The sequence below is a fragment of the Oncorhynchus clarkii genome, chromosome 27, assembly GCF_045791955.1.
Source record: "Oncorhynchus clarkii lewisi isolate Uvic-CL-2024 chromosome 27, UVic_Ocla_1.0, whole genome shotgun sequence".
In the NCBI taxonomy this organism is placed as follows: domain Eukaryota; kingdom Metazoa; phylum Chordata; class Actinopteri; order Salmoniformes; family Salmonidae; genus Oncorhynchus; species Oncorhynchus clarkii.
Window position 1 is genome coordinate 39,786,995 of NC_092173.1, and position 72,089 is coordinate 39,859,083.

At 44.0% G+C, this 72,089-nt stretch overlaps 3 protein-coding genes across 3 annotated transcripts; all 3 read right to left on the reverse strand.

Annotated features, from left to right (window-relative positions):
- Nucleotides 1-8,609: 8,609 nt before the first annotated feature.
- On the reverse strand, nucleotides 8,610-12,246 carry LOC139385482 (extracellular calcium-sensing receptor-like). The gene is made up of 6 exons (XM_071130554.1): nucleotides 12,068-12,246; nucleotides 11,474-11,774; nucleotides 10,588-11,376; nucleotides 10,022-10,249; nucleotides 9,666-9,789; nucleotides 8,610-9,526 (listed from the first exon to the last, which is right to left on the reverse strand). The coding sequence occupies exons 1-6, from the start codon at nucleotides 12,229-12,231 to the stop codon at nucleotides 8,610-8,612; spliced, it is 2,523 nt and encodes an 840-aa protein (XP_070986655.1). The 5' UTR covers nucleotides 12,232-12,246.
- A 22,136-nt stretch (nucleotides 12,247-34,382) lies between these two features.
- LOC139385481 (extracellular calcium-sensing receptor-like) lies at nucleotides 34,383-37,881 on the reverse strand. The gene is made up of 6 exons (XM_071130553.1): nucleotides 37,718-37,881; nucleotides 37,122-37,422; nucleotides 36,236-37,024; nucleotides 35,794-36,021; nucleotides 35,438-35,561; nucleotides 34,383-35,299 (listed from the first exon to the last, which is right to left on the reverse strand). The coding sequence occupies exons 1-6, from the start codon at nucleotides 37,879-37,881 to the stop codon at nucleotides 34,383-34,385; spliced, it is 2,523 nt and encodes an 840-aa protein (XP_070986654.1).
- Nucleotides 37,882-42,161: 4,280 nt separating this feature from the next.
- LOC139385676 (extracellular calcium-sensing receptor-like) lies at nucleotides 42,162-45,817 on the reverse strand. The gene is made up of 6 exons (XM_071130939.1): nucleotides 45,600-45,817; nucleotides 45,002-45,302; nucleotides 44,116-44,904; nucleotides 43,570-43,797; nucleotides 43,214-43,337; nucleotides 42,162-43,075 (listed from the first exon to the last, which is right to left on the reverse strand). The coding sequence occupies exons 1-6, from the start codon at nucleotides 45,815-45,817 to the stop codon at nucleotides 42,162-42,164; spliced, it is 2,574 nt and encodes an 857-aa protein (XP_070987040.1).
- Between the last annotated feature and the right edge of the window lie 26,272 nt (nucleotides 45,818-72,089).

The following is a 72,089-nucleotide window of genomic DNA, read 5'->3' on the forward strand; positions in this document are numbered from 1 at the left end:
CTGAACAAACTTTATTTAACTCTCTGCAAACTGGAAACGATTTATCCGGAGGCTGCATTCATTGTAGCTGGGGATTTTAACAAGGCTAATCTGAAAACAAGACTCCCTAAATTTTATCAGCATATCGATTGCGCAACCAGGGGTGGAAAGACCTTGGATCATTGTTACTCTAACTTCCGCGACGCATATAAGGCCCTGCCCCGCCCCCCTTTCGGAAAAGCTGACCACGACTCCATTTTGTTGATCCCTGCCTACAGACAGAAACTAAAACAAGAGGCTCCCACGCTGAGGTCTGTCCAACGCTGGTCCGACCAAGCTGACTCCACACTCCAAGACTGCTTCCATCACGTGGACTGGGAGATGTTTCGTATTGTGTCAGATAACAATATTGACGAATACGCAGATTCGGTGTGCGACTTCATTAGAACGTGCGTTGAAGATGTCGTTCCCATAGCAACGATTAAAACATTCCCTAACCAGAAACCGTGGATTGATGGCAGCATTCGTGTGAAACTGAAAGCGCGAACCACTGCTTTTAAGCAGGGCAAGGTGTCTGGTAACATGACCGAATACAAACAGTGCAGCTATTCCCTCCGCAAGGCTATCAAACAAGCTAAGCGCCAGTACAGAGACAAAGTAGAATCTCAATTCAACGGCTCAGACACAAGAGGCATGTGGCAGGGTCTACAGTCAATCACGGACTACAGGAAGAAATCCAGCCCAGTCACGGACCAGGATGTCTTGCTCCCAGGCAGACTAAATAACTTTTTTGCCCGCTTTGAGGACAATACAATGCCACTGACACGGCCTGCAATGAAAACATGCGGTCTCTCCTTCACTGCAGCCGAGGTGAGTAAGACATTTAAACGTGTTAACCCTCGCAAGGCTGCAGGCCCAGACGGCATCCCCAGCCGCGCACTCAGAGCATGCGCAGACCAGCTGGCCGGTGTGTTTACGGACATATTCAATCAATCCCTATACCAGTCTGCTGTTCCCACATGCTTCAAGAGGGCCACCATTGTTCCTGTTCCCAAGAAAGCTAAGGTAACTGAGCTAAACGACTACCGCCCCGTAGCACTCACATCCGTCATCATGAAGTGCTTTGAGAGACTAGTCAAGGACCATATCACCTCCACCCTACCTGACACCCTAGACCCACTCCAATTTGCTTACCGCCCAAATAGGTCCACAGACGATGCAATCTCAACCACACTGCACACTGCCCTAACCCATCTGGACAAGAGGAATACCTATGTGAGAATGCTGTTCATCGACTACAGCTCGGCATTCAACACCATAGTACCCTCCAAGCTCGTCATCAAGCTCGAGACCCTGGGTCTCGACCCCGCCCTGTGCAACTGGGTACTGGACTTCCTGACGGGCCGCCCCCAGGTGGTGAGGGTAGGCAACAACATCTCCTCCCCGCTGATCCTCAACACTGGGGCCCCACAAGGGTGCGTTCTGAGCCCTCTCCTGTACTCCCTGTTCACCCACGACTGCGTGGCCACGCACGCCTCCAACTCAATCATCAAGTTTGCGGACGACACAACAGTGGTAGGCTTGATTACCAACAATGACGAGACGGCCTACAGGGAGGAGGTGAGGGCCCTAGGAGTGTGGTGTCAGGAAAATAACCTCACACTCAACGTCAACAAAACTAAGGAGATGATTGTGGACTTCAGGAAACAGCAGAGGGAACACCCCCCTATCCACATCGATGGAACAGTGGTGGAGAGGGTAGCAAGTTTTAAAGTTCCTCGGCATACACATCACAGACAAACTGAATTGGTCCACTCACACAGACAGCATCGTGAAGAAGGCGCAGCAGCGCCTCTTCAACCTCAGGAGGCTGAAGAAATTTGGCTTGTCACCAAAAGCACTCACAAACTTCTACAGATGCACAATCGAGAGCATCCTGGCGGGCTGTATCACCGCCTGGTATGGCAACTGCACCGCCCTCAACTGTAAGGCTCTCCAGAGGGTAGTGAGGTCTGCACAACGCATCACCGGGGGCAAACTACCTGCCCTCCAGGACACCTACACCACCCGATGTCACAGGAAGGCCATAAAGATCATCAAGGACATCAACCACCCGAGCCACTGCCTGTTCACCCCGCTATCATCCAGAAGGCGAGGTCAGTACAGGTGCATCAAAGCTGGGACCGAGAGACTGAAAAACAGCTTCTATCTCAAGGCCATCAGACTGTTAAACAGCCACCACTAACACTGAGTGGCTGCTGCCAACACACTGACACTGACTCAACTCCAGCCACTTTAATAATGGGAATTGATGGGAAATGATGTAAATATATCACTAGCCACTTTAAACAATGCTACCTTATATAATGTTACTTACCCTACATTATTCATCTCATATGCATACGTATATACTGTACTCTATATCATCGACTGTATCCTTATGTAATACATGTATCACTAGCCACTTTAAACTATGCCACTTTGTTTACATATTCATCTCATTTGTACATACTGTACTCGATACCATCTACTGTATCTTGCCTATGCTGCTCTGTACCATCACTCATTCATATATCCTTATGTACATATTCTTTATCCCCTTACACTGTGTACAAGACAGTAGTTTTGGAATTGTTAGTTAGATTACTTGTTATTACTGCATTGTCGGAACTAGAAGCACGAGCATTTCGCTACACTCGCATTAACATCTGCTAACCATGTGTATGTGACAAATAAAATTTGATTTGATTTGATTTGATTTGATTTGGATAAAGGTGATCCAGAATGCACAGAATATGAGCATGCTGAAGGTGATGAATTTGGCATCATTGAAGTTATCAGGCAGCTTTCGAGCCATAAAAGCCAACATAAAGCACAAGAGAGCCACGAGTCCTATATCCACAGGCACCTGCAATGAAGCGTGGGTTGTTTACATTAGGGACCAATGTGACACAATCAACTAAAATGTATACTGTTATAAATGACAGCCGACAACAACTAGCATGCATTTACAAAATTCTTTGTCAATACCAAGGAGCTGTTGTTGATAGTATGTTGCCTGTCTGCAGGTAGCGAGGCATCAAAGAGACCAACAGTAACTCACTCCACACTTCCATCCTCCTTCGGCTGCCAGTTGACAATGTTACACTTGGCAGTCACGTCCAAATTCTCATTGAAATATACTTCCTCACCCTCCTTTGTCTTGAAACACTGTTTTCATAAGCATGAGAATACTACCACCACTAATACCACAACCACTAGGCCTACTACCACTACTACTACAACTACTACCACAAGTACTACTACCACCACTAATACCACTACCACAAGGCCTACTACCACTACTACTACAACTACTACCACGAGTACTACAACCACGACTACTACTACTACAACTACTACTACAACTACTACCACGAGAACTACTACCACCACTAATACCACTACCACTACTACTACAACTACTACCACGAGTACTACTACCACCACTAATACCACTACCACAAGGCCAACAACTTCTACTACTACCACTAGGTCTAATACCAATAGGCCTACTAACACTAATACTACTACTACTACCACTAAGTCTACTATCACTACTACTAATACTACTACCACCACTAGGCCTACTACCACTACTACTACTACCACTACTAATCCTACCACTACTACTACTTCCACTAGGGCTACTACCACTAGGCCTACTACCACCACTAGTCTTACAACTACCACCAATAGTACCACTACTACTACTGCTAGGCCTACTACCACTACTACTACTACTACTACTACTACTACTACTACTACTACTACTACTACTACCACTACTATGACTAATACTACTGCTAGTGCTACCACTAGTACTACTACTACTGCTAGGCCTACTACCACTACAACTACTACTACTACTACTACTACTACTACTACTACTACCACTAGTACTACTACTACTACTACTACTAGGCTTAGTACCACTACTACCACTACTACTAGTACTACTACTACTACTAGGGCTACTACCACTACTACTACTTCTACCACTACTACTACTACTACCACTACCACTACTACTACTACTACTACTACTACTACTACTACTATTACTACTACTAGGCAAACTACCACAACTACTACTACAACCACTAATACTACTACTACTACCGCCACTACTACTACTACTACTACCACTACTACTACCACTACCACTACTAGGCCTACTTCCACTACTACTACTACTACTACTACTACTACTATCATGACTGCTACTACTAAGGCTACTACCACTACTACTACTACTACTACCACTAATACTACTACTACCGCTATGGCTACTAACACTACTACTACTACTACCACTAGGCCTACGACCTCTACTACCACTACTACCATTAGGGCTACTACCACTACTACTACTACCACTAAGCCAACTACTACCACTACAACTACTACCACTACTACCACTACTACTACTACTATCACTAGGGATCATACCACTACTACTATTACCACTACTACTACTACTTCTACTACCACTACTACTACTGATATCACTAGGGCTACTACCACTACTACTACTACTACCACTACTACTACTACTACTACTACTACCACTACTACTACCACGAGGACTACTACCACTACTACCAATACTACCACTACTACTACTACTACTACCACTAGTAAAACGACCACTACTACTACGTCTACCACAACTACAACTACTACAACTACTACTACCACTAGTACTACAGCCACTACTACTACAACTACTTCCAATACTACCACTACTAATACTACTACCACTACTAGCATTAGTTCTACTACCAATACTACTACTACTACCACTACTACTACCATGAGGACTACTACCACTACTACCATTTCTACCACTACTACTACTACTACTACCAATAATACAACTACCTATACTACTACTACTACTGCTACTAGGTATACTACCACTACTACTACTACTACGACCACTAGGCCTACGACCACTACGACTACCACTACTCCTAACACTACTACTACTACTACCACTACCACTACTACTACTACTACTACTACTACTACTATTACTACTACTAGGCCAACTACCACAACTACTACTACTACTACCACTAATACTACTACTACTACCGCCACTACTACTACTACTACTACCACTACTACTACCACTACCACTACTAGGCCTACTTCCACTACTACTACTACTACTACTACTACTACCATGACTGCTACTACTAAGGCTACTACCACTACTACTACTACTATTTCCACTAATACTACTACTACCGCTATGGCTACTAACACTACTACTACTACTACTACCACTAGGCCTACGACCTCTACTACCACTACTACCATTAGGGCTACTACCACTACTACTACTACCACTAAGCCAACTACTACCACTACAACTACTACCACTAATACTATTACCACTACTACTACTACTTCTACTACCACTACTACTACTAATATCACTAGGGCTACTACCACTACTACTACTACTACCACTACTACTACTACTACTACTACTACCACTACTACTACCACGAGGACTACTACCACTACTACCAGTACTACCACTACAACTACTACTACTACCACTAGTAAAACGACCACTACTACTACGTCTACCACAACTACAACTACTACAACTACTACTACCACTACTACTATTACTACCACTAGTACTACAGCCACTACTACTACAACTACTTCCACTACTACCACTACTAATACTACTACCACTACTAGCATTAGTTCTACTACCAATACTACTACTACTACCAATACTACTACCATGAGGACTACTACCACTACTACCATTTCTACCACTACTACTACTACTACTACCACTAATACAACTACCTATACTACTACTACTACTGCTACTAGGTATACTACCACTACTACTACTACTACGACCACTAGGCCTACGACCACTACGACTACCACTACTCCTACCACTACTACTACTACTACTACCACTAGGCCTACTAACACTACTACTACTACTACTACTACTACTACTACTAGGCCTACTACCACTACTACTACCACTACTACCACTACTACCACTAGGCCTACTACCACTAATACTACTACTACTTCTACTACTACTTCTACTACTACCACTAGGACTACTACCACTAGGACTATTACCGCTACCACTACTACCACTACTACTACTACCACTCGGCCTACTATCACTACTACTACTACCACTACAACTACTTCTACTACCACTACGACCACTAGGCCTACAACCCCTACTACGACCACTAGGCCTACTACCACTACTATTACCACTAGGCCTACTACCACTACTACTACCACTAGGCCTACTACCACTACTAATATCACTAGGCCTACTACCTACTACGATCGCTAGGCCTACTACCACTATAACTACTTTTTCTACCACTACTACCACTAGGCCTACTACCACTACTACTACTACCACTACTACCACTACTACCATTAGGCCTACTACCACTACTACTACTACCACTGCTACTCCTCCTCCTCTTCCTCCTCCCCCTCCCGTGAATAAATATTCTTTGACTGTCTCCATAAGAGAACCCTGTTTTACACCGCTGCTACTCTCTGTTGTTATCATCTATGCATAGTCACTTTAATAACTCTACCTACATGTACATATTACCTCACACATTGAGGTAATATAATACACATTGACATTGACTCTGTACCTGTACCCCCCTGTATATAGTCTCACTATTGTTATTTCACTGCTGCTTTTTAAATACTTGTTAATTTTATTTCTTATTCTTATCTGTATTTCTTTAAACTGCATTGTTGGTTAGGGGCTCATAGTTAGAATTTCACTGTAAGGTCCAGACCAGTTGAATTCAGCGCATGTGACTAATACAATTTGATTTGATTTGATTTACTATTACCATTGTTTCTACTAATACTACTACTACTACATACATTTGGCCAGCTGAAGCAAGTCACACAATTCATAGAAAATGACCACTCTAGTGTTTTCATTTATTTGTGTCTTTCTCTAGCGTTGTGATAATTCAAGTAAGACTGGAGATCTAGAGATATTAGACAGCTGAATGTTTTATGACAAGCACTGTAATATTACATGAAGGGTAGCCAATATATTACACCATACATGCAGTACAGACATATATTCATTATAACACATTTCATTGAGACCTTGCTTTATATTGATGGTGGTATGAATGCCAAATGCCCATTGGTGTATATTGACACACATTGGGTTGTGGCCCACAGGCCTATGAGGAGAGGTTTAAGAAGTCAATGTTGTTTTTGATGAGATAGTAGACCATGCTTGTCCAGAGCAGGCCTGTGAGACAGAGGCTCAGTAAGGGGCTTGTGTGTGGGCTCCTGATCTGGACCTGGACTGGACAGCAGCAGTCACTGAGGGGGTCACTGAGGGGGTCACTGAGGGGGCCTGTGGAAGCACAGCAGGCTGTCAGTGGCCGCTGGGGTAGAGCAGTGAGAAACATAGTCAAAATAATACATTTTCTTTCTGCTTCATTATTGTCTTGACTTTCATAATGTGCGACCACACCCATGTAGATATGGCTGCTTGGCATAATGTGCTGTTGGATGTTAGTTCAGGACTTTTTGTACTTATTGAACATCTATGTACCCATGAAAGATCTTGTCCACCAGCCAGCTCTTTCTCTTTCTCTCACAATGTCTCATGAAGAGACGGGAATGGAGCCCATGGCAGGAGCGGATTTACATTGGCTGATATCTCAATCCTTCACCGTCCAACAAAACCCTTAGAACCTGCCCTCTATAAACGAATTAGGCTAAACAAGGAAGTGAGTTCGGGAAATCAGGAAGAATGCACGTAGTTCTCACATGTAAACTTCATATTTTGCTCCTTTGCACATTCATCATCTGCACATCTAGCACTCCAGTGTTTAATTGCTATATTGTAATTATGTATCTACTATGGCCTATTTATTGGCTTTACCTCCCTTATCCTACCTCATTTGCACTCACTGTATTGTATTATCGACTCCATGTTTGTTTATTCCATGTGTAACTCTGTGTTGTTGTTTGTGTCGCACTGCTTTGCTTTATCTAGGCCAGGTCACATTTTTAAATGAGCACTTCATCTCAACTAGCCTACCTGGTTAAATAAAGGTGAAATAAATAAAATAAGAAATATGCCCAAACTCAGAATCAGTTGGGGCTTCCTAAAAGTCATATGATCATTGTGAGGTTTTCTGCAGTTTTCATAGTCAAACTGTAGCAGGCTCTCTCTATCCTTGATTTGAACCCTTCCCCTTTCAAGTAACACTTCATTGCACAGTGTTTCCAGGCTCTATTTTTTGGTATCAATTGAGCCTGGGGATAAGGTTAAGCCATGACTGACTTAGATATGATGTGTCTGTGATTATTATAGAATGACTTTGAATAAGCCAATGGTCAGTATTCATCCTAAAGGGCTTTGGTTGACGCCTTTCCCAAAATATGTTTCTTTATTATCGTATATCATTGAATGCCTTCCCCATAATTTGTTTCTTTAATATCGTATATCATTGAATGTCTTCCCCATAATGTGTTTCTTTAATATCGTATATCATTGAATGTCTTCCCCATAATGTGTTCCTTTAATATCGTGTATCATTGGATGTCTTCCCCATCATATGTTTCTTGGTGTTTTGCTCTGGCCTCAGCAATATAATGAAACATTTAGGAGCAAAAATGCAGAAAAGTAAACCAAAACTGGAGGCCAGAATGGCAAATATCTCCACAGCTACAGTGAACTTCCCAGGAGAGCTGACATAAGCTGGGATAAAGGTGATCCAGACTGCACAGAATATGAGCATGCTGAAGGTGATGAATTTGGCCTCATTGAAATTATCAGGAAGCTTTCGAGCCAGAAAAGCCAGCACAAAGCACAAGAGAGCTAGGAGTCCTATATACCCCAACACAGCCCAGAAACCAATAGCTGAACCCACATCACACTCTAGAATGACCTTTTCCTTATAGGTCTTCATGTTCTTGTAGGGGAAAGGAGGGGAGACTGTTAACCAAAGAACACAGATCAGGACCTGTATGAGAGTGAAAGCCAGAACACTGAGTCTCTGCTGTGTAGGACCAAACCATTTCATGATATTACTGGCTGGAAGTGTAGCCCTGAAGGCCATCAACACCACTATTGTTTTCCCCAGAACACAAGACATGCAGAGGACGAAGGTGATCCCAAACGCTGTGTGGCGCAGTGAACAGGACCACTCAGAGGGCCGGCCGATGAAAGTAAGAGAACACAGAAAACACAGAGTCAAGAAGAAGAGCAGCAGGAAGCTCAGCTCAGAGTTGTTGGCCCTGACGATGGGAGTGTCCTTATGAATTGAAAACACAACAGCTACCAGAGTAGTAACACCGGACCCCAGTAAGGAGAAAAACACCAGAACTATGCCCATCATTTCTTCATAGGAGAGGAATTCAACTGGTTTCAACACACAGAGGTCCCTTTTTTCATTGGACCAATACTCCAAGTCACATCGATAGCAGCCGTTAGAATCTGTAAAAGGATTAGAACGTCATTCATTCCATGAATCAGTGTGTCACTGTGTCATGTGTTTTTTGATATCTATTAGTCTTGTTGGGCAGTGACAGATCTTAAAAGTATTGAAGGTAGCCCTAAATGCATTATATATTACCTGTGATATTACTGATCTCTCCCTCCGCACATGGTACACAGTCATAACAGCATACAGGCTTTCCTTTCTGCACAGCCTTACGAGTGCCTGTGGGACAGCTCTCACTGCACACTGATGCAGGTGCCTGTAGAGAAATACAAGATGTTTGAATATTGGTGTATTTTATTTAAATAAACGTGCAGAAATGTTTTAATGTCACTACTTGTGGACGTTATATTACCAATGTAAAAGAAGAGAATTGAGATAGACTATGTGGATTATGTAAATATTATAGAAATCATGTTTTACATTTGCAGTGGTTTGAGGTTTGCATGTGCTATGCTTTTGCAACATATTCAACATGTATTTAGTCCTACCTCTGCCTGGCCCCCTGCCCAGACCAGTTTTCCCTTGTTGAAGGTAATGCGCTGTTCAGGGGGCATCGAGGAATCATACAGCCCCACAACATGGAACTGCAGGGTCCCATCCTCCTCCTGCTGCCAGTTCACTAGGTCGTAGCACGCCACCACATCTCCGTTATCATCAAACCAGATCTCCTCTCCTGTCTTTACTCTAAACCTCACCTCCTTCAGGTACTGTAGCACCTGCTCAACAACATGGGGAGAGGGAGAGAGAGAGGGAGAGGGAGATAGAGAGGGAGAGGGAGAGAGAGAGAGAGAGAGAGAGAGAGGGAGAGAGACAGAGAGAGAGAGAGAGAGAGAGAGAGAGAGAGAGAGACAGAGAGAGAGAGAGAGAGAGAGAGAGAGAGAGAGAGAGAGAGAGAGAGAGAGAGAGAGAGACACAGAGAGATACAGAGAGACACAGAGAGGGAAACACACAGGGAGAGAGACATAGAGAGGGAAACACGCAGGGAGAGACACAGAGAGTGGAATGATTCATAAGATATGTTATTTATGTTTTGTCGTATCTGGAGCTTGCTCACCTGCTGTGGTGTGTAGACTGGTCTTTTGCCGCTGTCTGTGTCATTCTTTAAGTCTGTCAGTAGATTATGCAGAGCGTGTGCAATCGCATATACAGCTGTGTATACTTTATTGGGTATTCTCAGCTCTGACATGTCAGTGTATTGGTTCTTCAGCTTTGCTAAGCTCTCTGTTCCTGTGCAAAGCGTGCTGCTGCCCCCCTCGAAGGAGCACTGGAACACAGTCTCCCAGAACTCCCTGAGCAGGGTGTTGTCTGGAGCCTGGGAGGGGTGCACCTTGTCTAGGAACCCCCCCAGACCATCCAGCCTGGCATTCCTGATGGCAAAGCCAACCGCTCCCCTCAGGAAGCCGTAGGCCTTGTTCTCCGCCAGCAGTCTGGCTGTGATCCAGGACTCGCTGCCCACCCACTGAAGCCCTGGGTCTCCCTCCAGGGCCATCTCATTCATCAGGGGGACAATGTCCCCCAAGCCCATGAACAGTACCACCACCCTGGCTGTGGCCCTCCGGATGACCTTGACGACTTCCAGGAGCTTCTCTCTGGGGTCTGTGCGGTGGATGGACTCTTGGTACTCTACACAGACCCCTTCATGCCACGCTGCCTCCACGAATGTGGCCATGCCGTTGTTTCCATAGTCATTGTTGCTGTTCACCACTCCCACCCAGTTCCATCCAAAGTGTTTGACCAGCTTTGCCAGGGCTCTGCTCTGGTAGAAGTCACTGGGGATGGTTCTGAAGAAGGAGGGGAACTTTTTTTTGTTACTCAGACAAGCACAGGTGGCAAAGTGGCTGATCTGTGTGGAAGAAACGGGAAGATTTGAATTGATCTTTCATACATAGCTGACATTGATGAAACTACCTCTAAAGAGCCACAACCAGAAGGTGTCTCACCACAGGGATGTTGAATGGTCCGACCAGGGATGATATTCCAATGGTGGATGTGGAGCTTGACTCCCCTACAATACCCAACACGGCTGGAGATCTGGAACAGGAGGAAGGGTCTCCCAGGCTGTCCTCAGGCCCAGGGGTGTTCATCAGGGCCAGGGCTGAGTGGATGGCCAGGGGGGCATAGCTACAGGAGTCATAGACCTGGTAACCCAGAGACAGCCCTGGGAGCAGATCACTGCTGTTGTTGATCTCCTCCAGGGCAAAGATCAGGGTCTGTGCAAACTGGAACTCACGTTGGTTGATACTAGACAGCGGTAACAAACCAAAAATAAGTTAGTTGAAGCCAGGAATCGCAAATGCCATAAATCACATATGCCAGCAAAACTGATATACTCGTTCGAGATGAGTTGAGTGTTGTGTTTATTATACAGAAAAAGATGTGTATACTTGGTTTTCCAAAAATATATGCACATATCATTTACAATAGTGTTATTAAGCACTGTGCCTAATTTCAGTGAGATAGAAAAAAAATCTATCTTGATGAGAAATATTCCCTAACACTAAAAGTTCCCACAGACAGTTTTTTTCAACACATACCTGATACAGGGTGTTTTCTCTGGTCTGGAGGTGAATGAATGGACCTTGAAGAGGGCATTCCTATGTAGAGGGAACACTGCCCCAATGTTGATGTCCCCCTCGGCAGACAGGAGAGGCAGAGCAGGTTGGCCCAGCAGAGAGCAGATTGGTGCAGGAGCAGCCATACCTCTGATCACCACCACCAGCAGCCGGAGAACCACTCCTGTACTCAGTGCCATGCCAGCCTTCAGCAGGGCAGCTGTGTCTGTGAGGGCAGACAGAAGGGTTCCTCTTTTATAGAGGTGAAAGTGCCTCATAAGACGCTGGAACTGCCCATACACTCCCTCTCAACGAGTGGGATGTGGTTCTAGTGTTTATTGTGTCCCCGGGGCACAGGATGAGAGAGGGAGGTGGGATAGTGACAGAGGCTGGGTTACGTTGCTAATTTGAGCAAGCAGTGGATAGATAAGTGCAGCCTCTGTCAGTATCCCAACTCCCTCTCTCATCATAGACAAGGTTTTTGTCTAGCTCATGGTTTGTCCTGGGTACGTAACCTGATGGTCGCAAAGAAGGCCCTGATTGGTGAACCACTGATCCAGCTCTTTGTCTTTTGGTAATCCTAGGGACAAGCCCACACAGTGCTTTTAACATAGGGTTTTCAAACATATTTGACACATTTCTACAGACTGTACCATTCAAACGTTTGGACACAACTACATATTCAAGGCTTTTTGTTTATTTTTAATATTTTCTACATTTTTGAATAATATTGAAGACATCAAAACTATGAAATTACACATACGGAATCATGTAGTAATCAAAAAAAGTGTTAAACAATATATTTTATATTTGAGGTTCTTCAAAGTAGCCAACCTTTGCCAGTTGTTTATTTGGCTCCTGAGTGGCGCAGCGGTCTAAGGCCCTGCATTGCAGAGCAGGAGGTGTCTACAGTCCCTGGTTTGATTCCAGGCTATATCACATCTGGCTGTGATTGAGAGTCCCATTGGGCAATGCAAGAAGCTTGGATATGCATATAGATAGAAAGCCCTCTAAAGTTTCCAAAACTGATACAATAATGTCTGTGAGTATAACAGACCTAATATGGCAAGACAATCCATCCAGAATTTTATTTTTTGAGCTCACCACTGAATACAATGGCTGGGAATGGGAATATAAAAGGAAGACCTCTCAGATTGCAGTTCCTAGGGCTTCCACTAGATGTCAACAGTCTTTAGAAAGATTTTCAGTTGAAACATGAGCTAGAATTTGAAGTATTAGTAATTGGCTCCCATTTTGGCTGTAGTATTTGTTGCTGTCATGTTCTGACCATAGTTCTTGTGTGTTTTCCTTGTTTTAGTGTTGGTCAGGACGTGAGCTGAGTGGGCATTCTATGTTGTGTGTCTGGTTTGTCTATTTCTATGTTTGGCCTGATATGGTTCTCAATCAGAGGCAGGTGTTAGTCATTGTCTCTGATTAGGAACCATATTTAGGTAGCCTGTTTTGTGTTGGGATTTGTGGGTGGTTGTTTCCTGTCTTTGTGTTTTATGCACCAGTTAGGACTGTTTCGGTTTTCACGTTTATTGTTTTGTATCCTGTTCATGTTTGAGTTACCTTATTAAATTAACATGAACTCAAACAACGCTGCGTTTTGGTCGGCCTCTCCTTCCCAGGAAGAAAGCCGTTACAGTTGCGTGTTCCGGTGAGGGCGTGCACTTCGTTTTTTATCTCCGGCAATGGTCTCCGGTATTCTCTGTCTTAAATTGTATTGTTTATTTACATATTAGGGTACCTGATGATTGATTAGGAATGTTGTTTGATATGTTTGGAAGAAGTTTATTGGTAACTTACGGGATTCATTTGTATGCATTTTGAATGCATTTTGAATGATGGAAACCGGTGGATTACTGAGTCAAGCGCACCAATGAAACACCAATGAAACATACTTTTTTGACTTATAAAGAAGGACTCGAACAAAAGGACCATTTGTTATGTACCTGGGTGTCATGCGCTGGCCATAGAGAGGCTTTTTATTCTCTATTTTGGTTAGGCCAGGGTGTGACTAGGGTGGGCATTCTATGTCATTTTTTCTATGTTTTGTATTTCTATGTCTTGGCCTGGTATGGTTCTCAATCTGGGACAGCTGTCTATCATTGTCTCTAATTGAGAACAATACTTAGGTACCCTTTTCCCCCACCTGTTTTGTGGGAAGTTAACTTTTTTCAGGGCACAAAGCCCAAAGCTTCACGGTTTGGTTTTGTTCTTTGTTTTGTCGGCGTCATTTTTAATAAAAAGCAAATGTACGCTTACCATGCTGCACCTTGGTCCAGTCCTTTAGCCAGCTGTGACACTGGGTCCCTTGTGATTGCAACTAGATGAAGATCGTCAAAGGGAAGTGATTTATTTTATCTCTATTTCTGACTTTCATGACGCCTCTGTTTGGTTGGAAAATGTATGTAAGGTAATGAATGCTCTTGTGTGCGGGGCGCAGTTCTCAGAAAATCGCATGGTGTGCTTTCGCCATAAATGCTTTTTGAAATCTGATGAAATGAGGCTGGATTAACAAGAAGATACGCTTTTAAATGATGTATGACACTTCAGTTTTCATGAATGTTTAATATTCAGATTTCTGTCATTGGAATTTCGCGCTCTGCAATTTCACCGAGGTGGGACGCTAGCTTCCCAATGATCTGTAAGGAATTAACTGACTTGCTTAGAGTTAATTAGGGCTAGCTGTCCCGCTAGAGGAACACAAGCCGACAACTTCCGGTGAAATTGGAGGGCTCGCAATTCAAATAAATATTTGTAATATTAAATATTAACGAACATACAAGTGTCTTACATCATTTAAAAGCGTAACTTCTTGTTAATCTAACTGCGTTGTCAGATTTCAATAAGGCTTTATGGCGAAAGTATCCATGCGATTGTCTGAAGACAGTGCCCCACATCAACATATTTTTCAACCAGCACAGGTTTCACAAAATCACAAATAGCGATTAAATAAATCACTTACATTTGAAGATCATCCTCTGTTTGCAATCCCAAGGGTCCCAGCTACAACATGAAAGGTTGTTTTGCTCGATAAAATGCTTCTTATATCCCAAAAAGTCAGTTTAGTTAGCGCCACTGATTTCAGTAATCCACACGTTCAACATGCAGACAAAGTTAAAGCTAAACTTCATCCAAACAAGTCAAAAGACATTTCTATTCATCCTCAGGTACTTAAAACGTAAATAAAATATTTCATACGGAAAGTAGTATGTTCAACAGGAAAGGAAAATTCGTAAGCGCGCTCCCTCTCCCTCGCTAGCCAAATTTACTTCAGGTGGTATCCTAAGAAAAACTCAAAATACTTGTTTGTTTTTCAGAAAAGGAGCCTGAAACCTTGAATAAAGACTGTTGACATCTAGTGGAAGCCATATCAATTGCAATCTGGGAGACGGATACACATAGAAACAGTAGGTTTACATAATAGGAGCCTGGGAGCTCAAAAAATAAAAATTCTGATTTTCTTCAGATTTTTGCCTGACATTTAAGTCTCAGACATTTTTCAATATTTTCGGAAACTTCAAAGTGTTTTCTATCCAATGCTGCCAATTATATGCATATCCTGGCTTCTGGGCCTGAGTAACAGGCAGTTTACTTTGGGCACGTCAATCAGGCGGAAATTCAGGAAACTAGACGCTATCTCAGAGAGGTTTTAAAAATAAAACAAATGTGTTTTAAATGGCCTTGACAGCTTTTTCCCACTCTTGTCATTCTCTCATCCATCTTCATGAGCTTTTCCAACAGTCTTGAAGGAGTTCCCACATATGTTGAGCATGTGTTGGCTGCTTATCCTTCACTCTGCATTCGAACTCATCCCAAACCATCTCAATTGGGTTGTGGGGTGATTGTGGAGGTCAGGTCATCAAATGCAGCACTCCATCACTCTCCTTGGTCAAATAGCCCTTACACAGACTGTTTTGGGTTATTATCCTGGTGAAAAACAAATTATAGACCCACTAAGTGCCAACCAGATGGGATGGAGTATCACTGGGATGGGGTATCAATGCTTCACGGAGGGAACCACACAGGTAGAGATCATTCATTCACCTACTCTGCATCTCACAAAGACAGTTGTTGGAACCAAAAATCTCAAATTTGGACTCATCAGACCAAATGACAGATTTCCACCGGTCTACTGTCCATTGCTCGTGCTTCTTGGCCTAAGCAAGTCTATTAATCTTGTTTGTGTCCTTTAGTTCTAGCAGCAATTCGACCATGAAGGCCTGATTCACACGGTCTACTCTGAACAGTTGATGTTGAGATGTGTCTGTTACGTGAGTGAACTCCATGAAGCATTTATTTGGCTGCAATTTCTGAGGCTGGTAATTCTAATGAACTTTGTCGTTGAAATTTCCTTAATTACCAAATGATGAGAGAGCAAATCACACACCAGTCAGAGTTATGCTTAATCTTCACCTTTAATAATAATTAAGCTTTTGCAATAGCATTTTGACTTTCAACATTTCAGTATCTCTAATGAAAAGTTGAGAGTGGTCAACATAATGGCAAGTGGGATCCTTTATAGCAAAGATCCACCCCCCCTAGACGACATGACAAACCACAGGTCTTAGGAACTTACACAAAGAAAGACTTTACTTCAGAGAGGAATATCCCCTAGCCAGACAGAGTTGGCTATAAATTATCGTTCAGTTTGGTCTCCTAAACAAAGCTCTTATCTCGTCCTTGGTACAAAATGGTACCAAGACATTACCCCCACCCTATGATATATATCCAATTGTCATTTAGATACAACCAATTCTAAATACAACCAATCCTGGACAAACTCACAGAGAGGAACGTGAGGCTCTAGGTCAAGATAGGGGCAACAAGAGAGGGAGCATAGAATGATTCCAGACACTGCCATCCTCCTCTCCCCGATGGGAAAAGTAGAGAGTGACTGGCACACAGACACAGTGGAGCAAAATATAATTGGTTTCCCATTAATCATCTTTTTACATGTTTTAAAATATATGTTTACACATGATGACACCTTGACCTCTCCCCTCTCTGCGGCCCAAGCAACTTAGTCCTGACAGAGAACAGATAACTGCCAATGGCCACCACCATAGTACAACAAAATACATTCTTATGAGAAATAACTCATAAGCATATCATGAAAATAAAACATCCTATCTATGTTATCCAACTAATTCTGATTAATCCCCAACATGCCCCTCTCAAGGGACTCAGTCCCTTCTGAAGAATCAGAATAGTAACATGGCACCTTACTAACAGTATTTGCAGAGTATATAATACAATTTTAAAATCCATAATCAAAATTTAAAGATAATAAAGAATCAAATCCCTTCAATGTAAGTATTCACCCTTCAGAAACTGAGTTTACAATGTTTATACCATAATACAGACTTGCACCTGTTTAAACATTCAGAATAATACATTTGTTGAGTAAAAAATAAAAATAACAAAACATATAAATGCTCCCAAAATTAGAAGAGAACCCAGTGTCTAAACACAGGCCTCAATACAACCTATAGGACAGTCATCCCTCTAAATCCTCATGCTTAGAATTGGGTTCCTCACTATCAGAGATATAGTCAGGAATAGGGAATGGGTCAGGGAAATCATTCATGTACAGTGAACCCTCTCTATCTACACTGTCCAGTGAGAATATTTCACTGTGTTCACCTGATTGTTGTCCATCAATCTCAGATTCCTCATCTACACCTACTTAATTTGCAAGCAAGGGCATAGTAAGAACAACATCAACCACTTTATTAAACAATTTCTTCACACAAATGATAATTAGCAACAGAGCAATCAGTAATATTAGACCACAGATGAACCAGTGGAAAATGGTCGCAGCCCAAGCATCAAACACTGACTGAACCCATCCTAACGGATTCCAGTTGATGTCAGGCTGGTGTTCCCTTTCGAGAACACCCCTAAGCTCTTTCAAATGTTCCACTACAATAGGGTGAATTGTCATCTCCCTGGGGTATAAATGTACAACAGTGATCTCCTATAACTTGACACACCCCTCCTTCACGTGCTAGCAACATGTCAAGTGCCACCCTATTTTGTGTTGCCATGAGTTGAGTGGCTTGTAATTCTGGTCTTATCATAGAAAACCCTGCAGTGGTCAAACTATCCAACTCATGTGCATTCTCCGATGCCCCATACCAGGGGATTAAACCACGGCAGAACTTTTCCAATTTCGAGGATCGTCGAGAGTCACTAGGGACATTATTGTATTGCGAGATGTCCCTCTTAATTAGTCTTAACCTGCTTGGAATAGAGGAATTAGTTTTATGCATTACCACAAGGGAGATGTTTAGTTTACCAAAAATACAGCACCCTGTCCAATTTGTGGGTAGGTAGAGATAAGCTTTATCACCACAAATCCAATAATGATCAGTAAATGTGAACAACCAATGTGAACAATCAAATCCCCCCCGTAAATCTTTTGTTGATGACAAATTACCATTAATGCATTTATCCCTCAGTGTTCTACCTAGTGAAGGTTGACCCCCTGTGTTCTCATTGGACAAGAGTGCCTCTAGTGCACATAGAGTGTCTTTAATGCTGACCTCTACTGAATACTGTAAGAATGGGGAGATCGCTGAATGTGGAAACAAGCTACATACATAACAGGAGGTATTTCCTAACATCAGTTCAGTCTTTACTGTATAGTTAAGCAGTGACCACCAAGTGTTTCCCTCGTGATTCCTACTGTGATGCTCATCAAGTGGATGCATTGACCTTCTTCTTCTTTCGATATGGGAGAGGCTATTGTTTGCTGGACTCCTGTCCTGAGCCTGCCGTTGGCTCGAGCTGGAGTGGCTGTTATATAAGTCCCGCAGTGGGACTGAATGGTTATCAGTCGAGTCCGTACCATGTTGTCTTTCCAGGACCGGTTGTCCTTGAGTCACTGTCCATATGGCAACTGTAATGAGAAGGCTCAAGACCAGAGCAAGAAACATGATGCGTAGAGTCTGGGGCTGATCGTCCCATCTAGTCGGTGACTTCCGGAGTCTCTGGTCCTCCATCCTCAGGGTCTGGTGGGCAGTATGGCACCTTCCTGCAGTAATTGGCGTGGATCCAAGTAGACCTCTCAGCTACGCGAACAGCAGTGGGGGTAATCAGCATCGCCTGGTATGGTCCAGTCCACCTCTGCTGGTTCCAATGCTTTCGTCTCAGGTCTTTCACCACCACCCAGTCACTTGGTTGCAGTTTGTGCAGGATCACCACCAGTGGCTTGGGTAGAGCCGCTTTCACCCTGGGGAAAATAGCCTTCAGAACATTGTTTAGAGCAGTACAATAACTTACCATGTCATCGTCACAGCCCATCAGTGTCAGCTTGTTCTGTGGGAAGGGAGAATTAATCATCCTCATTGGTCTACCTGTCAGAACCTCATGAGGAGCCAATCTAGTGGTTCTGTGGGGCCTCCTTCGCATGTACACCAGAGCCAGGGGGATCACAGTGACCCAAGAAAGCCCCGTCTCTGCCATAAGCTTCACCATCTTAGATTTCAGCGTTTGATTAGCGCGTTCAATTAAACTACCGGATTGCGGCCTATGGGTCCTGAGGTCTATCTGCAAACTCTCAGACAAGTTCTGTATCAACAGGTTTACAAAGTGGGAGCCATTGTCGCTGGTTAATTTAGATGGTAACCCCCACCTTGGGATGATCTCCCTAAGGAGATTCTTGGCTACTGCCATAGCAGTGGAATGTCGACATGGGAATGCCTCTACCCACTTGGAGAAGGCATCCACTATCACCAGACAACATTTGTAACCTTGACAAGGAGAGAGTTCAATAAAATCCATCATTATGTGTTCAAATGGTCCTTCAGGGGTCGGATGAGCCGACAGTGGCATGGGAATACCTCTTCCCATGTTGTTAGTCATACAAATCACACATTTTGCACAAAATTGTTCAGCAAACACAGAAAACCCAGGTGCAAACCAAAATGTATTTACAAAATCAACAACTCCCCCCTTTGACATATGATTTCTTCCATGTGACATCTTAGCTAAGTAGGGGAAACATGAACGTGGTAAGACTGTTAGCCCAGCCGGGCCCAGCCAGAGTTTCTGCACCTGGTCATATGTACATAGTCGTTTCCACTTCCTCAACTCAATAGGACCTACAGAGGATTGCAAGTCAGAGATATCAGTGGGAGAGAAGAGGTTACTATCAGGAAGTAAAACCATCTGTAACACAGGGGCCTCCAAGGAGACAGCTGCTGCCTTAGCTGCCAAGTCAGCCATAGCATTACCTTTGGAGACAGGGTCGGAAGAGTTAGCATGAGCAAGGCACTTACAAACAGCAATTTCAGAAGGGAGCAATATAGCTTTTAGCAAGTTATCAACAAGTTTTGAATGAGAGATCGCCTTACCAGAGGAGGTCAGGAAGCAGATATGCCTTTGGAGGTCAGGAAGCCGCGCTGTTTCCACAGAGTACCAAAATCATGTACCACACCAAAGGCATATCTGCTATCTGTATAGATTGTAGCAGACTGGCCTTTATCTAATATGCAAGCTCTAGTGAGTGCAAAGAGTTCTGCTGCTTGAGCAGAAAGGTGGGAGGGTAATTTAGCACTTTCCAGTGTGGTTGAGGCAGCAGTAACCGCATACAAAATCAAACAACAAACCAGACCTCTGGCCACACTGTCCAGCTGTTTGGAATAATACCCAACTGGGTGCTGCTTTCCTCCATGTTCCTGTGTTAAAACAGATGACATAAAACCATTCACAAACAAAAAGGTTAAAAGGTTTAGAATGGTCAGGGAGCCCCAAACAGGGAGAAGTAGTCATGAGTTGTTTTAGTCTGGTCAGAGCAGTCGGTCCCTCTGGTGTCCACTTAATTTTGTCACTCATAGCCATTTTGTGGCCATAAATAAGGTCAGGAAGCAGCTGCACCACCTCAGCATAGTCAGGTAACCACGCCCTACAATACCCTGCCATACCAGTCAATGACATCATGTGTCGTTTAGTAACCGGCTGTGGGACAGAGAGAATAGCCTGTATCCTCTCTTTACCCAGCTGCCTGCCATTGGGAGAGATGTCATGACCCAAATACCTCACTGCCTGTGAAACCAACTGTAACTACTTCTTTGAAACTTTGTGGCCATTCTCAGCGAGAAATATCAACAGAGCCCGAGTATCAGTTTCACAAGTTTCCATTGAGCTGGAGCACAACAACAAATCATCCACATACTGAATCAGAGTGCTGCCCTCAGGGGGTATAAAACCCTCCAGATTTTGTGCTAAAGCCGCTGAAAAAATTGCGGAGGATTCCACGTAACCCATTGGAGCCACGGTCCAAGTAAATCGCTTTCCTAGAAACGTGAAAGCAAACCAGAACTGAGATTATGGTGCCACTGGAATACTGAAAAATGCATTTGTCAAATCAATCACAGAGTACCACTCTGCTGTGGGTGGTACCGCCCCCAACAGTGTAGTAACATTAGGAACCACCGGGGCACGGGCAAAAACTGCAGCGTTCACAGGCCTTAAAGTCCTGGACAAATCTCCAATCACCTGAAGGTTTTCTAACAGGCAAGATAGGGGTGTTACAGGGTGATTCTGGACAGGGAATTAAAGCACCATTAGCTAACAAGGATGCATAAACAGGTGTAATACCTGCTATTGCCTCCTCACTGAGTGGATACTGTGCTCTAGACGGGCGCCTGGTATCTTTAGGAGTGACTACCATTGGCTCAGCTCCCTTTATTCTCCTAAAATCATACTTGTCCCTTGCCCATAGGCATTCAGGGACCCCTCTCAGGAGGGGTGAGTCTTCACTCAACAACATGATATTGGTAGAAAAAGAAACCTGATCAACACCATGCACACCCCTCTCAGTTGGTGTTCTCCAACTGAGTGGGTAACAACTTGTCAGTGTGCTGGATGAATAAATTGACCCATCAGGGCGCATCTCCCAGTCTGTAGCATCATCCAAGCATTTCATCCAAATTCCAGTGTCCACCCATTCTACTCTGTCTGATTTTGCCAGGGACACATGTGGTGCGCTATCCTCAAACAGGTAGAGCTCTTTCTGTGCAGGGGTTAGATTAACCCCTAAAGCACAGAAATCACTGCTACAGTATAAACCCTCACACTGCACTGACTCATTCTGCAATGTATCACACAGCCAGTGTTTCTCATAATGGAGATCTCTTGTCAATGGTGAAAAATGGGAGTTGCAATGTAAGCCTGCTTCAGACATGAAACTGCTCTCGTGGCTCCAATGGGTTTTGGCAATTGAGAAAACACGAGCAATATTGGGCACCTCATCATCAACATCCCATGCATAATACCAGTCACAACACTCAGACATTAACATCAATTGCTCCCCCACTTCCTCCTCTTCCTCATGAATAACAGTTTAACCGGTTCGGCCACATGTTATGTTGATGCCAAGTTTACACAGGAGGTCCCTGCCCATCAGATTGACAGGACAGTGGTCAGAGTAGAGAAATTGATGTTGACACTTCTCCTCACAAAAGGAGACAGGCAGAGGCATAGTTACCTGCTCTCTGAGTGGGAGGCCTGAAGCCCCTATAGTTTTGACTATTTCATTAGACATGGGAGGTTTTATCATACCCTTGCAGTTAATGACAGACATAGCAGCCCCAGTATCAACAAGAAATATGAATGACTCACCATTGACGCAAGCCTCCACTGTTGGCTCTACTCTCGGAAGGGTGTGACACTTTAAAAACAAATGCTCTTGTTGCTCTGAGGATTTTAGCACACCTGTCCCTGTCTTCTCATCATGTCAATACTCCTCCTCCTGTCCCTGTCCTGGATTGTACAGGGTCGTCTGTGCCGGCGGCCCCGTCTGCCAGGCTCCAGTTTGTCCTCTGTCTGGAGGGACTCCTTGTGGTCCCCACTGTTGCTGTTGCTGGACCCCGTGAGGTGGCCCGACCTGCCATTGGTTGGGAGGTGGCTGCCACGGCTGTTGTTGGAATGGGGCTGTCCATGCATGTGCTCCTTTTCCTCCTCTTCTTGCCCCCTTCTCTCGGGCCCCTCTTCTCGGTCCGCCCCTGTCTTTGTTCCTCTGTGGATTCGTTGGCTCAGAGCAGTCAGCAGCAAAATGACCCGGCGTTGTAGCACCTGCGCACTCCACCCCCTCGTCCTGTCCCTGCTAGGGCTGCTCCCTGATAAAACGCCATCTGAGCAGCCTGTAGTTTCTGTGTCTTTACTTTTTCTTCCTTTGTTTTTTCTTCCTTCTGAGTACTTTGTTGTCTCTCAGCATGCTTGCAGTGCTGTACCACCGTTGCTAATGGCTCAGTCTCCCAACTGATGCAGGTAGTCCTCACAGCTTTCTCCAGGCCCGGTGTCAGACCCCTCACCAGGGCGTCTTTCAGCATATCCCCATATGCATGTTCGTTTGGTCTGATACCACTGTGTAGCCTGAAACAGGTCTCAAGTCTCTTTCTGAAAGCCTCCAGGCCCTCATCTTTCTTCATAGTGCATTCTCTGATAGCAGTCCAGTCAGTCTTAGTTGGATACATCTCCACAATCCTGGCCAGCAGCGCCGTTATCTGGTCCTGATATGCGCCATTCTCAGCCCACAGGTAGTTGCAATCAAACTGTCCCTGTACATCCGCCCACCTGAGTCCCAGTTTCTTTTTTACAGATATGGGCTATCTCAGCAGCAGATGGTTTGTACTGACCCACCAATACCCTCATCTCTGCTGAATATTTCACAGCGTCCTTACATGGGTCTGATAGGTCCTCTACAATGTCTTTGATTTCATCATGTCTCCACGTCCTCTGGAGATACACAATGGGGTTCCATGCTGCGGCGGCAGCAGCATTAGCATCATCATGTCGAGGCTGAGGGTTAGGACAGGCCATCAGAGGGTATTGATGATACATGTCTGATGCTGGGTCGTATGGGAAGGGGGTAGAGACACGCCTCTCCGTCCTGGCCCGTAGACGGTCCTTCAACGGGGGAGTCAGCTGGGGTGCCCCTCCGTCCTCAGTTTCCTCAATGGAGCTGAGTGGAGGAGCCTTGAGAAAAGGATTGTTGATTTTTTTCCCTTCTGGCGTGCTCCCCCCACTGCGCCTCCAGTGAGACTGGCCGGAGTCGCTCCAGACCCTGTCAGGACTTCAGCCAGGCTCCGTGCCAGACGATCAATCACTGTGGTGTTGGGAGAGACAGGGGGTGGGGCTGCAGGTTGTAGTGGTCTTGCATCCAGCGGATCAGCAGGAGGCGCCTGAGGAGGAGGGAGGTCCGGCAACACTGTGTAGAGAGTTTGAGGAGTACAGTAGGGAGGGGGACAGTCTCTGTCATCATCATCCTTCCTATTCCTTCTCACTGTTTCATCTTTCCCCTTCTTTTCTCCTTCCTCAGTCTGAACTACCATATTCTGACAGGGTTTTCCCTGAAATGTGTCCTGTCTTTTCTTCCGTTTGTCAGCTTCCCTTTCCCATTTCCTGAATTTCACCCAGTCAATTTGATCCTTTTTTCCTAGTTTACCTTCCTTCTCTACCAATCTCTGTCTTATCTCGTCTAACAGCGTCACACTTAGTGTCCCTGTCAAAGGAAAACCACCCTCTCTATGCCATAGAAGTACCTGTTCCAGAATATCCCTACCCCATTTATCTACCATAACCTTCAAGGCTCCAGTAGGAGGGTCCGGAATGCCTGGTTCTTTGCACTCGCGCGCGCCCATGGCTCCTTAGTCTCACCACACACACACAATCTCACTCCCACTCTCACACACACACACACACACACACACAGGGAGAGAAAACAGTTACAACAGGAATTCCTTAAGTACTTCATACAGAATTTTACTGATCACCCACACAGGATTTGTCAGATGCCCACACAGAACATCAGAACATAAAAAGGTAACCCACACAGAGTCAACCTACCACGCCCACACAGAACGCTCCTACAAAATACTCACACAGAGTAACCCAGGGCATACCTGGCTAGCACATTTAAAATAATTGGAATTCACCACCTCTGAGGGTCACTTAGACAATCACACAGACACACAGAATGAGGTCCTTCTTCCACTAGGGCTTCTACAAGCTCTAAGTCCTATCCAACTCAACTTCAAGTGTGGTTTGCTCATCTCACCTCTTTTTTTTCTTCTTTTTTTTACTATGTTCGGGATGTGGTATCCACTCGGCTCGCTGCCTCTCCGATCTTAGGTTGGTCCATCTGCTCCGTTCCCGAAGTGTGGTCTCCCTGAGATCCCGAGTTTGAGGGATCCCTTGTGCACGATTACCTAGGTCGTCAGGAGCGGTCACCGAGTGAAGATTCACATCCCATCCCCATCGCCAAATGTCGTGGACATTTCCTTAATTACCAAATGATGAGAGAGCAAATCACACACCAGTCAGAGTTATGCTTAATCTTCACTTTTAATAATAATTAAGCTTTTGCAATAGCATTTTGACTTTCAACAGTTCAGTATCTCTAATGAAAAGTTGAGAGTGGTCAACATAATGGCAAGTGGGATCCTTTATAGCAAAGATCCACCCCCCCTAGACGACATGACAAACCACAGGTCTTAGGAACTTACACAAAGAAAGACTTTACTTCAGAGAGGAATATCCCCTAGCCAGACAGAGTTGGCTATAAATTATCGTTCAGTTTGGTCTCCTAAACAAAGCTCTTATCTCGTCCTTGGTACAAAATGGTACCAAGACATTACCCCCACCCTATGATATATATCCAATTGTCATTTAGATACAACCAATTCTAAATACAACCAATCCTGGACAAACTCACGGAGAGGAACGTGAGGCTCTAGGTCAAGATAGGGGCAACAAGAGAGGGAGCATAGAATGATTCCAGACACTGCCATCCTCCTCTCCCCGATGGGAAAAGTAGGGAGTGACTGGCACACAGACACAGTAGAGCAAAATATAATTGGTTTCCCATTAATCATCTCTTCACATGGTTTAAAATATATGTTTACACATGATGACACCTTGACCTCTCCCCTCTCTGCGGCCCAAGCAACTTAGTCCTGACAGAGAACAGATAACTGCCAATGGCCACCACCATAGTACAACAAAATACATTCTTATGAGAAATAACTCATAAGCATATCATGAAAATAAAACATCCTCTCTATGTTACCCAACTAATTCTGATTAATCCCCAACAACTTATCCTCTGCAGCAGAGGTAACTCTGGGTCTTCCTTTCCTGTGGTGGGCCTCATGAGAGCCATTTTCATCATTGCGCTTGATGGTTGTTGCAAATGTTCCGTATTGACTAAAATGAATGTCTTAAAGTAATTATGGACTGTTGTTCTCTTTGCTTATTTGAGCTGTTCTTGTCATGATATGGACTTGGTCTAGGGCTATCTTCTGTATTCCACCCCTACCTTGTCACGATTTAACTGATTGTCTCAAATGCATAAAGAAGGAAATCAATTCCACAATACAATTTTAACAAGGAAAACATGTTAATTAAAATGCATTCCAGGTGACTACTTCATGAAGCTGGTTGAGAGAATACCAACAGTGTTCAAAGCTGTCATCAAGGCAAAGGGTGGCTATTTTGAAGAATCACAAATATAAAATATATTTAGATTTTTTTAACACTTTTTTTAGTTACTACATGATTCTAAATGTGTTACTTCATAGTTTTGATGCCTTCACTATTATTCTACAATGTAGAAAATAGTAAAAAATAAATAAAAACCCTTAAATGAGTAGGTGTGTCCAAACTTTTGACTGCTAAGGTACAGGTGAAGTCTGAAGTTTACATACACCTAGCAAAATACATTTAAACTAATTTTTTTCACAATTCCCTGTCTTCTATCAGTTAGGATCACCACTTTTTTCTGAAAGTGAAATGTCAGAATAATAGTAGAGGGAATGATTTATTCAGCTTTTATTTCTTTCAACACATTCCCATTTACAACCCAGCTTTAACTTTCTGACTGATGTCTTGAGATGTTGCTTCAATATATCCACATCATTTTCCTACCTCATGATGCCATCTATTTTTTGAAGTGCACCGGTCCCTCCCGCAGCAAAGCACCCCAACAACATGATGCTGCCACCCCGTGCTTCACGGTTGGGATGGTGTTCTTCGGCTTGCAAGCCTCCCCTTTTTTCCTCCAAACATAACGATAGTCATTATGGCCAAAAAGTTATATTTCTGTTTCATCAGACCAGAGGACATTTCTCCAAAAAGTACAATCTTTGTCCCATGTGCAGTTGCAAACCGTAGTCTGGCTTTTTTTATGGCGGTTGTGGAGCAGTGGCTGAGCGGCCTTTCAGGTTATGTCGATAGAGGACTCGTTTTACTGTGAGTATAGATACTTTTGTACCTGTTTCCTCCAGCCTCTTCACAAGGTCCTTTGCTGTTGGTCCTGTGCACTTTTAAATCAAATGTAAACACCAAATCTTTCCATTTCAACTGCAACTTACTTTAGAATAAATAGTGAATCATGCAAAGATGGCCAATATTTGACGGTATCTGTATATGATATTGTTATTGTTGTGTTAGAGGATGAGATAGGGGCCTTGAGGTGTTGCCTCCACTGGGGCTGAACTATGTGGTATTAGCAGCAGCTCCTCTGTACCTGTAGAGAGTCATCCTACTGTGTGTGTGTGTGTTTGTTGGTGTGTGTGTGTGTTTGTTTAAGGTCCTGCATGTCTGCAGCAGGTAGTCTGTCTTCCTGTTTGTCTGTCTGTCTGTTTGTCATCCTGCCCTGTGATTTTGTTTACACTTTAACATCTTGAGATAGCCTGACCATCTTCGACAACGTCCTCATGTTCATGTTTGAAAATCCATTATTTGACCAAAGGTAATAATCAATTCTCTTGTTGAATGTGATGTATTTAAATGTACACAACACTAAAAACACACAAGTGACATTTGTTTATTAAGGTGGAAACATGCAGCAGCTGTTGTCCTCATAGATAATTACAGAACATTTGAGAAATACTGTCTCAGATAGTAGGCATTTTCTAAAATATGTTAAAAACATTATAATGTTGTCTTCCCCATGATATGTTTCTTGGTGTTTTGCTCCGGCCTCAGAAATATAATGAAACATTTAGGAGCAAATACGTAGAACAGTAACCAAAACTGGAGGCCAGAATAGCAAATATCTCCACAGCTATAGTGAACTTCCCAGGAGAGCTGAGACAAGCTGGGATAAAGGGGATCCAGAATGCACAGAATATGAGCATGCTGAAGGTGATGAATTTGGCCTCACTGAAGTTATCAGGCAGCTTTCGAGCCAGAAAAGCAGCATAAAGCACAAGACAGCCAGGAGTCCTATATCCAGTGGCACCTGCAATGATTAACGGGTTGTTTACATTAGGGACCAATGTGACACAATCATTTACACTGTATACTGTTATAAATGACAGCCGACAACACCTAGCATGCATTTACAAAATTCTGTGTCCATTCTAAGGAGCTGTTGTTGATAGTATGTTGCCTGTCTGCAGGTAACGAGGCATCATAGAGACCCACAGTAACTCACTCCACACCGCCATCCTCCTTCGGGTTCCACTACTACAACTAGGCCTACTTCCACTAGGTCCACTACCACTTCTACCATTAGGCCAACTACCACTAGGCCTACTACCACAACAACTACTACCACTAGGTCAACTAGCACTAGGTCTACTACCACTACTACCACTAGGCCTACTACTACTAGTCCTACTACTACTAGGTCAACTAGCGCTAGGTCAACTAGCACTAGGTCTACTACCACTACTACCACTAGGCCTACTACCACCAGGCCTACTACTTCCAAGCCTACTACTACTAGGTCAACTAGCACTAGGTCTACTACCACTACTATCACTAGGCCTACTACCACTACAACTACCACTACTACTACAACAACTATGCAAACTACCACTACTAATGCTACCACTAGGCCTACTACTACTACTACCACTACCACTTGGCCAACTACCACTACAACTACCACAACTAGGCAAATACCACAACCACAGCTACTACTATTAACACTATGCCTACTACCACAACTACTACTTATACCACTAGGCCTACTACCACTAGGCCTACTACCACTAGGCTTACTACCACTACTACCACTATGCCTATTACCACAACAAATACTACCACTTCCACTAATTCTACTAATACCACTAGGCCTATTACCACAATTACTAACACTACAACTAGTCCTACTACCACAACTACAACTAATATCACTAGGGCTACTACAACATCTACTACTACCACTACTACTACAACCACTACTACTACCACCACTAGGCCTACTACCACAACTAACTCCACTACCACCATGTCTACTACCAGTACTACTACAACTACTACCACTACTACTACTAGAACTAATACCACTACTACTACTACTAGGCCTACTACCACTACTACTACTAATTCCACTAGGCCTACAACCACTACCTCTACTACCACCAGACCTGTGTCCACTACTACAACTGCTACTACTACCACTAGGACTACTACAACTACAAATACTACCACTACCACTAATACAACTAATACCACTATAGGCCTACTACCACCATAACTACCACTACTATTAATACTACCACTAGGTCTACTACCACTAGGCCTAAAACCACTACCAGTACTACTACCACTAGGCCAACGACCTCTACTTTTACTACTACCACTAGGTCTACTACCACTAGGCCAACTATCTCTACTATTACTACTACCACTAGGTCTACTACCACAAAGCATACTACCACTACTACCACTAGGTCTACTACCACTAGGCCAACTATCTCTACTATTACTACTACCACCAGGTCTACTACCACAAAGCATACTACCACTACTACCACTAGGTCTACTACCACTAGGCCAACGACCTCTACTATTACTACTACCACTAGGTCTACTACCACAAAGCATACTACCACAACTACCACTAGGTCAACTACCTCTACTATTACTACTACTACTAGGTCTACTACCACAACTACTACTACCTCTACTACTTCAACTAGGTATACTACCACTAGGCCAACTATCTCTACTATTACTACTACCACTAGGTCTACTACCACTAGGCCAACTATCTCTACTATTACTACTACCACTAGGTCTACTACCACAAAGCATACTACCACTACTACCACTAGGTCTACTACCACTAGGCCAACTACCACTACCAGTACTACTACCACTAGGCCAACGACCTCTACTATTACTACTACCACTAGGTCTACTACCACTAGGCCAACTATCTCTACTATTACTACTACCACTAGGTCTACTACCACAAAGCATACTACCACTACTACCACTAGGTCTACTACCACCAGGCCAACTACCTCTACTATTACTACTACTACTAGGTCTACTACCACAACTACTACTACCTCTACTACTTCAACTAGGTATACTACCACAACTACTAATTCCACTTGCCCTACTACCATACCTACTACTACCACTACTACAACAACTACTACTACCACTAGGTAAACTACCACAAAGCCTACTACCACTACCACCACTAGGTATACTACCACAACTACTAATTCCACTTGCCCTACTACCACAACTACAATTTACACTACTACTAAAACTACTACTACCACTAGGTAAACTACCACTAGGCTTACTACAACTACCACCACTAGGCCTACTACCACAACTTCCACTACCACCACTAGGCCTACTACCACAACTACTACTAGGGCTACTACTACTAGGGCTACTACCACTAGGGCTACTACCACTACGGCTACTACCACAACTTCTACTACCACCACTAGGCCTACCACCACAACTACCACTAGGGCTACTACCACTAGGGCAACTACACCTAGGGCTACTTCCACTGGGGCTACTACCACAACTACTACTACCACTAGGGCTACTACCAGTAGGGCTAATACTGCAACTACTACTACCACCACAACTACTAATACCACTAGGGCTACTACCACTAGGGCTACTACCACAACTACTACTACAACTAGGTCTACTACCACAACGACTATCACAACTACTACTAATACCACTAGGCCTAATACTACAACTACTACCAGCACTACCACTACTACTTCAAATACTACAACTACAAACAATACCACTATGGATACTACCACTACTACTACTACTACCACTAGGCCTACTACCACTACTACTATCACTAGACCTGCTACCACAACTACCACTAGGCCTAAACCACTACCACTATAGCTATTACCACTACTATTACTACTACCACTAGGCCTACTACCACTACTACTACCACGACCACTAGGCCTACTACCTTTACTACCACTATGACTACTACGACTACTACTACTACTACCACTAAAACTACTACTACTACGACTAGGCCTACTACCACTACTACTTCTACCACTACCACTATCACTAGTACTACTACTAATACTACCACAAGTACTACTACTACCACTAGGCCTACTACCACTACTACTACTACTAGGCATACTACCGCTACCACTACTACTACTACTACTAGGCCTACTACTACTACTACCACTAGGGCTACTACCACTCCAATACTACCACTACTACTACTACTACCACTAGGGTTACTACCACTAGGGATACTACCACTAGGGCTACTACTACTACTACTACTACTAGGCCTACTACCACTACTACAGCTAGGGCTACTACCACTACTACTACTACCACTACTACTACTACTACTACTACTACTAGGCCCACTACCACTACTACTACCACTACCACTACTACTACTACTGCTAGGCCCACTACCACTACTACTACTACTAGGCCTATTACCACTACTACCACTAGTGCTACTACCACTACTACTACTAACACTACTACTACTACTACTAGGCCTACTACCACTACTACCACTAGGGATACTACTACCACTACTACTAGGCCAACTACCACTACTACTACCACTACTACCACTAGGGCAACTACCACTACTACTACTACCACTAGGCCTACTAACACTACTACTACCACTACTGCTGCTACTAGGCCTACTACCACTACTACCACTAGGGCTACTACCACTACTACTACTACCACTAGGTCCGCTACCACTACTACTACTACTACTACTACCACTAGGCCTACTACCACTACTACTGCTACCACTAGGCCTAAACCACTACTACCACTAGGGCTACCACCACTACTATTCCTACTACCACTACTACCACTATTACTACCACTAGACCTACTACCACTACTACGATTAGGGCTACCACCACTACTACTACTACCACTAGGCCTACTACCACTACTAACTATACTACCACTAGGGCTACTAACACTACTACAACTAATACCACTAAGGCTACTACCACTACTACTAATATTAGGCCTACTACTGCTAGTACTGCTACCACTACTACTACCACTACTACTACCACTAGGCCTACAGCTACTACATCTACTTCTCCTCCTTCTCCTCCTCCCGTTCCCAGGTGTTCCAAAATTGTTCTTTGACCTACTCCATAGGAGAACCCTTATTTTCCACCGCTGCTACTGTCTGTTATCATCTATGCATAGTCACTTTAATAACTCTACCTACATGTACATATTAGCTCAACTAACGGTGCACCCGCACGTTGACTCTATACTGGTACCCCCCCCTGTATATAGTCTCACTACTGTTATTTTACTGCTGCTCTTTAATTACTTGTTAATTTTATTTCTTATTCTTATCCATATTTCTTAGAATTGAATTGTTGGTTTGGGGCTTGAAAGTAAGCATTTCACCGTAAAGTCCAGACCAGTTGAATTCAGCGCGTGTGACTAAAATTTGATTTGATTTGAATTACTATTACTATTCTTTCTACCACTACTACATACATTTGGCCAGCTGAAGCGAGTCACACAATTCATAGAAAATGACCACTCTAGTGTTTTCATTTATTTGTGTCTTTCTCTAGCGTTGTGATAATTAAAATAAGACTGGAGATCCAGATGTGTTAGACAGCTGAATTGTTTATTACAACCACTGTAACATTACATGAAGGGTAGCCAATACATTACACCATACATGGAAAATACACATATATTCATTATAAGACATTTCACTGAGGCCTTGCTATGTGTTGATGGTGGTATGAATGCCACATGCCCATTGGTGTAATGACACACATTGGGTTGTGGCCCACAGGCCTATGAGGAGAGGTTTAAGAAGTCAATGTTGTTTTTGATGAGATAGTAGACCATGCTTGTCCAGAGCAGGCCTGTGAGACAGAGGCTCAGTAAGGGGCTTGTGTGTGGGCTCCTGATCTGGACCTGGACTTGACAGCAGCAGTCACTGAGGGGGTCACTGAGGGGGTCACTGAGGGGGCCTGAGGAAGCACAGCAGGCTGTCAGTGGCCGCTGGGGTAGAGCAGTGAGAAACATAGTCAAAATAATACATTTTCTTTCTGCTTCATTATTGTCTTGACTTTCATAATGTGCAACCACACCCATGTAGATATGGTTGCTTGGCATAATGTGCTGTTGGATGTTTGTTCAGGACTTTTTGTACTTATTGAACATCTATGTACCCATGAAAAATCTTGTCCACCAGCCGGCTCTTTCTCTTTCGAACCGTCTCTCACAATGTCTCATGAAGAGACAGGAATGGAGCCCATGGCAGGAGCGGATTTACATTGGCTGATATCTCAATCCTTCACCGTCCAACAAAACCCTTAGAACCTGAGTTCGGGAAATCAGGAAGAATGCACGTAGTTCTCACATGTAAACTTCATATTTTGCTCCTTTGCACATTTATCATCTGCACATCTAGCACTCCAGTGTTTAAATGCTATATTGTCATTATTTCTCCACTATGGCCTATGTATTGCCTTTACCTCCCTTATCCTACCTCATTTGCACACACTGTATTGTATTATTGACTCCATGTTTGTTTATTCCATGTGTAACTCTGTGTTGTTGTCTGTGTCGCACTGCTTTGCATTATCTAGGCCAGGTCGCATTTGTAAATGAGCACTTCATCTCAACTAGCCTACCTGGTTAAATAAAGGTGAAATAAATAAAATAAGATATATGCCCCAACTCAGAAACAGTTGTGGCTTCCTAAAAGTCATATGATCATTGTGAGGTTTTCTGCAGTTTTCATAGTCAAACTGTAGCAGGCTCTCTCCATCCTGACTTGATTTGAACCCTTCCCCTTTCAAGTAACACTTCATTGCACAGTGTTTCCAGGCTCTATTTTTTGGTATCAATTGAGCCTGGGGATGAGGTTAAGCCAAGACTGACTTAGATATGATGTGACTGTGTTTATTATAGAAGGACTTTGAATAAGCCAATGGTCAGTATTCATCCTAAAGGGCTTTGGTTGACGCCTTTCCCAAAATATGTTTCTTTAATATCGTGTATCATTGGATGTCTTCCCCATCATATGTTTCTTGGTGTTTTGCTCTGGCCTCAGCAATATGATGAAACATTTAGGAGCAAAAATGCAGAAAAGTAAACCAAAACTGGAGGCCAGAATAGCAAATATCTCCACAGCTACTGTGAACTTCCCAGGAGAGCTGACATAAGCTGGGAGAAAGGTTATCCAGACTGCACAGAATATGAGCATGCTGAAGGTGATGAATTTGGCCTCGTTGAAGTTATCAGGCAGCTTTCGAGCCAGAAAAGCCAGCACAAAGCACAAGACAGCCAGGAGTCCTATATACCCCAACACAGCCCAGAAACCAATAGCAGAACCCACATCACACTCTAGAATGACCTTTTCCTTATAGGTCTTCATGTTCTTGTAGGGGAAAGGAGGGGAGACTGTTAACCAAAGTACACAGATCAGGACCTGTATGAGGGTGAAAGCCAGAACACTGAGTCTCTGCTGTGGAGGACCAAACCATTTCATGATATTACTGCCTGGAAGTGTAGCCCTGAAGGCCATCAACACCACTATTGTTTTCCCCAGAACACAAGAGATGCAGAGGACAAAGGTTATCCCAAACGCTGTGTGACGCAGCATACAGGACCACTCAGAGGGCCGGCCAATGAAAGTAAGAGAACACAGAAAACACAGAGTCAAGAAGAAGAGCAGCAGGAAGCTCAGCTCAGAGTTGTTGGCTCTGACGATGGGGGTGTCCTTATGAATTGAAAACACCACAGCTACCAGAGTAGTAACACCGGACCCCAGTAAGGAGAAAAACACCAGAACTATGCCCATCATTTCTTCATAGGAGAGGAATTCAACTGGTTTCAACACACAGAGGTCCCTTTTTTCATTGGACCAATACTCCAAGTCACATTGATAACAGCCGTTAGAATCTGTAAAAGGATTAGAACGTCATTCCTTCCATGAATCAGTGTGTCACTGTATCATGTGTTTTTTGATATCTATTAGTCTTGTTGGGCATTGACAGAACTTCAAGTATTGAAGGTAGCCCTAAATGCATTATATATTACCTGTGATATTACTGATCTCTCCCTCCGCACATGGTACACAGTCATAACAGCATACAGGCTTTCCTTTCTGCACAGCCTTACGAGTGCCTGTGGGACAGCTCTCACTGCACACTGATGCAGGTGCCTGTAGAGAAATACAAGATGTCTGAATATTGGTGTATTTTATGTAAATAAACGTGCAGAAATGTTTTAATGTCACTACTTATGGAAGTTATATTACCAATGCAAAAGAAGAGAATTGAGATAGACTATGTGGATTATGTAAATATTATAGAATGCATGTTTTACATTTGCAGTGGTTTGAGGTTTGCATGTGCTATGCTTTTGCAACATATTCAACATGTATTTAGTCCTACCTCTGCCTGGCCCCCTGCCCAGACCAGTTTTCCCTTGTTGAAGGTAATGCGCTGTTCAGGGGGCATCGAGGAATCATACAGCCCCACAACATGGAACTGCAGGGTCCCATCCTCCTCCTGCTGCCAGTTCACTAGGTCGTAGCACGCCACCACATCTCCGTTATCATCAAACCAAATCTCCTCTCCTGTCTTTACTCTAAACCTCACCTCCTTCAGGTACTGTAACACCTGCTCAACAACATGGGGAGAGGGAGAGGGAGAGAGACACAGAGAGAGAGAGAGAGAGAGAGAGAGAGAGAGAGAGACAGAGAAAGAGACAGAGAAAGAGACACACAGAGAGACACAGAGAGCCACAGAGAGGGAAACACGCAGGGAGAGACAGAGAGTGGAATGATACATAAGATATGATATTTATGTTTTGTCGTATCTGGAGCTTGCTCACCTGCTGTGGTGTGTAGACTGGTCTTTTGCCGCTGTCTGTGTCATTCTTTAAGTCTGTCAGTAGATTGTGCAGAGCGTGTGCAATCGCATAAACAGCTGTGTATACTTTATTGGGTATTCTCAGCTCTGACATGTCAGTGTATTGGTTGTTCAGCTTTGCTAAGCTCTCTGCTCCTGTGCACAGCCTGCTGCTGCCCCCCTCGAAGGAGCACTGGAACACAGTCTCCCAGAACTCCATGAGCAGGGTGTTGTCTGGCACCTGGGAGGGGTGCACCTTGTCTAGGAACTGCTCCAGACCATCCAGCCTGGCATTCCTGATGGCAAAGCCAACCGCTCCCCTCAGGAAGCCGTAGGCCTTGTTATCCGCCAGCAGTCTGGCTGTGATCCAGGCCTCGCTGCCCACCCACTGCAGCCCTGGGTCTCCCTCCAGGGCCATCTCATTCATCAGGGGGACGATGTCCCCCAAGCCCACGAACAGTACCACCACCCTGGCTGTGGCCCTCCGGATGACCTTGACGACTTCCAGGAGCTTCTCTCTGGGGTCTGTGCGGTGGATGGACTCTTGGTACTCTACACAGACACCTTCATGCCACGCTGCCTCCATGAATGTGGCCATGCCGTTGTTTCCATAGTCATTGTTGCTGTTCACCACTCCCACCCAGTTCCATCCAAAGTGTTTGACCAGCTTTGCCAGGGCTCTGCTCTGGTAGAAGTCACTGGGGATGGTTCTGAAGAAGGAGGGGAACTTTTTTTTGTTACTCAGACAAGCACAGGTGGCAAAGTGGCTGATCTGTGTGGAAGAAACGGGAAGATTTGAATTGATCTTTCATACATAGCTGACATTGATGAAACTACCTCTAAAGAGCCACAACCAGAAGGTGTCTCACCACAGGGATGCTGAATGGTCCGACCAGGGATGATATTCCGATGGTGGATGTGGAGATTGACTCCCCAACAATACCCAACACGGCTGGAGATCTGGAACAGGAGGAAGGGTCTCCCAGGCTGTCCTCAGGCCCAGGGCTGTTCATCAGGGTCAGGGCTGAGTGGATGGCCAGAGGGGCAGAGCTACAGGAGTCATAGACCTGGTAACCCAGAGACAGCCCTGGGAGCAGATCACTGCTGTTGTTGATCTCCTCCAGGGCAAAGATCAGGGTCTGTGCAAACTGGAACTCACGTTGGTTGAAACTAGACAGCGGTAACAAACCAAAAATAAGCTAGTTGATGCCAGGAATCGCATATGCCACAATCACATATACCACCAAAACTGATATACTCTTTCGAGATGAGTTGAGTATTGTGTTTAGTATAACAGAAAAAATGTGTATACTTGTTTCGTCCCCCAAAAAATGCATAGATCATTTACAATCGTGTTATTAAGCACTGTGCCTAATTTCAGTGAGATACAAAAAGAAATCTATCCTGATGAGAAATATTCCCTAACAGCTAAAAGTTCCCACAAACAGTTTTTTTCAACACATACCTGATACAGGGTGTTTTCTCTGGTCTGGAGGTGAATGAATGGACCTTGAAGAGGGCATTCCTATGTAGAGGGAACACTGCCCCAATGTTGATGTCCCCCTCGGCAGACAGGAGAGGCAGAGCGGGTTGGCCCAGCAGAGAGCAGATTGGTGCAGGAGCAGCCATACCCCTGATCACCACAATAAACAGCCGGAGAACCACTCCTGTACTCAGTGCCATGCCAGCCTTCAGCAGGGCAGCTGTGTCTGTGAGGGCAGACAGAAGGGTTCCTCTTTTATAGAGGTGAAAGTGCCTCGTAAGACGCTGGAACTGCCCATACACTCCCTCTCAACGAGTGAGATGTGGTTCTAGTGTTTATTGTGTCCCCGGGGTACAGGATGAGAGAGGGAGGTGGGATAGTGACAGAGGCTGGGTTATGCTGCTAATTTGAGCAAGCAGTGGATAGATAAGTGCAGCCTCTGTCAGTATCCCAACTCCCTCTCTCATCATAGACAAGGTTTTTGTCTAGCTCATGGTTTGTCCCGGGTACGTAACCTGATGGTCGCAAATAAGGCCCTGAATGGTGAACCACTGATCCAGCTCTTTGTCTTTTGGTAATCCTAGGGACAAGCCCACACAGTGCTTTTAACATAGTGTTTTCAAACATATTTGACACACTTCAACAGACTGTACCAGTCAAACGTTTGGACACAACTACATATTCAAGGCTTTTTGTTTATTTTTAATATTTTCTACATTTTTGAATAATATTGAAGACATCAAAACTATGAAATTACACATACGGAATCATGTAGTAACCAAAAAAGGTGTTAAACAATATATTTTATATTTGAGGTTCTTCAAAGTAGCCAACCTTTGCCAGTTGTTTATTTGGCTCCTGAGAGGCGCAGCGGTCTAAGGCCCTGCGTTACAGAGCAGGAGGTGTCACTACAGTCCCTGGTTTGATTCCAGGCTATATCACATCTGGCTGTGATTGGGAGTCCCATTGGGCAATGAGTCCCATTGGGAGTCCCATTGGGCAATGCAAGAAGCTTGGATATGCATATAGATAGAAAGCACTCTAAAGTTTCCAAAACTGATACAATAATGTCTGTGAGTATAACAGACCTAATATGGCAAGCGAAAACCTGAGGACAATCCATCCAGAATTTAATTTTTTGAGCTCACCACTGAATACAATGGCTGGGAATGGGAATATAAAAGGAAGACCTCTCAGATTGCAGTTCCTAGGGCTTCCAATAGATGTCAACAGTCTTTAGAAAGAGTTTCAGTTGAAAAATTAGCTAGAATTTGAAGTATTAGTAATTGGCTCCCATTTTGGCTGTAGTGTTTGTTTCTGTCGCGTTCTGACCATAGTTCTTGTGTGTTTTCCTTGTTTTAGTGTTGGTCAGGACGTGAGCTGCGTGGGCATTCTATGTTGTGTGTCTGGTTTGTCTATTTCTATGTTTGGCCTGATATGGTTCTCAATCAGAGGCATTTGTTAGTCATTGTCTCTGATTGGGAACCATATTTAGGTAGCCTGTTTTGTGTTGGGATTTGTGGGTGGTTGTTTCCTGTCTTTGTGTTTTATGCACCAGTTAGGACTGTTTCGGTTTTCACGTTTATTGTTTTGTATCCTGTTCATGTTTGAGTTACCTTATTAAATTAACATGAACTCAAACAACGCTGCGTTTTGGTCGGCCTCTCCTTCCCAGGAAGAAAGCCGTTACAGTTGCGTGTTCCGGTGAGGGCGTGCACTTCGTTTTTTATCTCCGGCAATGGTCTCCGGTATTCTCTGTCTTAAATTGTATTGTTTATTGACATATTAGGGTACCTGATGATTGATTAGGAACATTGTTTGATATGTTTGGAAGAAGTTTATTGGTAACTTACGGGATTCATTTGTATGCATTTTGAATGATGGAAACCGGTGGATTACTGAGTCAAGCGCATCAATGAAACATACTTTTTTGAGATATAAAGAAGGACTTTATCGAACAAAAGGACCATTTGTTATGTACCTGGGTGTCACGCGCCTGCCATAGAGAGGCCAGGGTGTGACTAGGGTGGGCATTCTATGTCCTTTTTTCTATGTTTTGTATTTCTATGTCTTGGGCTGGTATGGTTCTCAATCTGGGACAGCTGTCTATTGTTGTCTCTAATTGAGAACAATACTTAGGTACCCTTTTCCCCCACCTGTTTTGTGGGAAGTTAACTTTTTTCAGGGCACAAAGCCCAAAGCTTCATGGTTTGGTTTTGTTCTTTGTTTTGTCGGCGTCATTTTTAATAAAAAGCAAATGTACGCTTACCATGCTGCACCTTGGTCCAGTCCTTTAGCCAGCTGTGACACTGGGTCCCTTGTGATTGCAACCAGATGAAGATCGTCAAAGGGAAGTGATTTCATTTATCTCTATTTCTGACTTTCATGACGCCTCTGCTTGGTTGGAAAATGTATGTTATGCTCTTGTGTGCGGGGCGCAGTTCTCAGAAAATCGCATGGTGTGCTTTCGCCATAAATGCTTTTTGAAATCTGATGAAATGAGGCTGGATTAACAAGAAGATAAGCTAATAAATTATGTATGACACTTCAGTTTTCATGAATGTTTAATATTCCGATTTCTGTCATTTGAATTTCGCGCGCTCTGCAATTTCACCGAGGTAGGACGCTAGCTTCCCAATGATCCGTAAGGAATTAACTGACTTGCTTAGAGTTAATTAGAGCTAGCTGTCCCACTAGAGGAACACAAGCCGACAACTTCCGGTGAATTTGGAGGGCTCGCAATTCAAATAAATATTCGTAATATTAAATATTAACGAACATACAAGTGTCTTACATCATTTAAAAGCGTAACTTCTTGTTAATCTAACTGCGTTGTCAGATTTCAATAAGGCTTTACAGCGAAAGATTCCATGCGATTGTCTGAAGACCATGCCCCACATCAACATATTTTTCAACCAGCACAGGTTTCACAAAATCACAAACATCGATTAAATAAAAATTACCATTCTAGCGTTTTCATTTATTTGTGTCTTTCTCTAGCGCTGTGAAAATTCAAGTAAGACTGGAGATCTAGAGATATTAGACAGCTGAATTGTTTATGACAACCACAGTAATATTACATGAAGGGTAGCCAATACATTACACCATACATGGAAAATACACATATATTCATTATAACACATTTCACTGAGGCCTTGCTATGTGTTGATGGTGGTATGAATGCCAAATGCCCATTGGTGTATATTGACACACATTGGGTTGTGGCCCACAGGCCTATGAGGAGAGGTTTAAGAAGTCAATGTTGTTTTTGATGAGATAGTAGACCATGCTTGTCCAGAGCAGGCCTTTGAGACAGAGGCACAGTAAGGGGCTTGTGTGTGGGCTCCTGATCTGGACCTGGACTGGAAGGAAGCAGTCACTGAGGGGTTCACTGAGGGGGTCACTGAGGGGGCCTGTGGAAGCACAGCAGGCTGTCAGTGGCTGCTGGGGTAGAGCAGTGAGAAACATAGCCTTGTCAAAATTATTGTCTTGACTTTCATAGATATGTAGATATGGCTGCTTGGCATAATGTGCTGTTGGATGTGTGTTCAGAACTTATTTAACATCCATGTACAGATCTTGTTTACCAGCCGGCTCTTTCTCTTTCGAACCGTCTCTTGCAATGTCTCATGAAGAGACCGGAATGGAGCCCATGGCAGGAGCGGATTTACATTGGCTGATATCTCAATCCTTCAACTTCCAACAAAACCCTTAGAACCTTCCCTCTGCAAACTAATTAGGCTAAACAAGGAAGTGAGATCACGTCTATCTCTCACATGAAAATGTCTTATTTTGCTCCTTTTGTACCCCAGTATCTCTACTTGCACACTCATCTTCTGCACATCTTATCACGCCAGTGTTTATATTCTATATTGTAATTATGTATCTACTATGGCCTATTTATTGCCTTACCTCCCTTATCCTACCTCATTTACAAACACTGTATTGTATTATTGACTCCATGTTTGTTTGTTCCATGTGTAACTCTGTGTTGTTGTTTGTGTCGCACTGCTTTGCTTTATCTAGGCCAGGTCGCATTTGTAAATGAGCACTTCATCTCAACTAGCCTACCTGGTTAAATAAAGGTGAAATAAATTAAATAAGAAATATGCCCAAACTCAGAATCAGTTGGGGCTTCCTAAAAGTCATATGATTATTGTGAGGTTTTCTGCAGTTTTCATAGTCAAACTGTAGCAGGCTCTCTCTATCCTTGATTTGAACCCTTCCCCTTTCAAGTAACACTTCATTGCACAGTGTTTCCAGGCTCTATTTTTTGGTATCAATTGAGCCTGGGGATGAGTTTAACCCATGACTGACTTAGATATGATGTGTCTGTGTTTATTATAGAAAGACTTTGAATAGGCCAATGGTCAGTTTTCATCCTAAAGGGCTTTGGTTGACGCCTTTCCCAAAATATGTTTCTTTATTATCGTGTATCATTGGATGTCTTCCCCATCATATGTTTCTTGGTGTTTTGCTCTGGCCTCAGCAATATGATGAAACATTTAGGAGCAAAAATGCAGAAAAGTAAACCAAAACTGGAGGCCAGAATAGCAAATATCTCCACAGCTACAGTGAACTTCCCAGGAGAACTGACATAAGCTGGGATAAAGGTGATCCAGACTGCACAGAATATGAGCATGCTGAAGGTGATGAATTTGGCCTCATTGAAGTTATCAGGCAGCTTTCGAGCCAGAAAAGCCAGCACAAAGCACAAGAGAGCTAGGAGTCCTATATACCCCAACACAGCCCAGAAACCAATAGCTGAACCCACATCACACTCTAGAATGACCTTTTCCTTATAGGTCTTCATGTTCTTGTAGGGGAAAGGAGGGGAGACTGTTAACCAAAGAACACAGATCAGGACCTGTATGAGAGTGAAAGCCAGAACACTGAGTCTCTGCTGTGTAGGACCAAACCATTTCATGATATTACTGGCTGGAAGTGTAGCCCTGAAGGCCATCAACACCACTATTGTTTTCCCCAGAACACAAGAGATGCAGAGGACGAAGGTGATCCCAAACGCTGTGTGACGCAGCATACAGGACCACTCAGAGGGCCGGCCAATGAAAGTAAGAGAACACAGAAAACACAGAGTCAAGAAGAAGAGCAGCAGGAAGCTCAGCTCAGAGTTGTTGGCCCTGACGATGGGGGTGTCCTTATGAATTGAAAACACAACAGCTACCAGAGTAGTAACACCGGACCCCAGTAAGGAGAAAAACACCAGAACTATGCCCATCATTTCTTCATAGGAGAGGAATTCAACTGGTTTCAACACACAGAGGTCCCTTTTTTCATTGGACCAATACTCCAAGTCACATCGATAGCAGCCGTTAGAATCTGTAAAAGGATTAGAACGTCATTCATTCCATGAATCAGTGTGTCACTTTGTCATGTGTTTTTTGATATATATTAGTCTTGTTGGGCATTGACAGAACTTCAAGTATTGAAGGTAGCCCTAAATGCATTATATATTACCTGTGATATTACTGATCTCTCCCTCCGCACATGGTACACAGTCATAACAGCATACAGGCTTTCCTTTCTGTACAGCCTTACGAGTGCCTGTGGGACAGCTCTCACTGCACACTGCTGCAGGTGCCTGTAGAGAAATACAAGATGTCTGAATATTGGTGTATTTTATATAAATAAACGTGCAGAAATGTTTTAATGTCACTACTTATGGAAGTGATATTACCAATGCAAAACAAGACAATTGAGAAAGACTATGTGGATTATGTAAATATTATAGAATGCATGTTTTACATTTGCAGTGGTTTGAGGTTTGCATGTGCTATGCTTTTGCAACATATTCAACATGTATTTAGTCCTACCTCTGCCTGGCCCCCTGCCCAGACCAGTTGTCCCTTGTTGAAGGTAATGCGCTGTTCAGGGGGCATCGAGGAATCATACAGCCCCACAGCATGAAACTGCAGGGTCCCATCCTCCTCCTGCTGCCAGTTCACTAGGTCGTAGAATGCCACCACATCTCCGTTATCATCAAACCAGATCTCCTCTCCTGTCTTTACTCTAAACCTCACCTCCTTTAGGTACTGTAGCACCTGCTCAACAACATGGGGAGAGGGAGAGAGAGAGAGGGAGAGGGAACGAGAGAGACACATACACAGAGAGACAGAGAGAGAGAGAGACAGGGGGAGACAGAGAGAGAGAGACACAGAGAGAGAGACAGAGAGAGACTTAGAAAGAGACAGAGAGAGAGAGAGCGAGAGAGAGAGAGAGACACAGAAAGAGATAGAGAGAGAAAGACAATGAGACAGAGAGACAGAGCGACACAGAGAGAGACACAGAGAGAGACACAGAGAGTGGGATGATTCATATGATATGTTATTTATGTTTTGTCGTATCTGAGGCTTGCTCACCTGCTGTGGTGTGTAGACTGGTCTTTTGCCGCTGTCTGTGTCATTCTTTAAGTCTGTCAGTAGATTGTGTAGAGCGTGTGCAATCGCATATACAGCTGTGTACACTTTGTTGGATATTCTCAGCTCTGACATGTCAGTGTATTGGTTCTTCAGCTTTGCTAAGCTCTCTTTTCCTGTGCACAGTGTGCTGCTGCCCCCCTCGAAGGAGCACTTGAACACAGTCTCCCAGAACTCCCTGAGCAGGGTGTTGTCTGGCGCCTGGAAGGGGTGCACCTTTTGTAGGAACCCCTCCAGACCATCCAGCCTGGCATTCCTGATGGCAAAGCCCACCGCCCCCCTCAGGAAGCCGTAGGATTTGTTCTCCGTCAGCAGTCTGGCTGTGATCCAGGCCTCGCTGCCCACCCACTGCAGCCCTGGGTCTCCCTCCAGGGCCATCTCATTCATCAGGGGGATGAGTTCCCCCAAGGTCAAGAACAGTACCACCACCCTGGCTGTGGCCCTCCGGATGACCTTGACGACTTCTAGGAGCTTCTCTCTGGGGTCTGTGCGGTGGATGGACTCTTGGTACTCTACACAGACCCCTTCATGCCACGATGCCTCCAAGAATGTGGCCATGCCGTTGTTTCCATAGTCATTGTTGCTGTTCACCACTCCCACCCAGTTCCATCCAAAGTGTTTGACCAGCTTTGCCAGGGCTCTGCTCTGGTAGAAGTCACTGGGGATGGTTCTGAAGAAGGAGGGGAACTTCTTTTTATTACTCAGACAAGCACAGGTGGCAAAGTGGCTGATCTGTGTGGAAGAAACGGGAAGATTTGAATTGATCTTTCATACATAGCTGACATTGATGAAACTACCTCTAAAGAGCCACAACCAGAAGGTGTCTCACCACAGGGATGTTGAATGGTCCGACCAGGGATGATATTCCAATGGTGGATGTGGAGCTTGACTCCCCAACAATACCCAACACGGCTGGAGATCTGGAACAGGAGGAAGGGTCTCCCAGGCTCTCCTCAGGCCCAGGGCTGTTCATCAGGGCCAGGGCTGAGTGGATGGCCAGGGGGGCATAGCTACAGGAGTCATAGACCTGGTAACCCAGAGACAGCCCTGGGAGCAGATCACTGCTGTTGTTGATCTCCTCCAGGGCAAAGATCAGGGTCTGTGCAAACTGGAACTCACGTGGGTCGAAACTGGACAGCGGAAACAAACCAAAAAATAAGTTAATTGAAGCCAGGAATCTCATATGCCACAATCACATATACCAGCAAAACTGATATATTCATTCGAGATGAGTTGAGTATTGTGTTTAGTATCACAGAAACAATTTGTATACTTGTTTTGTCCAAACAATAAATGCACAGATCATTTACAATAGTGTTATTAAGCACTGTGCCTAATTTCAGTGAGAGACACAAAAAAATCTATCCTGATGAGTAATATTCCCTATCAGCTAAAAGTACCCACAAACAGTTTTTTTCAACACATACCTGATACAGGGTGTTTTCTCTGGTCTGGAGGTGAATGAATGGACCTTGAAGAGGGCATTCCTATGTAGAGGGAACACTGCCCCAATGTTGATGTCCCCCTCGGCAGACAGGAGAGGCAGAGCGGGTTGGCCCAGCAGAGAGCAGACTGGGGCTGGAGCAGCTATACCCCTCATCACCAACACCAGCAGCCAGAGAACCACTCCTGTACTCAGTGCCATGCCAGCCTTCAGCAGGGCAGCTGTTTCTGACAGGGCAGACAGAAGGGTTCCTCTTTTATAGAGGTGAAAGTGCCCCATAAGACGCTGGAACTGCCCATACACTCCCTCTCAACGAGTGGGATGTGGTTCTAGTGTTTATTGTGTCCCCGGGGTACAGGATGAGAGAGGGAGGTGGGATAGTGACAGAGGCTGGGCTATGCTGCTGGATTTTCCATATTTTTTTTTTTGTATGACAATTTAAACTCATAGAACAATTCAATTTAATTTAAATCAAAAAAAATAAAATAATAATACCTGTCATTGTAAATACAGATTTATTATTAATAAATAAGGTACCCAAAGTACTGCCTGTTACTCAAGCCCAGAAGCTTGGATATGCATATAGATAGAAAGCACTCTAAAGTTTCCTAAACAGATAAAATAATGTCTGTGAGTATAACACAACTAATATGGCAAGCGAAAATTTGAGGACAATCCATCCAGAATTTTCATTTTCAGCTCACCACTGAATACAATGGCTGGGAATGGGAATATAAAAGGAAGACCTCTCAGATTGCAGTTCCTAGGGCTTCCACTAGATGTCAACAGTCTTTAGAAAGAGTTTCAGGCTTGTTTGTTGAAAAATGAGCTAGAATTTGTAGTATTAGTAATTGGCTCCCACTTTTGCTGTAGTGTTTGTTGCGTGTTCCGGTGAGGGCGTGCACTTCGTTTTTTATCTCCGGCAATGGTCTCCGGTATTCTCTGTCTTAAATTGTATTGTTTATTGACATATTAGGGTACCTGATGATTGATTAGGAACGTTGTTTGATATGTTTGGAAGACGTTTATTGGTAACTTACGGGATTCATTTGTATGCCTTTTGAATGATGGAAACCGGTGGATTACTGAGTCAAGCGCAACAATGATACTTACTTTTTTGGGATATAAAGAAGGACTTTATCGAACAAAAGGACCATTTGTTATGTAGCTGGGACCCTTGTGATTGCAACCAGATGAAGATCGTCAAAGGTAAGTGATTTATTTAATCTCTATTTCTGACTTTCATGACGCATCTGCTTGGTTGGAAAATGTATGTAATGCTATTTTGTGCGGGGCGCAGTTCTCAGATAATCGCATGGTGTGCTTTCGCCATAAATGCTTTTTGAAATCTGATGAAATGAGGCTGGATTAACAAGAAGATAAGCTTATAAATTATGTATGACACTTCAGTTTTCATGAATGTTTAATATTACGATTTCTGTCAATTGAATTTCGTGCTCTGCAATTTCACCGGATGTTGTCGAGGTGGGACGCTAGCTTCCCAATGATCCGTAAGGAATTAACTAATTTGCTTAGAATTCATTAGGGCTAGCTGTCCCACTAGAGGAACACAAGCCTACTACTTCCGGTGAAATTGGAGGGCTCGCAATTCAAATAAATATTCGGAATATTAAACATTAACGAACGTATGCTAAGAGTAACATGAGCGTCTTACATCATTTAAAAGCGTAACTTCTTGTTAATCAGATTTCAATAAGGCTTTACGAAAGTATCCATGCGATTGTCTGTTGACAGTGCCCCACATCAACATATTATTCAACCAGCACAGGTTTCACAAAATCACAAATAGCGATTAAATAAATCACTTACATTTGAAGATCGTCCTCTGTTGTCAATCCCAAGAGTCCCAGCTACAACATGAATGGTTGTTTTGCTCGATAAAATGCTTCTTATATCCCAAAAAGTCAGTTTAGTTGGCGCCACTGATTTCAGTAATCCACACGTTCAACATGCAGACAAAGGAGTCCAAAAAGCTGAAGCTAAACTTTGTCCAAACAAGTCAAACGACATTTCTATTCAACCCTCAGGTACTTAAAACGTAAATAAAATAAAATATTTCATACGGAAAGTAGTATGTTCAACAGGAATGAAAAATTCGTAAGTGCACTCCCTCTCCCTTAATAACCTGTTGTAACTGCCCATCCCGGGTCCGGGAGCGTTGTCATCATCTGACACTAATTAGCCTAACGCAACGGACATAAATATTCCTCAGCGTTATGAAGGCTGCGTGGGCCCATGGTGTTTATACTTGCAAACTATTATTTGTACAGATGAACATGGTACCTTCAGGCGTTTGGAAATTGCTCTCAAGGATGAACCAGACTTGTTGAGGTCTACAGACCTGTACTTGGCATCCTTGCACTATACAATGGAGTGTGATGGAGCAGAATGTTCCGTTTTTCTTTTAAAAACTTGTTGATGACTATTTTTACCCTGTACGCTCGTGCAAATAACCCCAGGTGACCCCAGTAAACGAGTATCATTACCTCCAACCTTCATTATATTTGTCCTGTGCACTTTTAAATCAAATGTAAACACCAAATGTTTCTATTTCAACTTCAACATACTTTAGAATAAATAGTGAATCATGCAAAGATGGCCAATATTTGACGGTATCTGTATATGATACTGTGTCCCTGGAAGGGTAGCTGCTACTGTTATTGTTGTGTTAGAGGATGAGATGGGGGCCTTGAGGTGTTCCCTCCCCTGGGGCTGAACTCTGTGGTATTAGCAGCAGCTCCTCTGTACCTGTAGAGAGTCATCCTACTGTCTGTCTGTGTGTGTGTGTGTTTGTCTGAGTGTGTGTGTGTTTGTCTGTGTGTGTGTGTGTTTGTCTGTGTGTGTGTGTGTGTTTGTTGGTGTGTGTTTGTTAAGGGTCCTGCATGTCTGCAGCAGGTAGTCTGTCTGTCTGCATGTCTGTCTGTTTGTCTGTCTGTTTGTCATCCTGCCCTGTGATTTTGTTTACACTTTAACATCTTGAGATAGCCTGAACATCTTTGACAAGGTCCTCATGTTCATGTTTGAAAATCCATTATTTGACCAAAGGTAATAATCAATTATCTTGTTGAATGTGATGTATTTAAATGCACACAACACTAAAAACACACAAGTGACATTTGTTTATTAAGGTGGAAACATGCAGCAGCTGTTGTCCTCATAGATAATTACAGAACATTTGAGAAATACTGTCTCAGATAGTAGGCATTTTATGTTAAAAACATCATAATGTTATATGATATAATGTCATAATGTTATGTTGTGTTATAACATACATCATTGGATGTCTTCCCCATTATATGTTTCTTGGTGTTTTGCTCCGGCCTCAGAAATATAATGAAACATTTAGGAGCAAATACGTAGAACAGTAACCAAAACTGGAGGCCAGAATAGCAAAGATCTCCACAGCTATAGTGAACTTCCCAGGAGAGCTGAGACAAGCTGGGATAAAGAGGATCCAGACTGCACAGAATATGAGCATGCTGAAGGTGATGAATTTGGCCTCACTGAAGTTATCAGGCAGCTTTCGAGCCAGAAAAGCCAGCACAAAGCACAAGAGAGCCGGGAGTCCTATATCTACTGGCACCTGCAATGAAGCATGGGTTGTTTACATTAGGGACCAATGTGACACAATCAACTAAAATGTATACTGTTATAAATGACAGCCGACAACACCTAGCATGCATTTACACAATTCTTTGTCAATACCAAGGAGCTGTTCTTGATAGTATGTTGCCTGTCTGCAGGTAACGAGGCATCATAGACACCCAAAGTAACTCACTCCACACTTCCATACTCCTTCGCTTACTACGACTAGGCCTACTTCCACTAGGTCTACTACCACTTCTACCATTAGGCCCTCTACCACCTGGTCTACTACCACAACAACTACTACCACTAGGTCTACTAGGTCAACTAGCACTAGGTCTATGAGCACTACTACCACTAGGCCTACTACTGCTAGGCCTACTACGACTACTACCACTACAACTAGGCAAACTACCACTACTACTGCTACCACTAGGCCTACTACTGCTAGGCCTACTACGACTACTACCTCTACAACTAGGCAAATACCACAACTACAACTACTACTAATACCACTAGGCCTACCACCACTACTACTACTACCACTACTGCCACTATGCCTACTACCACTAAAAATACTACCACTTCCACTAATTCTACTAATACCACCAGGCCTACTACCACAACTACTACCACTAAAACTAGGCCTACTACCACAACTACAACTAATACCACTAGGTCTACTACAACTGCTACTACCACTATTACTACCACTAGGCCTACTACCACTGCTACTACAACCACTACTACTACCACCACTAGGCCTGCTTCCACTACTACTACTACCAGTAGGCCTACTACCACTACTACTACTACAGCTACTACTACTACCACTAGGCCTACTACCACTACTACTACCACTAGGCCTAAATCCACTACTACCACAACAGCTAGGCCTATTACCACAACTAACTCCACTACCATTAGGTCTACTACCACTACTCCTACTACTAGAACTCCTGGAAGGATATTGACCTCATCCCGTCAGTTGAGGATGCCTGGTCATTCTTTAAAAGAAACTTCCTCACCATTTTAGATAAGCATGCTCCGTTCAAAAAATGCAGAACTAAGAACAGATATAGCCCTTGGTTCACTCCAGACCTGACTGCCCTCGACCAGCACAAAAACATCATGTGGCGGACTGCAATAGCATTGAATAGTCCCCGCGATATGCAACTGTTCAGGGAAGTCAGGAACCAATACAGTCAGTCAGGAAAGCAAAGGCCAGCTTCTTCAGGCAGAAATTTGCATCTTGTAGCTCTAACTCCAAAAAGTTCTTGGACCCTGTAAAGTCCATGGAGAACAAGAGCACCTCCTCCCAGCTGCCCACTGCACTGAGGCTAGGTAACACGGTCACCACCGATAAATCCATGGTTATCGAAAACTTCAACAAGCATTTCTCAACGGCTGGCCATGCCCTCCTCCTGGCTACTCCAACCTCGGCCAACAGCTCCGCCCCCCCTGCAGCTACTCACCCAAGCCTCTCCAGCTTCTCCTTTACCCAAATCCAGATAGCAGATGTTCAGAAAGAGCTGCAAAACCTTGACCTGTACAAATCAGCTGGGCTAGACAATCTGGACCATCCATTTCTGAAACTATCCGCCGCCATTGTCGCAACCCCTATTACCAGCCTGTTCAACCTCTCTTTCATATCATCTGAGATTCCCAAGGATTGGAAAGCTGCCGCAGTCATCCCCCTCTTCAAAGGGGAAGACACCCTGGACCAAAACTGTTACAGACCTATATCCATCCTGCCCTGCCTATCTAAGGTCTTCGAAAGCCAAGTCAACAAACAGTTCACTGACCATCTCGAATCCCACTGTACCTTCTCTGCTGTGCAGTCTGGTTTCCGAGCCGGTCACGGGTGCACCTCAGCCACGCTCAAGGTACTAAACGATATCATAACCGCCATCGATAAAAGACAGTACTGTGCAGCCGTCTTCATCGACCTGGTCAAGGCTTTCGACTCTGTCAATCACCATATTCTTATCGGCAGACTCAGTAGCCTCGGTTTTTCTGATGACTGTCTTGCCTGGTTCACCAACTACTTTGCAGACAGAGTTCAGTGTGTCAAATTGGAGGGCATGTTGTCCGGTCCTCTGGCAGTCTCTATGGGGGTGCCACAAGGTTCAATTCTCGGGACGACTCTTTTCTCTGTATATATCAATGATGTTGCTCTTGCTGCGGGCGATTCCCTGATCCACCTCTACGCAGATGACACCATTCTGTATACTTCTGGCCCTTCCTTGGACACTGTGCTATCTAACCTCCAAACGAGCTTCAATGCCATACAACACTCCTTCCGTGGCCTCCAACTGCTCTTAAACACTAGTAAAACCAAATGCATGCTTTTCAACCGTTCGCTGCCAGCACCCGCACGCCCGACTAGCATCACCACCCTGGATGGTTCCGACCTAGAATATGTGGACATCTATAAGTACCTAGGTGTCTGGCTAGACTGTAAACTCTTCTTCCAGACTCATATCAAACATCTCCAATCTAAAATCAAATCTAGAGTCGGCTTTCTAGTCCGCAACAAAGCCTTCTTCAATCACGCCGCCAAACTTACCCTAGTAAAACTGACTATCCTACCGATCCTTGACTTCGGCAATGTCATCTACAAAATAACTTCCAATACTCTACTCAGCAAACTGGATGCAGTTTATCACAGTGCCATTGGTTTTGTTACTAAAGCACCTTATACCACCCACCACTGCGAACTGTATGCTTTTGCACACCAGTATCTCTACATGTACATGACCATCTGATCATTTATCACTCCAGTGTTAATCTGCAAAATTGTAATTATTCGCCTACCTCCTCATGCCTTTTCACACAATGAATAGAGACTTTTTTTTTCTTTTTTTCCCTACTGTGTTATTGGCTTATTAATTGTTTACTTCATGTGTAACTCTGTGGTGTTGTCTGTTGACACTGCTATGCTTTATCTTGGCCAGGTTGCAGTTGTAAATTATAATTTGTTCTCAACTAGCCTACCTACTACCACAACAACAAGGCTGCATTCATTGTAGCTGGGGATTTTAACAAGGCTAATCTGAAAACAAGACTCCCTAAATTTTATCAGCATATCGATTGCGCAACCAGGGGTGGAAAGACCTTGGATCATTGTTACTCTAACTTCCGCGACGCATATAAGGCCCTGCCCCGCCCCCCTTTCGGAAAAGCTGACCACGACTCCATTTTGTTGATCCCTGCCTACAGACAGAAACTAAAACAAGAGGCTCCCACGCTGAGGTCTGTCCAACGCTGGTCCGACCAAGCTGACTCCACACTCCAAGACTGCTTCCATCACGTGGACTGGGAGATGTTTCGTATTGCGTCAGATAACAACATTGACGAATACGCTGATTCGGTGTGCGAGTTCATTAGAACACGCGTTGAAGATGTCGTTCCCATAGCAACGATTAAAACATTCCCTAACCAGAAACCGTGGATTGATGGCAGCATTCGTGTGAAACTGAAAGCGCGAACCACTGCTTTTAATCAGGGCAAGGTGTCTGTTAACATGACCGAATACAAACAGTGCAGCTATTCCCTCCGCATGGCTATCAAACAAGCTAAGCGCCAGTAGAGAGACAAAGTAGAATCTCAATTCAACGGCTCAGACACAAGAGGCATGTGGCAGGGTCTACAGTCAATCACGGACTACAGGAAGAAATCCAGCCCAGTCACGGACCAGGATGTCTTGCTCCCAGGCAGATTAAATAACTTTTTTGCCCGCTTTGAGGACAATACAGTGCCACTGACACGGCCTGCAACGAAAACATGCGGTCTCTCCTTCACTGCAGCCGAGGTGAGTAAGACATTTAAACGTGTTAACCCTCGCAAGGCTGCAGGCCCAGACGGCATCCCCAGCCGCGCCCTCAGAGCATGCGCAGACCAGCTGGCCGGTGTGTTTACGAACATATTCAATCAATCCCTATACCAGTCTGCTGTTCCCACATGCTTCAAGAGGGCCACCATTGTTCCTGTTCCCAAGAAAGCTAAGGTAACTGAGCTGAACGACTACCGCCCCGTAGCACTCACATCCGTCATCATGAAGTGCTTTGAGAGACTAGTCAAGGACCATATCACCTCCACCCTACCTGACACCCTAGACCCACTCCAATTTGCTTACCGCCCAAATAGGTCCACAGACGATGCAATCTCAACCACACTGCACACTGCCCTAACCCATCTGGACAAGAGGAATACCTATGTGAGAATGCTGTTCATCGACTACAGCTCGGCATTCAACACCATAGTACCTTCCAAGCTCGTCATCAAGCTTGAGACCCTGGGTCTCGACCCCGCCCTGTGCAACTGGGTACTGGACTTCCTGACGGGCCGCCCCCAGGTGGTGAGGGTAGGCAACAACATCTCCTCCCCGCTGATCCTCAACACTGGGGCCCCACAAGGGTGCGTTCTGAGCCCTCTCCTGTACTCCCTGTTCACCCACGACTGCGTGGCCACGCACGCCTCCAACTCAATCATCAAGTTTGCGGACGACACAACAGTGGTAGGCTTGCTTACCAACAACGACGAGACGGCCTACAGGGAGGAGGTGAGGGCCCTCGGAGTGTGGTGTCAGGAAAATAACCTCACACTCAACGTCAACAAAACTAAGGAGATGATTGTGGACTTCAGGAAACAGCAGAGGGAACACCCCCCTATCCACATCGATGGAACAGTAGTGGAGAGGGTAGCAAGTTTTAAGTTCCTCGGCATACACATCACAGACAAACTGAATTGGTCCACTCACACAGACAGCATCGTGAAGAAGGCGCAGCAGCGCCTGTTCAACCTCAGGAGGCTGAAGAAATTCTGCTTGTCACCAAAAGCACTCACAAACTTCTACAGATGCACAATCGAGAGCATCCTGGCGGGCTGTATCACCGCCTGGTATGGCAACTGCACCGCCCTCAACCGTAAGGCTCTCCAGAGGGTAGTGAGGTCTGCACAACGCATCACCGGGGGCAAACTACCTGCCCTCCAGGACACCTACACCACCCGATGTCACAGGAAGGCCATAAAGATCATCAAGGACATCAACCACCCGAGCCACTGCCTGTTCACCCCGCTATCATCCAGAAGGCGAGGTCAGTACAGGTGCATCAAAGCTGGGACCGAGAGACTGAAAAACAGCTTCTATCTCAAGGCCATCAGACTGTTAAATAGCCACCACTAACACTGAGTGGCTGCTGCCAACACACTGACACTGACTCAACTCCAGCCACTTTAATAATGGGAATTGATGGGAAATTATGTAAATATATCACTAGCCACTTTAAACAATGCTACCTTATATAATGTTACTTACCCTACATTATTCATCTCATATGCATACGTATATACTGTACCATCGACTGTATCCTTATGTAATACATGTATCACTAGCCACTTTAACTTCTTGAGAATACTTGACACGCAGACGTCCCAAGTATGCCCCTGGAAATGCAAATGCGCTACGCTAAATGCTAAATGTACTCGTTACAACTCAATCTTTGATCAAAATTCACAAGCAGGGTATTGAATTAAAGCTACACTCGTTGTGAACCTAGCCAGCAAGTCAGATTTTTAAAATGCTTTTCGGCGAAAGCATCAGAAGCTATTATCTGATAGCATGCACCCCCCAAAATGCCAGCTCGACACGTAAACAACAGATTTTGCGATAGCCGGCGCTACCCAAAACGCAGAAATAAAATATAAAACATTCATTACCTTAGACGAGCTTCTTTCTTGGCACTCCTATATGCCCCATAAACATCACTATTGGGTCTTTTTTTCGTTTAAATCGGTCCATATATACCCAAAATAGCTTTGTATGGAAGTTGTGTCATTCAGAAAAAATCATCGTTTTTAAACGCTGCGTAATTTTTTAAAATTAAAAAAGTCGACGATAAACTTTCACAAAACACTTCGAAATCCTTTTGTAATCCAACTTTAGGTATTAGTAAACGTTTATAATCTATCAAAATGATTACAGGGCGATGTCTCTTCAATAGGTCTTCACTTCAAAAACAATGCCATCTGATCTCTCCCTCAACTGCATCCGGGTGAAGACTGGGAAAATGGAGGTCAGACAGAAGGATTTTCCAACAATTAATTCAATTGAAAATTAGGACAATGGCGCCATCGTGCGGAATTTGTATGAATTGCAGGCAGATTCCCATTAAATTCTGTTCTCTTTTAACAAATGGTGGAAGTGACTTATGGAAATTATTTTTTGCTTTCAGAGAGCAGTTTTTCTTGCGTTTTTCAATGAAACACACGATCTGTTATAGTCACAGCCGTGATTTAACCAGTTTTATAAACTTCAGAGTGTTTTCTATCCACACATACTAATCATATGCATATACTATATTCCTGGCATGAGTAGCAGGACGCTGAAAAGTTGCGCGATTTTTAACAGAATTTTCAAAAAAGGAGGGGGTAGAAGTAAGAGGTTTTAAACCATGCCACTTTGTTTACATACTCATCTCATTTGTAAATACTGTACTCGATACCATCTACTGTATCTTGCCTATGCTGCTCTGTACCATCACTCATTCATATATCCTTATGTACATATTCTTTATCCCCTTACACTGTGTACAAAACAGTAGTTTTGGAATTGTTAGTTAGATTACTTGTTATTACTGCATTGTCGGAACTAGAAGCACAAGCATTTCGCTACACTCGCATTAACATCTGCTAACCATGTGTAAGTGACAAATAAAATTTGATTTGATTTGATTTACTACCACAACTAACTCCACTACCATTAGGTCTACTACTACTACTACTACCACTAGGCCTACTACCACTAATACTACTACCACTACAACTACTACAACAAGGCCTACTACTACAACAAGGCCTACTACTACTACCACGACTACTACTACCACAACCACAACTACTACTACCACTAGTAATACTGCTACTACTACCACTCGGCCTACTGCCACAACTACTACTAATACCGCTAGGCCTAAGATCTACTACCACTACCACTACTACTACTACTACCACTACAACTAGTAATACTGCCACTACTACCACTACTACTACTATTAGGCCTACTACTACTACTACTACTAGGACTACTACCACTACTACCACTAGGCCTACTGCCACTACTACTACTACCACTAGGCCTACTACCACTAGGTCTACTCTCACTAGCCCTACTACAACTTAGGTCTACTACCACTAATACTACCACCACTACTACCATTATTACTACTACCACTACTACCACTACTACTACTACCACTAGGCCTACTACCACTAGGTCTACTGCCACTACTACTACTAGGCCTACTACTACTAGAAATACTACTACTAGGTTTACTACCACTAGGTCCTACTACCACTAAGCCAACTACCACTACTACCACTTAGGCCTACTACCACTAATACTACTACCACTACTTCTACTACCACTAGGTCAACCACCACTACTAGCACTACCACTAGGCCTACTACCACTAGGCCAAATACCACTACTATCACTACCACTAGGCCTACTACCACAACTACTACTAATTCCACAAGGCCTACTACCACTACTACCACTGGGCCTAACACCACTACTGCTACTAGGCCTACTACCACTACTACCACTACTACTACTAGGCCTACTACAACTACTATTACTACTATTACTACTAGGCCTACAACCACTACTACCACTAGGCCTACTACCACTACTACCACTACTACTACTACCACTACTACCGCTACTACTACTACCACCACTGCTACTTCTACTACTACTACCTCGAGGCCTACTAACACTATTAGTACTAGGTCAACTACCACTACTATTACTACCACTAGGCCTACTACCACTAGGTCTACTACCACTAGGCCTACTACCACTCGGCCTACTACCACTACTAAGCACTTGGCCTCCTATCACTACTACAATTATCCACTAGGCCTGCTACCACAAGGCCAACGGCCACAACTACTACCACTACCACTCGGCCTACTACCACTACAACTACTACCATCAGGCCTACCACCACTACCACTACCACTTGTAATACGACCACTACTACCACTACTACTACTAGGCCTACTACCACTACCACTACTAGGCCTACTACCACTACTGCTACTAGGCCTACTACCACTACTACTACTACCACTAGGCCTACTACCACTACTTCTACTACCACCAGGCCTGCGTCCACTACTACAAATACTACTACTTCCACTAGGCCTACTACAACTTCAAATACTACCACTACCACTAATATTACTTATACCACTAGGCCTACTACCACCACTACTACCTCTACTATTACTACTACCACTAGGTCTACTACCACAAAGCCTACTACCACTACCACCACTAGGCCTACTACCACAACTAATAATACCACTAAGCCTACTACCACTACTACTACTACCACTAATTATACTACCACTAGGTCAACTACCACTACTACCACTACTACTAGGTCTACAACCACTAGCCTACTACCACTAGGCCTAATACCACTACTACCACAACCAACATGTACACTACCACTAGGCCTACTACCACTACTGCTACTAGGTATACTACTACTACTACTACTACTACTACTACTAGGCCTACTACCACTACTACTACAACTACTACTACTTCCACTACCACTAGTAATGCTACCACTTCTACCACTACTTCACCTTCTACCACTAGGCCTACTACCACTATTACTAATACCACTACTACTACCACTAAGCCTACTACCACTACTACTACTACTACCACTACTACCACCAAGTCAACTACCACAACTACCACTACCACTAGGCCTACTAACACGACCACTAGGCCTACTACCACTAGGACAACTAACACTAGACCTACAAGATCTTGGCCTCCTACCACTACAACCACTACCACTACAACTAGGCCTACTAACACTAGGCCAACGACCACACTACTGCCACTACCACTAGGCCAACTACCACTAGGCCTACTACCACAACTACTACTATTTCCACTAGGCCTACTACCCCTACTACTACTAGGCCTACTACCACTACTACTACTACTCGGCTGTCATGATGTTGTCCTGGGGGGTAGGTTTATGACAGACACTCTTTCCCCCTTTTTCCTCTCTCTACCCTACTGTTTTCCTTTATGACGTCATTTAATTATGTGTATGTGTAATTCTGTGTGATTAGTTAGGTATTTAGTAAATAAATAATTAAACCCAATTGTGTATTGCTGATTCAAATTGTTAGCCAGGGTTTGTGCAGATAACTAATAATTTACAACTTTCAGATGAGACTGAATTAAGGTGACGATTGATTTTGACTGCTATTGATGTAAAATATTACTACACCTCCCAGGATATTCGCTCATGAAGAATTATTCAGGTCACACTCAAGTCATTACTTATGATATCCAGACGGATATCAATGTCTTATCCAATTTAACTAATAAGTGTAAGGGAACCCCCCTGAAATGTACAAAAATGAATGGGAACATATTGGCACCGTACGAAACATATACACAGTGTCCAATACCACTCAATTCAGCGTCGTTTCATTCAAAGTTGATTGCAAATGCCATATGGCAAATGCCAAGTGTAACACTGCAAAGATCCAACAGATGGCGAGTGCGCTCCACCGTGATTTTTCATATTGCAAATGTAACACAAGTCAAGACCCAAGAGTAAAAGTTTAAAAAATTGAACATTTTTTCACCCCCTTAAAAAAATGCTTCGAAATTCTTTACATTTTTTTGTCAATTACACGTGTAAGTACTGTATGAATATACTTTTGTCAAATTTTATTATCAACATTTTTATTTCATTTTTTTACTTGTGCATAAGGCACATGTTTTGTCCATTTGCAATATGATTTCATAGGAAGTCAAAAGTAGCAAAACATTTGAAGAAACGTATCACCCCCTTTTAAAGGTGCTTACTGGACCGTTTTTCGAAATTCTTTCGATTTTTGTGTCAATTACACATGTATTAGAACTGTATCAACATACTTTAGACATATTTTATTATCATCATATTTTTTTTTTTACTTGTGCATTGGGCATATGTTTTGTCCATTTGCAATATGATTTCATAGGAAGTCAAAAGTTAAAGTCAAAAGTCACCTTTTTTTGGCCAAATGCCATAAGAAACGTCCAAATGCAATGTGAAAGAGTTGAAAGTGCCAAATCAAGATGTTATGTCCATTTGCCATGTACGATCAATGGAAGTCGGTTGACAAACCCAAAAGTCAGTGAACCATGTCCAAAAGGCAAAATGATATATAGCACTATGTTAAGCCATGAATTAACCTAGATGGTCTATTTCTCATGTATGATGAGGGAGAAGTGGGACTGTTGTTTTTTTATTTTATTGATAAACGTCCAAAATGGCAAGGGGCGCCCCCTATTGGATGGGCACGGGTGGGGGGTGCTCCCTACCCAACAATGGACCCCTTGCTACCCCATAATGGCATTAAAAAACATTTTTAAAATGTGCTCCTGGTAATCCGTTCCAATCACCAGGTGCACGGCTGTGCATTTGCAATATGTTTCAATGTGCATTTACAAATTTGTCATGCTCAAAAAAACTGCAGAAATGCAAAACAGACTGGCCTGATGATCTCGGGATGGCCGGGCAGTGATTCTGGTTCCTCTCCATTGCTCGTGGTGTTGATTTCAGAATGTAATTTGGTGATGGTACCTCACTGTTTAAGCATATTGCAAATGGACAAAAGTCAACCAGCAAGTCACCGTCCATCAGTCAATTAGATGTCATTCTGACATCCAAACTGATACCAACTGACACCACACCCACTTTTTTCAACTCGTTTAGAAGCCAACTATCACATTTCAGAGCAGGCCCAAAATTCACAGCGCCTTCTGTTCAAACCATAATAAAAACGTAAAACACGTAGTACGTTCTAGCTGCGGGCCCAGTTCTGACATTATATGTAGGCCAAGATGAGGCGACCCCGAATCTCAAGTTTTGGCTCGGAAATCTCCGTCCCAGTCTCAGGTCTTTTGCAGACTCCATCAGGTTTTCTTCCAGAATGGTCCTGTATTTGGCTCCATCCATCTTCCCATCAATTTTAACCATCTTCCCTGTCCCTGCTGAAGAAAAGCAGGCCCAAACCATGATGCTGCCAACACCATGTTTGACAGTGTGTTCAGGGTGATGAGCTGTGTTGCTTTTACGCCAAACATAACGTTTTGCATTGTTGCCAAAAAGTTCAATTTTGGTTTCATCTGACCAGAGCACCTTCTTCCACATGTTTGGTGTGTCTCCCAGGTGGCTTGTGGCAAACTTTAAACAACACTTTTTATGGATATCTTTAAGAAATGGCTTTCTTCTTGCCACTCTTCCATAAAGGCCAGATTTGTGCAATATACGACTGATTGTTGTCCTATGGACAGAGTCTCCCACCTCAGCTGTAGATCTCTGCAGTTCATCCAGAGTGATCATGGGCCTCTTGGCTGCATCTCTGATCAGTCTTCTCCTTGTATGAGCTGAAAGTTTAGAGGGACGGCCAGGTCTTGGTAGATTTGCAGTGGTCTGATACACCTTCCATTTCAATATTATCGCTTGCACAGTGCTCCTTGGGATGTTTACAGCTTGGGAAATCTTTTTGTATCCAAATCCGGCTTTAAACGTCTTCACAACAGTATCTCGGACCTGCCTGGTGTGTTCCTTGTTCTTCATGATGCTCTCTGCGCTTTTAACGGACCTCTGAGACTATCACAGTGCAGGTGCATTTATACGGAGATTTGATTACACACAGGTGGATTGTATTTATCATCATTAGTCATTTAGGTCAACATTGGATCATTCAGATATCCTCACTGAACTTCTGGAGAGAGTTTGCTGCACTGAAAGTAAAGGGGCTGAATAATTTTGCAAGCCCAATTTTTCAGTTTTTGATTTGTTAAAAAAGTTTGAAATATCCAATAAATGTCGTTCCACTTCATGATTGTGTCCCACTTGTTGTTGATTCTTCACAAAAAAATACAGTTTTATATCTTTATGTTTGAAGCCTGAAATGTGGCAAAAGGTCGCAAAGTTCAAGGGGGCCGAATACTTTCGCAAGGCACTGTATATCAAACCATGTTTAGGGTGAATTTAATCACTTCCGGTTGCTTCAGGAAGCTTAGAATCAAAACAGGTAGACCTCATAGTGGCCTGATGGATTGTCATCGAAGACAGGTTCATACGACATTCATAACCCACATAGGAGTCAGGTTGAATTTGGGGGTGCAGGCAATGCATTCCTATGGGGAGAGAAGTCAGTGAAAACTGTTTGTTGTAAACACCTTCTTTTAACTGTAAATGGTTAATGCTACACGGTCAAGGTTAGGCTTGCACAGATCGGGAGGACCTCTGGAATGTACCTGAGGTCGAATTGTGCTTCTCACCCTAACGGTTCTCCCACTGTCACCCAAAAGCAAATGACATTTTTGGCCAGGCTTCATTTTGGGCCTACTTTTTCTCATGGTCGCTGTGCTTAGACCGAGCGGGCTACGATCAAGCGGGTCATCTCGTTGAACTTGACACAGCCTAGAGATTATGGTAATGCCATTGCAGGCTCTGTGTGTCTTTAATTACCGCACTTTGTCACTCCATCCTTGCTGTGTGTGTGTGTGTGTGCGTGTGTGCGTGTGTGCGTATGTGTGTGTGTGTGTGTGTGTGTGTGTGTGTGTGTGTGTGAGAAAGCTTTTCTTTGACATCTGTTGGGAGAAGTGACTGATAGACAGTTCATGAGGGTTGCCTAACAACTTATACAGTGGGGAGAACAAGTATTTGATACACTGCCGATTTAGCAGGTTTTCCTACTTACAAAGCATGTAGAGGGCTGTGATTTTTATCATAGGTACACTTAAACTGTGAGAGACGGAATCTAAAACAAAAATCACATTGTATGATTTTTAAGTCATTAATTTGCATTTTATTGCATGACATAAGTATTTGATCACCTACCAACCAGTTAGAATTCCGGCTCTCACAGACCTGTTAGTTTTCCTTTAAGAAGCCCCCTGCTCTCCACTCATTACCTGTATTAACTGCACATGTTTGAACTCGTTACCTGTATAAAAGACACCTGTCCACACACTCAATCAAACAGACTCTCCACAATGGCCAAGACCAGGAGCTGTGTAAGGACTTCAGGGATAAAATTGTAGACATGCACAAGGCTGGGATGGACTACAGGACAATAGGCAAGCAGCTTGGTGAGAAGGCAACAACTGTTGGCGCAATTATTAGAAAATGGAAGAAGTTCAAGATGACGGTCAATCAACCTCGGTCTGAAGAGGAGGTGTAGCAAGGATCGGACCAAGATGCGGCGTGGTAAGTGTCCATGGTTATTTATTTAAAAACATAAACTGTACACTCAATGAATACAAACAATAAACGTGAACAAAACCGAAACAGTACCGTGTGGCGAACAAACACAGACACGGAAACAACCACCCACAAAACAACAGTGAAACCCAGGCTACCCAAGTGTGATTCTCAATCAGAGACAACTAATGACACCTACCTCTAATTGAGAACCATACTAGGCCGAACACAGAAAACTAACCTAGAAACACAAAACATAGAATGCCCACCCAACTCACATCCTGACCAACTAAAACAAACAAATAACACAAGAACTAGGGTCAGAACGTGACAGTACCCCCCCCCCCCCCCCCCCCCCCCCTCAAAGTGCGGACACCGGACGCAAAAACCTGAACCTAAAGGGGAGAGTCTGGGTGGGCATCTGTCCGCGGTGGCGGCTCTGGCGCTGGACGTGGACCCCACTCCACCATAGTCTTAGTCCGCCTCTGTGGCCTCCTAGGAACGGCGACCTTTGCTGCCGACCCTGACCAAGGCCCACAGGACTGAGGGACACCTCTGGACTTTACAAATTCCTCCGGACAGATGGGTATCTCAGGACTGAGAGGTAGCTCAGGACTGAGAGGTAGCTCAGGCTGGATGACGGCTCTGGCAGCTTTTGGCTGACTGACGGCTCTGGCAGCTCCTGGCTGACTGACGGCTCTGGCAGCTCCTGGCTGACTGGCGGCTCTGGCGGCTCAGGACAGACGGGACACTCTAGCAGCTCTGGACAGGCGGGAGACTCTAGCAGCTCTGGACAGACGGGAGAATCTGGCGGCGCTGGAGAGGAAGGCTCTAGCAGCGCTGGACAGGCGGGACACCTGTAGACAAAGGACGGAGAGTCAGCCTGGTGTGGGGAGCTGCCATCGGAGGGCTGGTGCGTGGAGGTGGCACTGGATAGACCGGACCGTGCAGATGCACTGGAGCTCTTGAGCATCGAGCCTGCCCAACCTTACCTGGTTCGATGTCCACTCTAGCCCGGCCGATACGAGGAGCTGGAATGTACCGCACCGGGCTATGCACCCGCACTGGAGACACCGTGCGCTCCACAGCATAATACGGTGCCTGCCCGGTCCCTCTCGCTCTTCGGTAAGCACAGGAAGTTGGCACAGGTCTCCTACCTGACTTAGCCACCCTCCCTGTGTGCCTCCTCCCAATACATTTTTGGGGCTGCCTCTCGGGCTTCCTTGCCAGTCGCGTTCCATTGGCTCCTCTCTCCGGCTGCCTCTGCTCTCCTCGCTGCCTCCACCCGTTCTCATGGTAGGCGATCCCTACCAGCCAGGATCTCCTCCCATGTGTAGCAACCCTTGCCATCCAAAAAGTCATCCCATGTCCAGGAATCCTGACATTGCTGCTGCTCCTGCCTCTCCTGCTGCTGCTGCCTCTCTTGCTGCTACAGCTGCTGCTGCTTCTTCTGCTGCGCTTTTGGTCGGCGATATTCCCCTGGCTTTGCCCAAGGACCTCTCCCGTCTAGGATTTCCTCCCACGTTCAGGAGTCTTGTGTCTTCGGCCGCTGTTGCTGCTGCCAGTTACCACGCCGCTTGGTCCTTGGTTGGTGGGTGATTCTGTAAAGGTTTTCCTCCTCTTCGTCTGAGGAGGAGGTGTAGCAAGGATCGGACCAAGATGCGGCGTGGTAAGTGTCCATGGTTGTTCATTTAAAACCATAAACTGTACACTCAATGAATACAAAACAATAAACGTGAACAAAACCGAAACAGTACCGTGTGGCAAACAAACACAGACACGGAAACAATCACCCACAAAACAACAATGAAACCCAGGCTACCTAAGTATGATTCTCAATCAGAGACAACTAACGACACCTACCTCTGATTGAGAACCATACTAGGCCGAACACAGAAAACCAACCTAGAAACACGAAACATAGAATGCCCACCCAACTCACGTCCTGACCAACTAAAACAAACAAATATCACAAGAACTAGGGTCAGAACGTGACAGGCTCCATGCAAGATCTCACATCGTGGGGCATCAATGATCATGAGGAAGGTGAGGGATCAGCCCAGAACTACACGGCAGGACCTGGTCAATGACCTGAAGAGAGCTGTTACCACAGTCTCAAAGAAAACCATTAGTAACACACTATGCCGTCATGGATAAAAATCCTGCATCGCACGCAAGGTCCCCCTGATCAAGCCAGCGCATGTCCAGGCCCGTCTGACGTTTGCCAATGACCATCTGGATGGTCCATAGGAGGAATGGGAGAAGGTTATATGGTCTGACGAGACTAAAATAGAGCTTTTTGGTCTAAACTCCACTCGCCGTGTTAGGAGGAAGAAGAAGGATGAGTGCAACCACAAGAACACCATCCCAACCGTGAAGCATGAAGGTGGAAACATCATTCTTTGGTTATGCTTTTCTGCAAAGGGGACAGGAAGACTGCACCATATTGAAAGGAGGATGGATGGGGCCATATATCGTGAGATCTTGGCCAACAACCTCCTTCCCTCAGTAAGAGCATTGAAGATGGGTCGTGGCTGGGTCTTCCAGCATGACAATGATCCGAAACACACAGCCAGGGCAACTAAGGAGTGGCTCCGTAAGAAGCATCTCAAGGTCCTGAAGTGGCCTAGCCAGTCTCCAGAACTGAACCCAATAGAACATCTTTGGAGGGAGCTGAAAGTCTGTATTGCCCAGCGACAGCCCCGAAACCTGAACGATCTAGATAAGGTCTGTATGGAGGAGTGGGCCAAAATCCCTGCTGCAGTGTGTGCAAACCTGGTCAAGACCTACAGGAAACGTATGATCTCTGTAATTGCAAACAAAGGTTTCTGTACCAAATATTAAGTTCTGCTTTTCTGATGTATCAAATACTTATGTCATGCAATACAATGCAAATTAATTACTTAAAAATCATACAATGTGATTTTCTAAATGTTTGTTTTAGATTCTGTCTCTCACAGTGGAAGTGTAGCTATGATAAAAAGTACAGACCTCTACATGCTTTCTCAGGTCCAGAACCAAGGATATGCATATTCTTGGTTTAATTTGAAAGAAACACTCTGAAGTTTGTGTAAATGGGAATTGAATGTAGGAGAATATAGCACAATAGATCTGGTTTAGATAATACAATAAAAAAACACACTATTGTTTTCAATTTTATTGTTGTATCATCATCCTTAAAATGAACAAGACAAAACAAACATTCAGATAGGATGAAGGGGACAATTTCAGTTAAAAAAATAAGAGGGCAGCAGTACTTGTGCAAAGTTTCTGAATTTTAACTTCCAAAATGAGTGTGCTACATGACATTTGATATGAAGTCACCCAGGTGTCCCACACAAGTAGCCCAAATGTACCCAAGTGGCCAAATTGGTGAAGTTATCCATTTTGAATGGAATAACTATATACAAAATACCAAAATCGTATTCTAACACACACCCAAAATGGATAAAAAACATGGAGAGAAAAAAGTATACATTTACAAAATAACACTTTCAATATTTGGAAGACCCTCAGTCCTCTACACAATATTGTGCTGCTGATGCCAGGTGCCATAGCAGTCTCTTTCTGCTGTAAAGCAGAGGGTCACCAAGCATCTGGTGCAGGTGATGGGGGACTTTATTTTGCAAAGAACACAGCGACGCCTCCATGCTGTGCCCTTTTGGCCCTGAGGCACATCCATGCCTGCAGAAATACATTTGGGCAGATGAACACCACTTGTGGCAGGAGCAGAAGGGACAGAGATAGAGGGGCCAGAATGTGGTGCAGTGGTGCGATGGTGCTGTAGACAGCAAGCTCCTTGATGAGAAGCTCTCTGAAGGCTAGCTGTGAGATGGGGGGCTTTCCATAGCTCTTAGCCATTTCCTTGTGTAGGATGAATGCATTCACCACAGCAATGTCGATGAAATGATAGAAGAAGGTCTTGTACCATTTCATCGTCTTATAGAGAACATTGTAATAGCCTATCAGAGCATCTGACAGGTCCACACCTCCCATGCTCTTGGTGTAGTCCTTTATTGCAGTTGGAATGGGGACATTTTTTGAGGTCCATGCCCCAGTAGGGCTGAGACAACAGGTGTTCAGCTGGATGAACCAGCTTCAGTGGGGGATGGACACCTTGGCACTGTGGGCTCCCATTCGGTGTCAGTGTGACTGTGAAAGAAAATGTTCAGTTAGAATAGTTTCACATATGAGTATCAACAGGCATAATAAACAGATATATATATATAAATATATAGTACAGGGAACATAAGGTTGAACATATTATTATAGACCTGCTAGATCTACTGTCTCATTTAATTTATGACAGACCAGCTAGATCTACTGTCTATTTTGTATTATGACATTTCAGCTAGATCTACTGTCTCTATTATATTATGACAGACCAGCTAGATCTACTGTCTTTATTATATTACAACAGACCAGCTCTATCTACTGTCTCCATTTCACTTTGGCCATTGTTGTGGGCCTGCCCTCCCCTCAACAGCCTCAAATAGGCTATTTCATGTGGGGGGGGGTGGGGTGGGGTGGAGCGGCAGACAAACGCATCTCGGCCATGCTCCCTCTAATCCACAATACACAAACATAGGCTATGGGTCATACACATACATACAAACATACCCACACCCACAATGTATAGCCAACGTGTACTTTACACATTTCATTACATTTTTATATATTGCTACTAACATTTTTAAAAATCACAAATAATATTTTACATTATTAATTTCAAACAACGGCATTAGCATGAGAAGAACTTACCAGTCCAAAACGATGTCCTCTCCGTTCAAAAAATATTCCTCCATTTGGGAATCAAAGCTATGCTAGCAAAATGAATCATCCTCCAACAATCTCTGTCTCACTTTCCCGATCAATTTCTTCTAAAATTGTGTGTACATCTGTATATCTAGACTTAGATTTAGCTTTCCCTGACTTAGTCGCCATACTGATTGATATATAAACAGCTGAAGATGCGCTTTATCAAAAAAAGTGCTGTGCGTAACAAGCGCTCCTTCCAGTATGAATCTTCAATGGCGAATGACCCTCTTTACGCTGGAGTTTACTACATGGGTTGGTCTTCCAACACATAACCATTACAAATTGCCGTTTACCTCAGGTCATTGGCTATCTACCCAGCTAGATTTCAAGACGATCAGTGGTCATTGGGTAAAATACAGTCAATCAACGAAACAGCGGTCATATCATTGGTGCACAATGATGTCATTACTAGTTGTCTTCAAATCGGTTTCTTTCAGTCAATACGTCCCGCGAAATGACCCATCAAGTTTGGTTGTGTTACAAACAAACCAGTTGATTGCAATGAAACCAAACATGACTGAAAAGTCACATTTAGTGTGTGTATTTACATCAAATGTGTCGTCAAAAATTAAATGAGACGGAATTCACGACACAAGCGGTTCACAAAATGTTTCGTGTTAGGCTATAAAAATTAATTTTTTCAAACAAAAGATCATTCATTGTGTAACAATGAGCATTGGGATTGCAAACAGAGGAAGATCGTCAAAGGTAAACAATTTGTTTTATTGCAATTTGTGATTTTGTTACGCCTGTGCTGGTTGAAATTGTTTATTTTTATGGGGCTCTGTCCTCAGATAATCGCATCATATTCTTTTGCAGTAAATCATTTTTTAAATCTGACAACCCAGTTGGATTAGCAAGATTCTAGGCTTTCGAAACATGTGAGACACTTGTATTTTCATGAATGTTTAATATGACTATTTATGTAGCGATCACCGTATGTTGTCGAATTTTAATCCCACTAACGGGTACGGTGCGCAGAGAGGTTAAATTATGATAGATAAATGGCTGGTTCTTTTTTTATTGACACAGTAGGTTCATTTACTTTGACGTCCAGTGGAAAAATGATTGCTCTATTTTCATTTTTGACCTTTAATCCCAGAAAAATGGCCATAACTCAAAAACCGTTGAGTCCTGGACGCCATCTTGTTCGGGGCCAACTGCCCATTATGCCAAACCTATGCTCACCAAGTTTCGTCTTCTAAATCTTTTCCATTCAGGAGATATGATACCATTCGCCCTCTTGTGGGATTTACCGGGACGGCGGAAATATGACCAAAATTTGAAAATTTTATCAAACGGAAACCGAATGTCCGAGAGACTTCATTTGATGACTTCCTGGAAGATCTGGCCCTGCTGCACGGCCCGACGCCGTCAGCGAAATTTTAGAAACGTTGTCGGACGACTAGTAAGGACCGTACATTTGCAATGTGGACTTTCTCACTAACCATATGGCGAATGTCAAAATGTTCCCTTAAGGTATGTAAATCTGGCAATTTACATTCTGAAATAGATATTTTAAATAATTTCAAAATTGATGAGTTTTGTAAATAATACATAATAAACTTTTTCCAAATTAACCTAGATGAAGCAACTTCTCAGGTTAATTAAAGTTTAATACCGAGACAGCCTACCCAGGTAGGATTAATCATTGGCATTGATTAATTAATTAAATTTGCTTTTGCAAATTCATTCACGTCCAACTTTCACATTACTGGTACGGTACTGATGGTTCGTCAACATCTATAAATAGATTAAACTTGTCTTTGCAGCTTCCATTGAATTCCAAACCCAAACTTTGAAAAAAAATAGGATTTTCTTTCCTCTAAATTCTTCTAATAATGTGCAAGCTATCAAAGGAGGTGGTCACCACTCCTCCACTAATTAGTGAACCTCCACCCATAAAAGGATTGACTGACCTCAGCAGCGATACCAACCCTAATTATGCCATTAGCGAAATTGTGAACGCTCTCCAAAATCAACCATCAAACACAGGCTTTGTGACGGTTCTCCCAACTTTTGCACTGATGTATCGCCATGAAAATGTGACATCCGTCCAATACCACAGTGCACAGCTGAAGCACGTGCCAAACATTGGGGGACAGGTGGAGAGAACTGAGCAACTATCGACAAAAGCAGGAAATTAAAACTTTCTGCTAGTCGAGGAACTGCGTTTGAAATCTGAACAATTAAAAGTAATTGCAAATACTTATGACGATGAACGAGCACAAACTCTTCAACAAAATCGTTGTCTCCAGGAACAACTCGATTTAGCCAAAACTAAATACGATGTTGTCCACTCCAAACTAGATAAATCTGTTGAGTTATCTACAAACAGGAGCGCGCAATTTGATAACTTGCAGGCAGTTTTGTTGAACGTTACTCAGAGTAACACGGTTCTACTCAAAATTCTGCAGACCAAAGACAATCAATTGATGAACACAATGACTAAGTTGGATGACAAATCAGCAGAACTCATTGAAGTCGCTGACCAAATGAATGATGAGAGAACACGGGTGATGAAGATGGAAATCTTGATCACTAAGCAAGAGGAAGAAATCTCATCACTGAATCTCTCGCTCCGTACTCAAGACCTCTAGCAAGTGCGAAACTCACGTGTCCAAAATCAGTACTCTAAGCGCTCAAGTGGACTCTGCAATGCAGCAGAATACCACCCTTAGGTACCATCTGGAGGAAATCCAGAATGGTCACGCTCCACAAGGTGACTACCCATCCAGGCAACCGGAGTCCTGCACTCAAAGGAGTGTCCCGCATTAAGTGTCCCTCATTCTTCTCCTCTTGGCCATTCAGCACTGAGTAATATGGCGCCTCTTGGCCAACAAAGTCAAAGCTTGGCTTCTTCTCTTGGCCTTTCGGCCCCACTTTCCCCACAGGATGAAGCCAACCCTCTCCGCCCGCTTGACGCGGAATACCTTGACAAACTCGTCAAGAATTTCCCCACCTTTGACCCTGTTCCAGGTCAGCCACACGATACTGAGACGTTCCTAGCTGACGTAGAGGACGTGTTGGATGGCTACCCGAACGCTACGGGTTCTGACAGGGTTTACCTGTTGAAGCGAATGTCGAAAAAACACGTGACATGGTTCATTCACCTACAACAGCAAAACGTGCTAAATGACTACGCTAAACTTGCCACAGCTTTGAAATTAGAATTCAGTGGTTCTGCGACTCGCAAACACGATAGCTCACTGGCTAACACGATCAAACAAGCTCGTAACGAACACCCACAAGCTTATAGGCTTCGTTCAGCTTACTTTGGCCTACTCACTGAAACAGACATGGAAGACCTGTTACCATTTAAACAAATGTTCCCGTTGAACATGTATCCCAACTTCATTACCTACTTGGGCCCTGCAGCCCACGTTGGCTTGCCTATCTTACAACTCAGAGATCTTGCAAGCACAGCTTTTGAGGCATCGAAAGCTCGCAACGCTAAGAGCCCTGACCACTCGGTTTTGAAGTTTGACCAGGAGCTCTCACTCCAGTTAGAGGGTGCATTATCAGGTATTGGAGCGTTAAGAGATGATGCACAACAACAGTTTCTACCACGAAACCATGATTCCAATAACCTCCGTGGTCGAAATAACTGTAAAGTACGTCGCCATCAAAACGACTACCGCGACAATCGATCTGTTCACTGTGTTCCGGCACCCAACCCACACAAAGGATCAAGAAACAAGCCCACGGGCTTTGTCTATAGACTCTGATACAAAAGTTGCAAAGAAAAAGGTCCAACGCTTCGTTAAAGCCAAGCCCACTCAAAATCTGAAAAGTCGATCTGCTTCCACCTTGAACAGAATTGACGCATCACGTCGTTGTGAACGACCAATCCACTTTGTGGGGGAATATGTCCACTAAAGACGAATCGATACGCCCATACCTGGAAACAGTCCTGGAGGACTTCTTAACTTGTCATGCGCTAATTGATTCGGGTGTGACAATATCACTCATCTCTCAAACATTGTTTGATGATCTAAAAAGGGCTTTGAAGCCAACTAAACGTTGGTTAAAAGTGGAACGATGCGACACTACACTTCGAGGGGTCATTCAGACTACCTCGCCTCTCACATTGAGAGTCATGCTGAAACTACACTTCATCATGTATCGCTCGCCACCTGTTACAAGCCTCGAAACTGTATCCCTGCTACTTGGAGCAGACTTGATGGATCGGTTACTCCCATTGATGGATTGGTAAACCAACCAGGTATGGGCACAGGCTACAGTGCCTTCTCCACCGACCACACTGTCATCCCCTAACGCTAGCTGCAACGCAGTCATTCACAAGGGGTATCTGTCAAAAGCACCCCTTGGGAAAAAGACGTTTAGAAACCTCTTGGGGTAGAATCTGATCTAAGGAGATATTACGATATCTCGACACATTCCATCAGTCAATCTGATTGACCATTCTTGTTATGATTTCGGGCCAGCTGTCTCCGCAAAGGAGTAACTTCCCTCCTCCTTGCAGTCGTGCAATACGGTAGTTGAGATGAACTTCTCTTGACCTTTCGGACACTTCTGCAAGCACTGCCGTAGTCTCAGCAAGAAAAACATTGATGCGCAGAGTATACTCTGCTTCCGATGATACACCACAATGACACTAATGGCGTCAGTCCAGCAACTGACCCGATGACTCCCACTGGTGAAACACTTTGCGATATCACAGACCGATATCCTCGTCTCAGTTTGCAGGTACTGAAGAGGGTGCCACACACGGATGC

Coding starts and splice junctions, on each gene's coding strand:
- LOC139385482 (XM_071130554.1), bottom strand. CDS start 12,231: ATGGCTGCTCCTGCACCAATCTGCTCTCTGCTGGGCCAACCTGCTCTG. Junction 11,775..12,067: donor GAGAAAACACCCTGTATCAG/GTATGTGTTGAA, acceptor ACCGCTGTCTAG/TATCAACCAACGTGAGTTCC. Junction 10,250..10,587: donor CAGTCTACACACCACAGCAG/GTGAGCAAGCTC, acceptor GTTGTTGAGCAG/GTGCTACAGTACCTGAAGGA.
- LOC139385481 (XM_071130553.1), bottom strand. CDS start 37,881: ATGGCTGCTCCTGCACCAATCTGCTCTCTGCTGGGCCAACCCGCTCTG. Junction 37,025..37,121: donor GACCATTCAGCATCCCTGTG/GTGAGACACCTT, acceptor TCTTCCACACAG/ATCAGCCACTTTGCCACCTG. Junction 36,022..36,235: donor CAGTCTACACACCACAGCAG/GTGAGCAAGCTC, acceptor GTTGTTGAGCAG/GTGTTACAGTACCTGAAGGA.
- LOC139385676 (XM_071130939.1), bottom strand. CDS start 45,817: ATGGCACTGAGTACAGGAGTGGTTCTCTGGCTGCTGGTGTTGGTGATG. Junction 44,905..45,001: donor GACCATTCAACATCCCTGTG/GTGAGACACCTT, acceptor TCTTCCACACAG/ATCAGCCACTTTGCCACCTG. Junction 43,798..44,115: donor CAGTCTACACACCACAGCAG/GTGAGCAAGCCT, acceptor GTTGTTGAGCAG/GTGCTACAGTACCTAAAGGA.